The 72089-nt window shown below is 36.5% G+C and overlaps 4 protein-coding genes, 1 long non-coding RNA gene and 1 pseudogene across 5 annotated transcripts; 4 read left to right on the top strand and 2 right to left on the bottom strand.

The window, feature by feature from the left end:
• The first annotated feature begins 8144 nt into the window (after positions 1-8144).
• On the top strand, positions 8145-13633 carry LOC104234168 (protein SHI RELATED SEQUENCE 3-like). The gene is made up of 3 exons (XM_009787691.2): positions 8145-9332; positions 10254-10553; positions 13551-13633. Exons 1-3 carry the CDS (start codon positions 9065-9067, stop codon positions 13631-13633), a joined length of 651 nt encoding a protein of 216 aa, XP_009785993.1. The 5' UTR covers positions 8145-9064.
• A 3129-nt stretch (positions 13634-16762) lies between these two features.
• LOC104234169 (uncharacterized) lies at positions 16763-18330 on the top strand. The gene is made up of 3 exons (XR_712890.2): positions 16763-16899; positions 17404-17532; positions 18224-18330. It is a non-coding gene; the product is annotated as an uncharacterized lncRNA (long non-coding RNA).
• A 9977-nt stretch (positions 18331-28307) lies between these two features.
• Positions 28308-33992, top strand: LOC104234170 (DNA replication licensing factor MCM4). The gene is made up of 18 exons (XM_009787696.2): positions 28308-28436; positions 28533-29192; positions 29281-29409; positions 29497-29578; positions 30398-30530; positions 30629-30700; positions 30839-30958; positions 31037-31150; positions 31295-31507; positions 31592-31690; positions 31780-31940; positions 32109-32205; positions 32295-32456; positions 32603-32683; positions 32765-32843; positions 33259-33395; positions 33486-33539; positions 33624-33992. The coding sequence occupies exons 1-18, from the start codon at positions 28400-28402 to the stop codon at positions 33696-33698; spliced, it is 2505 nt and encodes an 834-aa protein (XP_009785998.1). The 5' UTR covers positions 28308-28399; the 3' UTR covers positions 33699-33992.
• A 2930-nt stretch (positions 33993-36922) lies between these two features.
• On the top strand, positions 36923-46847 carry LOC104234171 (V-type proton ATPase subunit a2). The gene is made up of 18 exons (XM_009787697.2): positions 36923-37209; positions 38171-38215; positions 39487-39609; positions 39684-39791; positions 39921-40031; positions 40105-40278; positions 40961-41098; positions 41561-41668; positions 41850-41957; positions 42199-42347; positions 42982-43135; positions 44086-44246; positions 44355-44561; positions 44671-44854; positions 44941-45021; positions 45106-45299; positions 45942-46001; positions 46350-46847. The coding sequence occupies exons 1-18, from the start codon at positions 37060-37062 to the stop codon at positions 46552-46554; spliced, it is 2460 nt and encodes an 819-aa protein (XP_009785999.1). The 5' UTR covers positions 36923-37059; the 3' UTR covers positions 46555-46847.
• On the bottom strand, positions 38804-38905 carry LOC138882017 (U6atac minor spliceosomal RNA; annotated as a pseudogene).
• Positions 46848-47873: 1026 nt separating the features above from the next.
• LOC104234172 (cysteine protease RD19A-like) lies at positions 47874-50810 on the bottom strand. Its single transcript, XM_009787698.2, has 4 exons — positions 50267-50810; positions 50036-50155; positions 48752-48998; positions 47874-48313 (listed from the first exon to the last, which is right to left on the bottom strand). The coding sequence occupies exons 1-4, from the start codon at positions 50735-50737 to the stop codon at positions 48039-48041; spliced, it is 1113 nt and encodes a 370-aa protein (XP_009786000.1). The 5' UTR covers positions 50738-50810; the 3' UTR covers positions 47874-48038.
• Positions 50811-72089: the final 21279 nt, after the last annotated feature.

Genomic DNA, 72089 nt, shown 5'->3' with positions numbered 1-72089 from the left:
GCTTTGCAAAACAAATTGCAAGTGTACCTGCTTTTTCGTATAACTTCAGCATACGGGGCTGAAGTAGCAAAGACAATCACGCAAAACTTTAGCATTCTAGTAGCCGGGCCTGAAGTTTGGCTCTAGAGCTGAAGTTTTTGTTTTGTAACTGGCGAACTTCAGCTCTAGAGCTGAAGTTTTTGTTTTGTAACTGGCGAACTTCAGCTCTAGAGCTGAAGTTTTTGTTTTGTAACTGGCGAACTTCAGCTCTAGAGCTGAAGTTATTTAGTTAACCTAGATACTAATAACTCTTTTGATTATCCTTCGTGTTGATGAGTACTGTCTTCAGCTCCGCCGTGGACATTCAAGCCTTTCTTTCCAAGGAGAGCAGAAGTACTCTTTGTGTACCAGCATTGGAAGAGATTATTTTCTTGTTGAAAGACATAGTAATTGATTTCTGGGTCAGTTGATATCACCACTGGTTGTCCAAGTATGCTTGTTTTAAATAATCCTCCGTACTTGACAAGTATCAACAAAGAGTTTAAGTTCATGTTATACTATTCTAATAGAGAAACGGACAATGTTGTTCCATTTAGAAGGATATCCAGTTGTAATGGATCCAATATATTTTCTGCTTAGCTGAGATTCTCCTGTATATGATTCGAGAGTATTACAAAGCAAGGAGGAGAAGAAAGGGGACTGAAGTTATTTAAAAAGTAAGTATAAGTTAAAAGTTTTTTTAAACAATGGGTATAGGTTAAATCGGGCGACCAAATAGGGCGCCCCGTGCAATTTTTACGTGTCCTTATTAGCCCCAGCGATTGGGCTTGCTGACAAGTAAGGTGGGCTGACTCCATTAGAGATAGGGTTTTTTTCCAATTCCTATACACTATTGTAAACTTTATTACCCTAGATATACATGTTTAGTTAATTACTCGGCATAAACAAGTTTTGTTTACAAAATATATACAATCCACCTTAAAAGGCTCTCAATCCATTATTTGTGCCTCCAATCAAGGGATTTAGTTAAACCTTTTTCCTTTTTTCTCTCATTTCTCCCCTGTTCTCTCCATATTCTTTCTTGCACAGTTAATAATCTACGTACTTTTTGCATTATAATTATATTATATTTCCTGACTTTTGAGAAGAAGTAGTGATAACATTCTACAGAACATATGGGTAACGTAACTTTGAGGAAGTTAATTACCTGTGCCCAATACCAGGACTAGAACCCTTGTGGGATCTGTTGAAGAGAGCTGATTAACAATGTTGGTAAATTTGATTAACTTAATTTGAATTAAACACTACCAAAGTCAATTATAACTAAATTATTATTACCAGATTAATACTAGGCAAATCAAGAAGTCATCTTTTAGAGGATAGTTCGATTATCAAGAGTTTACAAACTCTCAATATCATGACTTTGAGTAATCTTGCTTGCTTGTCGCATAGTTAAATTTTCATTATTTTATAGTCAGTAATAATTAAAAAGTCAGTTTCTCTTTAATTTCATATTCAAAGAGTAATTAGCTCTCTGTTTGAGCTCCGAATGTCTAAGGAAGCAACTCTCCAGTTCAAAAATATAAAGAGATCCAACATATAGTTCTATTTCCAGACAATTCACGCGTAAAGTTAAATCTGCCAATTTGTACAGTAGAAGTTTTTATTTTTTGTGCAAGTCTTTAAAGGTATCCAATTAAATATAACTACAATATCATATAACTTAAATACAAAATTTAACAATATGTCTTTTGTATATGATTTATATATAGTAAAAATAAATTTCATACAACTAATTATATATTATACAATTTATCTACAACTTTCACACATTATTTCTACCCAGTTAAATACAACTACAATAACATATAACTTAAATATAAATTTTATACAAAATTTAAACAATATGTCTTTTGTCTACTTTTTATCTGATTTATACATAGTAAAAATAAATTTCATACAACTAATTATATATTATACAACTTATCTATAATTTTCATATATTATTTCTACTCAGTTATATACAACTACAATATCATACAACTTAAATATAATTTTTATACAATGTTGTTCAACTTTCATACAATAGTTAAATAAATAAAATAAAAATATATAGATAACAAAATATAATTTTTCTACAATTTTACTACAATTTCGTAAATATAATGTATATCACATCTTCTTCTTCTTCTTCGAGTTTCAATCTGAAATTCAGCCAAAATCAAGTCTAATCTTCACCAAAATCCCTCAAAATTGAGATATAAACTCCAAACCATATTCCTAATTGTTTGCAACAACACCCAATCCAAACAAATAATAATTTTTGAAAACCCAAATTCGAATTTAATACTTCAAAGCTTTTTAATGGCTGTCAATGGTGGAATTGTTGCTCTCTTTTCCTTTGCTTTACATTACTGAAATTATGGATTGAGAGATAGAGAGAGACGTAGAAAGAATTCCCAATTCTTTGCAACAACATCCAATTTAAACAAATAATGTTTTTTGAAAATCCAAATTCGAATTCAAAACTTCAAAGCTTTTTAATGGTTGTCAATGGTAGAATCGTGGGTGAGTGCAAGATACATGGGGAGGGGGAGGGGATGTGGAGAAAGAAACGTGGGGGAGTGGAAGATATTTTAGAGTAATTTTAAGACACTAATTATTAACATTAATTCCCTTAAAATGTACATAAATGGTAATTGGGTATATAAAATGTAATTATAATAAAACTTGAGTATGGAGGGTAATATAGTTTCATATAGTGTATAGGAATGTAAAAATTTCTTAGAGATATGTTGATCTACCGTTAAACTAGGGGGAAGTGCAGAGTTAGCCAGTAATAATAATACATGTATTTACTTTTAAACCATTGTTTAAAATATTTTTAGTCTTTAGCCACTGATTTAATAAATTTTTACCCGCCCGGATGAAAATATCCTATCTACTATATTTCGCTGAAACCAACGTTCTCTGCTGAAACCTACAAAAATTAAGGATGTTTGGTCCTGAAGTTAGAGTTGGAAGTTCAAAAATTAAGGACATGTATTCCTTAACTTAGAGTTACAAGCACAGAAATTAAGGACAGGTAGTCCTGAACTTAGAGTTACAAGCACAGAAATTAAGGACAGGTAGTCCTGAACTTGGAGTTCCAAGTTCAAAAAATAACGACATGTAGTCCTCAACTTAGAGTTACAAGTTTAAAAATTAAGGACATGTAGTCCTAAACTTAGAGTTACAAGCTCAAAAACTAAGGACGTGTAGTCCTTAACTTAGACTTACAGGCTCATAAATTAAGGACAGCAAGTCCTGAACTTAGTCATGAACTTAGTTAGAGGAGTAGAAGCAAGGACACTACCATCTTTTTATATTAATTTTAATAGACTAGTGGCTACTTTTGCTTAGCATTAAAAATGCTGAATAAAAGTAAATACCACTTTAAAAATTGGCTACCCCACGCAATTTTTACGTTAAACTACCACAAAAAAATGCAAACACTCCTGTTTTTATGGTTGGGGTATTATCACATACAAAATGTATGTGTGTATACAAAACCTATATATTTTTTGGCTATTATTTGGAGAGCGGGTATACAATATCATTCTTCCATATCTAGGCTCTGTTCTTCTCCCACTCATGCAGATCTTCTATTTGTTTTCCAAATTTGGTAGAAACCACACCAGGTAACCCCTCTAAAGGGTTGTCATTTAAAAATTAGTTAGTGTGTTTTGAATTTTAGTTTATCAGTTCAATTTTCGGGACAAAAAATGTCTTCAAGTTAAGATTTTTAGTTCAAAATTTCCAGACAAAATAAGTACTGACTAATCTCTAAATAGCATCCCTAAGAATGGTTGTTTGTGCACCTACACCAAATTTCACTTTGAGTGGTTAGCAGAGAGCGGACCCAGGATTTAAGCGCAGCGGGTGCACCACCATCTTTAAAATAGGCTATGTCCCGAGTCGACTTATTCTGGCAATTTTGCCGAAGTAAATGTTAAAGGCACAAGAGTTTGCATTGTTTCTATTCGTGGAAACCGGATAGAAGTTGGGTTTTGGGCTTTTGAGGGAGAGATTTGTAAAAGAAAAATAAAGTGGTGCCCGTTAACGTATAACGTATGTAATATAAAATGGTGCCCAATTTTTTTATGCACCTATTTTGGTCCCTTGAGTCTAAATAATTGTTCCTTAGGTTCTGGACTAAGTTCACTATTATTATTAAATTAATATTGAATTCATAAAAGATAAAAGAAAAAGTAAATAAAGTTAACTACCAAGTTACATAGAACTATATTATTATTGAATTCAAAAAGGAAAAAAGGAAAACAAAAAAGTGAGGAACTTTGTTGCAGTTTGGTATTGAACCCTGGACCGCTAGGAACGGTAAGCGTTCGAGCGGACCACTCGACCGACGCAAGTGATGCGGTGGCACAAAAAATTTATTTAAGGGTTCTCAATATATATTCAGACATATATACTCAACTTTTGTCGAGACTACCGGGTGTCGGTGACCCTTCAACACATAAGGTGGTTCCGCCTCTGGTGGTTAGGATATCAATGGCGAGGTCAAATTCTTTAGGACTAAAATAGCACCGACTTCTAATTCTTTTGTGCTTAAAGAAGACATAAGATGCAGTAATACTGATTTTAAGACGATACTGTAAGAAGAACTTGATTAACATAAATTTATAACAAATGTATCAAATTTATTATTGTGGATTACTCTTACAACATAGATTACGAAATAAATAGAAAAAATATATATAATTAATAATATTAACTACATAACAAGGAGACAGACAACTCGTACTCATGATTTGATGATAGATGATAGCATATAATGTATCTATTCAGTTGGAATTACATGCATTTGAAACGACTAATTAAAAAAGCAAAAAAAAAAAGAAAAAAAAAAGTGAAGAAGTGTGATCTTCTCGTATGTACATCCTTTAGCAGTGTAATAGCAATCTTTTCTGATGTTCGTCGTTAGATGTTGAAAATATTTGTTAGTTGAAGTTTTGAACTAGGATTTGTTTTTTCTTTGTTTAACCATTTATGTATGTTCAGAGTTCACTTGCTCTGACTAATTTAGATTTACGTTATAATTTCTATGGCTCGAACAAGCTAAGATATCTAGTTAAGATAGAGGAATCACAACAATCTCATTACATTAGCTTGATTCTCGAATATATATTTAGTGTAATATATTCAAAAGTCTAATACCCACTACGTGCTATAGCATTTGACATAGAAAATATTCAACCTACTCTCTTTAGAACCTTACCATTTTTGATTTAGTGGAGAATCTAATAGAACCAAATGAGAAAAGGCCAAAAAAAGAGGACAAATGAAATGGAGAATCAAATGGAGAAAATTCCAACTAAAATCTTATTAATTAAACAAGTTCCTCACAAAGCGACGATGACATTTTCTAAATGGGCCTATATGTCTGATTTGCATAAAAATAGCACGGTATAGCCAGTTTTCAAACTGGTCATTTAAAAATAGCCAGCGTTTACCAAGTCACTAAAAAATAGCCACTATTTTGCTGCAATAGAGACCGGTCCAGCATAATATAATGGAGTTCGGTGCACCTGTGTACGAACTCCAGCATATTATGTTGGATCGGTATACTTTGTTGGCTCCAGTATAATATACTAGAGACTGGAGTACCGGTGTTCCAAACTCCAGTATATTATGCTGGACCGGTATACTTGATGGAACTCCAGTATATTATGCTGGAGTTCCAGCATAAGTATACTTGAACTCCAGCATATTATACGGGAGTTGCAGGATAACTATGCTGGAACTCTCGTATAATATGTTGGAGTTCCAGCATAACATATGGAAGTTCCAGTAAGTATAAATGTCCAGTATAATATACTGGAGTTTGGTGCATCGGTGCTCCAGTCTCCCGTATATTATACAGGAGTCAGCAAAGTATACCGGTCCAACATAATATGCTGGAGTTCGTACACAGATGCACCGAACTCCCGTATATTATATGGGACCGGTCTCTGTTGCAAAAAAATAATGCTTATTTTTCATTGACTTCGTAAACGGTGACTATTTTTGATTGACCATTCCGAAAACTGACTATACCGTGCTATTTTGACAAAAAAAACATAGTTTATCAGTTTTGATGGCGACATGCTTAGTATTTTCAACTATATAATTATTCCCTCTTTATCAAAATTCTAGCTTTCCAAACATTCCACATCCAACGAAGGAAAAGCCTTTTTTTTTTGTGTGTGTTAATAAGGCGTGGCAAATATGGCAAAGTAGAGGGACCAAGATTTTGAGAATTTAGATTATAACCACTTGTATACTATATGGTGCTTTACATTAATCGCACTTACTTTTTTAATTTATTAGTTTTAGGATACGCGCACATATAACCTCTCAAAGAGTAATATTTCATTAAAAAATATGTTTAAGTTATAAAGTAAAACTTAAGAAAAAAATATAAGTTCCTATAAATAAAATAAAATTGTTTACTTTGTAAATTTACGCTTTGTAGCTAAGAATTAGATATAAGCTATTAAAGGATTAGCGCGAGGTACAATATATATTGTAGCGCACATAAGACATCTGTAAAGCCAATTTTCAAAGAGTTCTAAATTTTATCTTTGAAATATTATATTTTAACATTTTTGAATAATAAGTCAATAAAAGTTCAATAAACAATGATCCAAACTGTTACAATCACAGATTTTCAAAATTAGTTTATATCGTTAATATTCAAATACAAACAGATCAAAAACTAAATGCATTTTTGTTTTGATATAAAATGTGCATATACAATTTATTTTGAAATTTATTCAATAAAGAGATTTTAGGAAATAATCTAAGATGAAGCGATCGTTTAGTAATAAAGGAAATAGGAATACTAAACAACCAAAAATGGTTGAAGCAATTGAAAAGAAGCGTAATAACTCATTGATCGAACACTTTTGCAACGGGGAGGAACAAGATGTAGAATACCAAAATACATCAATAGGGAAGCGTTCTATCCGCCTGAGATACCTCCATGACCGGCTACAGGTTTAGGTGAATTCAGTAATTTTTGTTGAGACCATGTATTTATACTAAAAAAGTTATTAAATATACAGGAATATTTAGCTTAATTAGTACCTAGTTTGATGGTCAAATTATCGTTATATATTAACTTAAAATAATTGTAGAAATTCATAAACTTAAAATTTTGAATCCGTCGGTGCGGAACGTAATAATTTCATGGATCTTATTTGACACACAACAGATGTCTCCTCCCCATCCCAGCCCTTCCCACGCCCCTACAACTAAATACATTGTGAAACAAACACGTGGAGAACTTGAGCATGAAGAGAATGGTAATGATCCAATAATGTAGGCTATCACATTGATCCCCGTTTATTTTTTTCTTTTCTTGTGGTACCCAATGAAACCGTGCCACGAATCAACCAAAAAGGTGAAAAGGAGAAAGAGATAAGAGAACTGCCAAACTCGCCAGATAAATCTTTTGAAATTTCTTTTGCTAAAATATTTGACCTTTTTACAGAATTTCATATAACTCAACTTAGCACTAGATAACTAATTATGTACTATCTTATCTCCCTTAATTGTCTATTATTATAGCTACGTGAATCAAACATATATAGTTGGAGAGACATGTTTGTTAACCTCAAAACTCGCTATTTCGTTAGGAATATAAGTATCTAGTTTTGAAGCAAAAACATGCTCCTTTAGCAAACCAACTAGCTAGCTACTTGTTTCCCAAATTCTATCTGCCTTTTGCCCTATCCAGTTGTCTGGCTTTATCAAAGCAAACAACGAAGAATAGCGATGTACATATTCTATATACATACTATGTGAAATAAATTAACGAAGATCCAAAATAAGAAATGAGGGAAGGGAAAGTAACTAAAGAGTTGAGAGAAAATACACAACATGAAAAAGGAGGCTAAGCTTTCTCTTTTTACATATATCTATGAGTTAGGAGCACTACCAATGTCAAGAACTTTACTATCAGATTAAGTTGATTAGTATATAACAAAAAGTAGTTCTTCGTAGCAATCTAATATAGTACTCACTAATTAAGTTAAAGAAAATAGAGTAATAACATGCTGATTAAATAATTAACTATATAATATAAAGTATCAAACTCTACATTTTTTATTTATTCTCTCCGTTTGTCGTTAGTGCGGCTGGCAGATGGAAAGCAGGAAAGGTCATGGAAAATGAGGTTTTATGGAGGAACCTCATTATCATAGCAAATAAGATAAGCAATACGGGGAATTCACATAAAGCAGGAGAAATTCACTGATCAGCTATATTACATTATTTTCGGCAGTACTATTTGTAAGTTGTGTAATAATATGGTTTTGTCCTTTCTTTTTTCTTCTCAAGATTTTACTGTCCTCAACAGTCAAAAGTCAGTAATTATTTCTTCAACAAATGAACATCCTGGCCTTGCCTTGTCGTTACAACAGTGGAATATTAATTGCACCTGACTTGACCTAGATTTGATTTCAGTAACTGTTGGCACTGTGTTGTTGTAAAGTGGCTGAATGAACTCCGAAGAGTGAAGGGCAAATGATTCACACTCAGTACGTGTACGTACCCAATAGCAAAATATTTTAAATATTTCTTTTTGTTTCTTTTTCTGTTTAGAGGGACTTGACAAAACTGATAAAGTTGTTGTCATGTGACCAGTAGATCACAGATTCGAACCGTGAAAAATAGCCACCTGCAGAAATAAAGGATAAAACTACATACAGTAAACTCTTGCGGTCCGAGAGCTTATGTACCGATTGTCATCATTTTTTCTTTTTCAGATTTAAAAAAATCGCTATGGGTGGAAAGGTGCCTGAAAAAAGCTAGAAAGAGGAAAAAAAGAATCCTCAACGGCCCCAACATATAGTACTCTAGAGCCATGAGCTCTCTTGGAAGAAAAAAACAAAAAACACCAAAAGAAACAAACGGACCTTCCCAAATTTAGGAACAGAAATTGGCTGAACACCAAAGAATAATTCTTCAAAAGGAAAGCTCAAATGGTGAAATTAACTAAAATGAGTCATGTTATTGGAAAAGAAATAAAGAATATTTCAAGATGATGAAGGAAGTAGAAGGATCATCATCAAGTAGTAGGTGCCAAGACTGTGGAAATCAAGCTAAAAAAGATTGCACTTATTTGAGGTGCAGAACTTGCTGTAGAAGCCGAGGGTTTCATTGTCAAACGCACATTAAGAGCACTTGGGCCCCTGTGTCCACAAGGCGTCCACGGCACCATCTTCACCAGCAACTTTCTACTATTCAACAACAGCTTCAAGCTGTACCAAACCCTAATAAAAGATACAGAGAAAATCATGAAATTCAAGGTATACTTCTACTCTACTGTACGATGCCCCTTTAATTTTTTGTTGCTTATTTGTGCATCCAACATTTGAAACTCAAACAGACAATCTTTGATTACATAGTACTCCCTCCTTTTCAACTTATGTGAACTCGGGCACGGAATTTAAGAAAATAGAGAAGACTTTTGAACTTGTGGTGTAAAACGAGACACATATATTTTGTGTGGCTATAAATTATTGCATAAAAGTAAATTGTTTCCAAATAAGAAAAGGGGTCATCCTTTTTGGCACGGACCAAAAAAGAAATAAGTTTGCTTGACTCTTTAAATCTACTATAGCTATGAACAGAAACTATGAAACCCTAGCTATTTGCTCCTTTCTTTTACTTATATATGCAGTACTATACCATATGCTCACTAGCAATCATCGATAAGATACAATTTTCGTTTTATTTTCTCTTGTTAATTATGTAGTATGTTAGACACGTGAAGTGAAGCCGAGGGTCTATTGGAAATAACTTCTCTATCTTTATGTATGGTAGGAGTAAGGTCTGCATACACACTGTCCTTCCCAGACCCCATCTATGGAATTACACTGGGTTTGTTGTTGCTGTTATTGTTGTTAGACACATGAAAGCTCCATAAGTATTGAGTCTATGCACTGACTGAGTAAAAGTGTTACACAATTAGATCACTAATTATAAGCTAAAAAGGGCAAATTCCTATGATAAGTATTAGAGTAGTCGGTAACCTAATAAAAATAGTAATTTTAACCTATGATTTAAACTAAATCAATGGTGTAAAATAATTTCATTTTCGTTTAAAATAATTTCATAACCAACAAGCTAAGCACTAAAAAGAAAAAAGGAAGAAAAAAAAAAGGAAAAGACTGGTAATAAGCTATTTTATTTAATTTTCGTTTGCTGTTTTTGATATATATATATAGGTGAAGAAGAAGGAGATTTTCCGGGGGAAGTGAGTTTTCCAGCAGTATTTCGATGTATTCGAGTAAGTTCCATTGACAATGTGGTAGATCAGTATGCTTATCAAACATCAGTGCAAATAGGAGGACATGTTTTTAAAGGAATATTATATGATCAAGGATCTGAGAATCGTTACAATAATATGGCAGCTGGTGAAAGCAGCTCCTTTCAGCAGCAGCAACCTCCTATTTTACTTACTGCTGCAACCACTAGTACTACTGCAGCACCTTCTTATCCCAATCCTTTTAGTACTTTCATTCCTGGTACGCAATTTTTTCAATACCCAAAATCATCTTGAAGCAAACTTAAGTTTAATCCATATATACTGATAGTGTAAAGAATTTTTATACTTATTGGTGTATTTTAATATTTTAAAGCGGGTTTTCTACGTCATTTTTAGAATAATAATTCCGCTTACTATATCTTTATCGTTTAAGTAATATGATAGCATATAATTCTATTAAGCAGTCAATACATAGAAGTTAAACTGCTTTTTTTTATCTCTCGGACATTTTGTTTTGAGCAGTGCAAGGGTAAAAAAAAAAAGCAATATAATGTACGTTGAACATTGAACAAAAAGGAAAATTAAATTATTAATTCCACTCATTATATAGATGGGATTATCTGTTCTTATCTTTTATCTTTTAATTAATTTGATAGTAAAAGAATAGTTAAACTCCTCTTTTATCTCTCGGCATGTTGTTATCTGTAGGGCAAGCCTACCAGGGTAAAAGGTAACAATGTATATTGAACATTGAACAAAAAGGAAAGAGAAGCGAAGAAAAGGTTTTAAAGGAATATTTTGATAGAATAATGCATTAAAATTAAAAATTGAGAAAAAAGAGAGTAGTCGTAGTAGTATTTGTTTCGAATTTCAACGAAGAATTATTGGTGTTTCATCTGCATAAGCAATGTTCCGTGTTAGTATATGGTTCCGCAGTTTGTCTTATTATGAATTTCTCCCACTCCGATTGTTTTTTCTTTGATTAGGGTAATTAATTATGTCTAATTTACTGTTGTTTATGAACATCGAAGCCACTTTATTCCTGCTTACCCGTTTCTTTGTCTGCCTAAAATGCATGTGTCTGTTTAATGGATAGAAGGACAATAAACGATAACTCTTGGACCTTATTTTAATGAGTGATATTTCTTAGCAAGTCAAAGAACTTTTACATCATACGTCATTTAAAATATATTTGGACATAACTAATTATAATATAACATATATCTAAACTGTAAAACATATACGTTAAATCCTATTTTAGATGTATTTAGGGTGTGTTGGTGACTTCTCCTCCCTCAATATAATGACCAATGAAAAGCCAACGTGGGAAAGGTCCCTTTCTTGATTTCTTTTGAGTTGATCACAATAAGGAAATCATGCACGAAAGTAGGCAATGATCTTACCCACTACCGTTGTCCCCTTGTTGCACGTAAAAAGTTCAACATATATTATATAACTCCAAGTCTTCAAAAATCTAATTACAGCCTTTTAAATCCTTGCATCTGCTCATGTTTTCTGACACTAATTGTAATCATATGCGTGGTTACACAATGGAAGGAAGTTGTTTCAAGTGTTATACTAGTTGTGTAAATGGTAGGAGTATTTAATTGCTCATTAAGAACTGTCGACACAAATATGTACCTAATATCTCCCTAGAGAATTATGTGTAATGCCTGTGACCATCTTATTGGGGTTCTTGATTTGTGATACGTCTATTTTCGAAAGCACTTCTATGACATTAGAACCTTAGTTGTATCTAGTTCTTAAGTAATGATTAAGAAAGCCTTCGATAATAAGCAAGTCTTAGACATTGAACATTGCAGCACTTTGGACATTAAAGGGAATCTCTAATTAATTAGTATAACGGAGAAGGACCCTCAATATGATTACTTAAATAGTTAAATAAGTATCTTGAAGCAAAAAAAGGGATTGGGTGGGCATCTTGTGTTAGATGATAGTGACTTGAACTAGAAAAAAAAAGCAGCTAGCAACATGTGTAACCTTTTATGCTAAAGAGATATTCACACACACTAACCAAAGGTAAAGGTTGATGCCCCTATCAATGACATAATGTTGGAATATATCCCTCTAGTAGTACTGATAGAAAAGAAACTAAAAACCAGGAAAAGGTATATATATCAGCCCCTTCATAAATTACATGTACATATGCATGTTGTAAAGGTCTTGTGTTGTGTATATATACTAAAATGTGTGATTGTCTCATCAGGAATAAGTATTTAGCCCATGCAAAAGAATAGGACCTACACATGTGCTGAATATGTGTTGAGACGTAATATAATTAACTAAAAGTATGTTTTTTCTAATTATCATCTTAAACTTTTAGAGGAGAATCTCTCCATATATTTTAATATAATGTATATATAGCAATCCATGCTAAGAAATCCCCAGAGTGCATTCCCACTCACGCCTAACTTCTAGATGACTTTCCCATTTTAGTTCTCTTAAAGAACCTCCTTTTTAAGGAAGCTATAACTTTTTTGGAAGGAGCAATTTCCCCCCTTTTTTTCCCTGTATCTTAAACAATGACATTGGGGGCAAACCAATATAGCTTTAGGCGGAACAGATAGTGATGTTTCTTTAATTAAAATATGGTAAGAACTTTAACATGTATAATAAGTTAGTACTTTAGTGCCTTTGGGACCAGGCACATGATCATGAGCTTTTTCGAAAGGAATAGTATCTATGGTAGCAACTATTTTGAGATTGGTTTCCCGGATACTTAGTGATCGATTCTTTGCACCAACAGTCTATTCGAGCTTGTCAAATCGGACTTGCCTAGTACGGTTTATATTTCCTATATAATTTGCAAGCATTGCACAGTAAATAAATTACCAGTGCGTACCCAAACAGAAACGACTCCATATTTTCCTAGGAAATTTTCAAAAAATAAAAGGGGGACTATTTTAAGATTGTTTTACAAGTGATCTTTGGACTTATTGAAGAGATAATGATGATAGAGTGCTTTTCTTAAGGCTACCACCACATGGGCGCAAATAAAACGAATCAGTACTTGTACGGAGTTCATGCATCTTTCAAGTTTTATGGATAAACGATGAGCTCACATTATGGACAAAATCATCTGTATCTTAAGCCTTTTTGTTTGTACTCTACATTGTATTATATTTTTCTCGTATTAGCAAAAGACATGGTGAAGAAAATAAAAGATTTATTTAAGAGTGGTGCATTGCCGTTTTTCTTTTTGATTTAGCTATGGATTTATTAAGCCTTTTTGCAGAAATACAGGATAAGGCTGCATATAATAGATCGTTATGGTTCGGTCCGTTAATTTCGCGAATTCTGCGCATAGTGAAAGCTTAATGTACCCGGTTGTCCCTTTTTAGCTATGGATTTATTGGCCACATGAAATAGTATTCGATTATTCTCTTTTACCTTTTTCTGCTACCCAATTTTGATGTTAATCTTTTCCACAAGTTGAGTGCATGGCTGTTAAATGCTTGTGCTATCTTTCTCCAAGAGTACGATATCGTCATGGTTGAGTCGATTTGTAAAGGTGGAAACTATTTAGAAGATTTAGGGATGGCAATAAGGCGGGGCGGGGCGGATATGGCAATACCCACAAAATTTAAACCCGCCCCACTTAAGTTTTTTCCTCCCTTTTTTCTTTTATTTTTTTTTCTAAAACAAACTAGTTTGAAATTTTTTTATTATTTTATGAAATGGAGAGCTTAATATTATTCAAGCCATTATGTTTTTCTCTTTGTCGTAATGTAAAACTACATGCTCATACTTGTGGAGCGCATCGTTTTATCATTTTATTTTCTTGTAGAAGCTTTACTTATACAAGAAAAGCTTATCATGTAAATATCATTTTATCATGGTGCGTGTTCATTTCAAAAGGTACACTCAATAGGGAAAAACTGTAGCTCTCAATCTAAAATTTGGATTTTCTGTGACGGGTTTGTCAAATTCATAGCTGCCCCGCATTGAACCCTCCTTAAACTTGCAACCCGCCCTGCTCCACTTTAAAAGTTTTAAAAATTGTTTCAAACTGCCCCTCCCCGCCCCACACCTACATGAAAGTAAACCTGCCCCGTCTCGCATCAAATAAAACCCGCCCCGCCTCCGCCATGCACCGTTATTATCCCTAAGAAGATTGATGCACTTGGAGATGAAGACGAATTTGAATGGACTCTCTTGAAAATAAGTTCAATTTATTGATTATTACGTGGAGGATTATAGGATTTTGTGTTTATTGCTTGTCTAGGTACAATAACACGATCCAAAGGAGGGCTTAACTTTTGTGCACCGAAAATGTAAAAGTATATTTACACTTGACGGTGTAATTAATTAAGCTTGTATATGTTTACGTTGTGTTTATCTTTTTATACCTTTACATTTTTCTAGAGCACAAAGACCGCTCAACGTTGTGCTTTATCTTTTGTACATTTACGTTGTGAGAGTTTTAATAGCTACATATCAGATTTCTTGCACGGTCTTTCTAACGTCATGAAGATATTAAGTCAATGCAAAGTTTTGTGTATAAATGTGGTGCAGAATATAATTAGCTTCTTCAATCAGCTATTTGTTAAATTATCACTAATTTGTTTAGCATCTCGAACATACATATATAAAGCAAATAACACTTTGTTGTTGTCAAACGCACACGTAAATATACGCGGTCGTCAAGTAATAAAGTAACTAAAAGTCGGACGTCGAACCCACGGAACTTGTAATTAACTATTAACTAAATTAGACTATCCTAATTATCTAAATAAGAATTAAACCCAAAAATAGTGATGCTAAAGTAACTAAACTAAAAAGAAAATAACTAATAAACTTTAAACAGAGGAAGAACAGAATTTTATGTTATCAATGTGATGAAAACGGTCTAGGGTTATGGGTTATCTAACAATCCTATTGTATTCTTCGATTGAATGGACTAACTAATTTATCTAGTTTATTGGTTAACAGGTTAAGTATTGCTCGTAAGAATCTGTCGAGTTCTTACTCGCCTATTCAAGCTAACCTAACGCCTATATATCTCTAGAATTAGAATTAGCAAGAACGCATTTATAATTTATGTACATCAACTAAGCAAGGCAATTAGGTATATGTCTATCCTAACCGCGAATCCATACCCTAATGCCCAAGTTCAAGAACTTGCTCTATTCAATCTTATATGCAAACTAGAATTCCCACTTTCGAGTTCAATCCTAGATTCGTAGATAATATTTAATTGGTGATCAAGCAATTAAATAATTAAACGCAAGATTGAATAAATAAACAAATATGACAAATTAAGAAATCAAAATCAATATCCGAATAACAATAGTCATGAAACAACCACAACCCTAAAATGTGAAGTTTAGCTCCACATAGACATGGTAGTTAAACAACAAATTATACAAAGGCATATAAAAATTATAAAGTTTGATGGAAGAAAGATGAAACACAACCTCCAAGGCGGCTCTGTGGTCTCCCTAGGTCAAAAGTCTATCAAAAGTTACAAAAATAATGTTTTTTACATGTATTTATACAAAGTAGGGTCGGGCCCAAACAAAAATACCTTCTCCCGCGCGAAATAGGAAAATAACTCTGTAAAAATTGCACAGGCGCACCGCATGGGGCGACGCACCATGCGATGTGCTTATGGGAAACTTAAGAGAGCATGCAATTTGAGGGCAGTAACAATTTACACAACCGCGACATGCCACGCGCCGACCCATGCGCCGCGGATGTGGGAATTTGGAAAAATGTAAAACATGAAAGTTGTAGCCCTTTCAAATAAAAAGCTTTAGAATAACTTCAATTCATTCTATAACATAGTATAAAACACTAGCGATTAATGCTCAAACTCAATTAAAGTGCAGTAAATTAGAGTGTAATAAGCTACTAAAATACGCAATTATAACTTATCATCACACTTGTTTTGAGATATATATCTATGAGCTCAACCCGTAAACAACCTTTTACTACAGAAATGCAGGGTAAGACTGCATATAATAGACTCTTGTGGTCCGGCCCTTTTTCGGATCCCACGCATAACGGAAGCTTAGTGCACCAGACTGCTTTTTAAGAACTCAAGTTGTTCGGTAATTTCTTATTGTATTTGATATTAGATGTTATGTAATACCCCAAATTTTTTTATAATATTTGCATTCTTGATTGAACATTTTTATAATGAGGAAATATTTTACTTTGCACTTCCTAAATGTGAAATGGTCAATATATGAAAATTTCTTACTTTAGGTTGTGTTAATATTGACAATGAAGTTCCATGATATTCCTATATGTAACACTTAATATTATTTAGACTAGTTGTTATTAAATATAATATATAGTTAAGTTTTTGGGTTTCCAACCTTTTGTATTTATCTAAGAATATTTAGTAGTTGGGTAACCATTTTATTTCATATCTATCCATAAACTCCCCATTTTTTTTCTACTCTTCAAGACAAAGAAGAATAGTTATCCATCTCTCTCTTTCTATCTATCTCTCTTTCTCTCTATCTATCTCTCTACTCCATACAAACTAGAATCTGAAGTTTCATGAAAAAAACATGGATTTCTACTAAATCAACAAGCAAATTTCGTTTTTGGTGAAGATCAAGTTGCTCCTCTTGGTAAGTTTCTAAACTCGTTTTTATACTAGACACCTACTAGTATTTTTTATATATCTTTTTGTACAGAGCTCCGATTTAAGTGATCCGGGACTTTTTGGAAAGGTATTTCATAAATATATAACTCTTATGAAGGAAACAAAATCTAGTTTTGTCGGTATTTACCTAAAAAGGATCAAAAAGTACAAGGCAAGTGTTGTCCAGATTTCCAGTTTTAGAAATACTCCATGTACTGCTGTTAGTAATTTTAGCATAACCTTTTGTTCAAAATTGATATGGAGGTTATTCAAGATGTTCTGAAATGGTAAGGCATAGATCTACAACTTTTGTGAAGACCAGAAAGTCTACTTTGTCCGTATAGATCTTCAAAACTGAGTCACAATTCGGAATAGTGATACTGTCCAGAATTTCTTTTTCAAACGTTTTTGGGTAATTTTCACCAATATCATGTTTAGTTTGACTTGCTAAATCACTGAACTTATTTAGATATTTGATTATGTATTTAAGGTATATAAACCCTTGAAAAAAATCAAAGGGGAAGTGTTTGAGGAAATGGACAGATTTGGTTTGTTTACGGCGTAGACGATTCGAACGTCCCCAAGTTGTGATTGAACTGTTTCGTGGTAAAACACCAAGGTTTGTGTATAAACTTGTACTCTTTTTGCTTGCTGGAATATGTTGAAATAACTTGATACTTTATTTTTCTTGGCTTCAATTTATATTGTTATATTCGTACTATATCAAGTATTGTAAGATATTTGCTAAATCGCCCATTCGTACGGATTGTTTGATCATTTTGCATTCTTGTTGGGACTTTATCCTTCTTGTGGCAGTGACTTTGTCACTCATCTTGGCATGCCTCTTGATTTGGATCTTTTGCCATCTTGACTTTGGATTTGTAGTTCGTTTTGAATTATGGAACTTGTCCGTGTTAAGTACGAACTAGGAAGCCATTTTTAATATGGTTCTTGATTCTTTTGTCTATTGGGTTTTGACCCTACTTGATTTGGGGCTTCGGTCCATCTTGATATCTGATTATGCTTAAGTGTGATGGCATGACGTACATATTGGGCGAAAAATGGATATTTGGTATACTCTCTTAAATTGATAGTATACACTTTCTAGACTCTTGAACATTGTCATTGATATTTGGAAACACTTCAAAGTTTGATATTGTTATGTTTGATATATTTGTTCACTTGTTTTAAATTATGTTAGATTGAGCTAACTATGACTGAAAAGGGGAATTGGAGAATTTAATGACTCCAAGCCTAAAGTTTATACACCACTAAGCTTTATGCTTAGCGATAGTTGTTTTCTATCGTAGGAAATGTTCGGGATGAAATCTGAAGATGGCCAGGGTGAAGTAGTCTTTTGGAAAAATTTATGAAGATCACATTTGCATATGCACCTTGGTTTGCATAGTTTTGGGACATGTACATGATATACAGGATATATATATATATATATATGTCACACTTATGTTATATATATATATATATATATGTCACACTTATGTTATTTGAAGGCTTGTTGGATTTTAAAGACCAAAATCTTGTAACTTGAATTTGTAACCTATTTTGTTGTATTGAGGTGTTTTAATAACTCAAGTCTTGTAATATGCTGAATTTACACTTTGTCCCGTAAATATGTAAAAAAGGAAAAAACTAGTTTCTTTTTTTTTACCCTTTGAAAAATAATCATTATTTACACTTTGAAATTTATGTACAATACAAACTTGTAGTGATTTTGAATGATTGTATAAATCTGTTAGGAAGTTGCTTTAATCTATTGATTAATTAATAATGATTATATCACCATATATTAATATTTTCACATTGTATTTCATTTAAAATAAAATTATGGTGTATTTTCAAAAAAAAAATATATTGCACTTTGAACCTTTTCGCATGAGCCTACTTCCGCTACTAAAATTATTCTGAATATTTTTATTAATGTCTCTTTTAATATTTTGTAAGTAGGAAATTAGATTTGTTTCCTAAGTAGTACCCTCCCAAAGGGGTTGCTACATGTTACTAAGTGACTAAAACACCAATCGGTTAACAAATTTCGGGAAGGAAAAAAAGATAGATTAGAAAAAGATTATCACATTAGTTACTTAATTAGCGGACCGATCTTCCTAACGTGTTGCAGATTATTCTATTAATGTTATTTGAAATAACAATGGATATACCATTTGAATAAGTGTTTTCACAGGGGCGGTCCGACCAATTCTGTAGCCTAAAACCAAATTTTTATGAGGGGTCTTAACTTTTTTATCAATAAAAAATATTTTATTTTTATTTGAAATCATTTTTTCTAACTTTTTTAGATGCAAAGTTATTATTAATTTTGTATAATCAATTTCTCCTAATACATCTTTCTCAATTGACAATATAGCTAATACATTTAATATCTTTGAAGCATTGTTGATCTTAGGTTTATCAATTTTAATTTTGAAACACTTTTTTCCGCTGAAGCGACGGTAATAAGAGTTATTAACATTATTTTATAAGTAATAGGCATTTGGAAAATAATCAAATTTTTTTATTTGATTGAATATATCAATTAAACTATGATCTTCTAATTGTACTATTTTTTAAAAATATTTTTAATTCATAAAATAAATCTAAACTATTAATATCGAGTTGATTATTATGATTTAAGGAGCATTAAAGACGAAGGCAATATTTTTCAAATTTCTATCATCTAGTAATATGAGTTTTTACTACTAAATAGAAAACCAAAAATATTTTCATATGCCTCTAATTGTTCAAATTTATTTTAAAGTGCAAAAATAAATTTGTCTACTACTCTCTCCGGTCCATAATAAGTGACTTTTTGGCTTTTATTTTGGTCCAAAATTTAGTGTTTTTTTATATAATCGAGAAGGAACTAACTTTATTTTTTCAAATTTGCCCTTATTTACAACTCTCTATGTGTCAAGTTAACAACATATAAATTTTAATTAAGGATAATTTAGTCAACACATATTTTTGTTCTAGGAGTCAATATTTTCGTAAGGTGCACAACAAAGGTTAAAAATTATTTATTATGGACCGAAGAGAGTATGTATAAAAAGTAACCAACTCTAAAGAACTCTTTGAGAGATTTTGACGTTTCACTATTAACATTCTCCTCAAATTATTTCTTCCTATATATTATAGGTTTCTTATGAAATTCGGGTACGATATTAATTTTAAATGCAATTTCCTTGGTAAAAATCAAAGTAATTACAAATCCTTCGTCTTTTTATTTGTTAAATAAAGAAATTAATTTTTTTTACTTCACATAACTTTTTTAAGAAAAATTATATATAGCCTATTAGGTGTAAAAAAAATGGGGCCTCCACAAATGTGGGCATAAAACAGTTGCTTTTCCTGCTTTATGGACGGACTGCCCCTGTGTTATTATACAAAATTGTTGCGTTAAAATGGTCCTAACAACAAATATACTTCTTCACTATCCGTATAGGTTTGACGGAGTTACAGCTAGGAAATGAACAAGTTTTTGAGATCATGATTTTCATTTTGAAAAGAACTACCTGCTTTTATGTCGAACTGTCGGAATAATCACTTTTTTCCCCTTAGTAATATTATAAAAACATGTTTTATTTTCAGGAAACACAAAATTTAATACCATAGTATATTTTTATTTTTATTTTTATTTTTGTTCTAAAGAAACCACATGTATGGAGCAAGAGTATGGCAGAACCGTGAAACGTTTGTACTAAATGATCGCTTTAATTTATGCATTAGAATAAAAAAATTCAAGGACGCACTCAGTGTTAAACAAATTCAAATTCTTATGATAGCTTCACATCACTACCAATTTACAAGCGCGTTGTTGTCAACCTCTAATATCCACGGGCGAAACAATCGCTATATGGTCTATAATATAAAATATGTTGTTTGTTTTACACTAAATTAGTATTAGCCCCTGCGCAGATGCACGGACATTAACCATGTGAAATGTTTGAGTTATTTGGATTATACGTAAAAAATCTTAAAATTTAAACCTTCTCGATAAATATAGATAATCATTGTATATTAATTAAGACATGAAAATAATTAAACATTTCTCAAATCTCCTAGTTATAATTCTATTTTTCTTTTTTAGTATCATTCTCGTTGGTGTCATTGGATCAAAAAATAGTGAGAAAGTAAAATAATAACTCATATTTATGGCAAAACAATCAAAGGTTGAGACTATGAAAGACTCTTTGGATATGACTTGACTCTTTTACTACTGCTTGAACTCTTATTTGGTGTTTTTTTTTCACCATGTTTGGCTTAACCTCAATGCAAACTACTTAAATTATAATTAAATTCAAATTCGAATATTATATCACATTTGAAATCGATGAGACCATCTTCCAATATATGACTAACAAAGTCAAATATAGAATAAAGTTATCATATACTATTGATATTTATTAGTTTTCGTGGCTTAACTACATAATCAATTATATATGGCAACTTTATCTATACTATATTAAAAGCACGAATGCCCTTAGCGAAATATCGTTCGTCTTTTTTACCCTTTAAAATATAGGGTTCACATTAGACAAAATAGTAATTTAAGTATTTTATTAATATTTAGAAATAATCATTTAATTAATTCTCCTATAATTTAGGAATAATTATTTAATTATTCTCCTATTATTAACCGTCTAGGAAAGGTAATAAAATTTTGCCTAAATATTTTCCTATTCGTTCTACTCCCTACGTATGTTGGAGTAGTTTATAGCTTTAAGGTTTTGGAGACCTTTTTTATAGTTAAAAATTCTGCCTAGCCTAAATTTTCGCCCCTATGTTGGAGTATTAAATGCGTTTATTTTGTAGTTAATATCTTTTAGGTTTAGGAGATCTTTTTGGTTAAATTTGTTTGCCTTAAATCACACACACAATTTTCTTTTTGGTTAGGAGTCTTTATTATTTGGTAAAATTCACGTTATATGCGTTGCGTGTGCACCTAATCTCAATATGTAAGTATACTTACTAAAAGTTATATTCGAGTATAAAATAAAATAGCAACAATTTCAAAAGTAATAGAAATTTAACCACTTCTTCATGTAAAGATAAAATCTGAACAAAATCACTCTTTAAAATCTGAAAAAATTCCAGCATAATATGCTGGAGTTCAAATATTTTACATACGAGATTCCAACATAATGTGATGGAATTTCACAATGTAATGTGCTGGAGTTCCAACATAATATGTTGGAAGTTTATACGCAAGAGCTCCAAAATCCAGCATATTATGCTGAAACTTTCCGTGTTTCAGCTAAAACAATAAATATTTTTTAATGATTTTGCAAATGCTGACTATTTTTCGATTACCGGTTCGAAAACTGGCTAGCCCTATTTTGCCTACAATATTGGACCCAGACCATTTAATTTTCATAAAGCACTATCTTTTAGTAGTAATTAATCATCTATAGATACCTTTTATGTGGTTATAAGATGTATTTAAGTTATTGTATTCATGAATACAGTAGCAAAAATAGGCGTGAATCAGGAAAGTCCAGCCAATCAGTTATTGTATTCGACTGTATTCATGGAGTGAAACATATGATTACAACTGGACAGATTATTGTATTCGACTGTATTCACAGTGTGAAATAGGGGATTACACTGTTTTTTAAAAGGAAAGTGAATCAATTAATATAATAGACTCCTAATATAACTCAACAAACTCAATTATAACACACAAAGTTTGTATTTTCAATTATAAAAAAGATTCTTAACCGAAAAATACTCCCAAAACATAGCAGTCTTCAGAGAAATTATATAATATATCTGAATACATAAATTATATTAATTAAAAAAAACTTATGAATACATTCATGGCATATAGCAAGACAGTGAATACAACGAAATACATAGAATACAGCGGGATACATTGAAATACAATGAGAAAAAAAGACAGTGAATACAATGAAATACATGGAATACAACGAGATACATTGAATTACAATAAAAAAAAATCTTAGAGCATGAGTTTGAACAGTAGAAGAAAGAAAATGATGAATAAAAAATGAAATTTTTTAGATAACAATCTGGTGGAGGGGATGAGTGTTGCGTTTGAAATACTTCAAATTCATGATAAGCATCTGCATATCTTCTTTAGACAAATAATTTGGGAAGTACCCCAAACTTCACCATAGATGCAAAGAAATTCCTCGCTGCTATCACTTTACCCACTTTGCAGAGCATATCGATCAATATACCAAAAGTAACAATATTCGGAAGAATTCCATGATTCATCATTTCTTGATACAGCTGAAAGACACTTCCGGCATTAGCCATCTTGCCATAGTCATCCATCGGAGTATTATAAGTGTAAAGATTAGGCTTAACTCCACAATTTTCATGAACATGCTTTCAGCTTCCAGTATCTTATCCTTACTGTAAAACCCGCGAATCAGAGTAGTATATATCACAACATTTGATTTAATCCCTTTTCTCAGCCATCTCATCATATAGGAATTGTTGAACGGTGAAGATACATCGGAGAATCCGGTTGAGATCGATTAGATCGGTGAGTGCTGGTGGTGCAGTTCAAGAGAATCGCAAACGAACTAGACAGAGAATGGGAAAAGAATCGAAAATTTTAATGGGATGGGGGAAAAGAATGTGATGTATCAAAGTAGAGAGAGAAAGAAAAATATTGTAATTGATTAGCGTATTTAGTAGCTTAGGGTAATGGTGCACTGTGGGTCGGGCCTGAACCGGACCGGGCCCACAGTCCTAACGGTCCTGGTGGGCCGGTCTTAACGGTTCTTTAAAGCCCGTGGTGGGCCGGTTCTTCCTAGAAAGCACACGAGCCCGGGACCGCTAAGCCCGGGACCGGTTGGCGGGCCTGGGTCGCGCCTAACGACTAGTTTTTATTTTATTTTTTTTTAAAAAAAAAAAATTAAAAATTCCAACGGTCAAAATTTAAAAAGTAGCCGTTTGGGCTGCAATTTTGACCGTTTTGGATGTTTAGACATTTGGCCCCAAAACTTTATTTTAACCCAAGACTTTATATATTTACACTTTTTTCCAATTCTCAACTATAAATACCCCCTCATTCTTTCATTTTTACTCACCAATTCATCAATCTTTCTCAATCTCTTTATTATAATTGCTTATTTTATTGTTGAAATTTCGTGAAAATTGTGAAGTTGGTGAATTGAAGTATTCAAGTTTTCAACGATTTTCAATTTTCAAGAAGTTGGGCAATTCGGTAAACGCGTTCCAACTCTTAAGTTTTAATATTATAATTTTGTTAGTTTTATTTAGTATAATTATAATTAATATGGCATTTTCTTTGAAAAATATTTTTGGTGGTAAGGGTAAAGCTAAAATTGGTGAAAGTAGTGGCCAACCTACTAGCCTTCCCCCGGCTCCCCGACCCAGACCTGATAGACGTCTTTCTGCTCCTATTATTCTTGATAGTGATAACCCTTGTTTTCAATTTTCCGATAGTCAATTTTGCCATAATGTAGCACCAGGTCAACATTTAGATGATGAAACTATGAATGCTCTTTATCCTAATGAAACTATCTTTGAAAATGATGAGGAAAATGAGGATGAAGATGAAACCCAATCGGATTTAGATGATACACCTACTAGTCATGTTAATAACCCAACTGATGTACCGTCCGACCCACATGTAGAAACCCCTAGTTTTAATAGACAACCTTCTAAACGCCTAAAAACATCATTAGTTTGGAATTTTTTTACTCAAGTAAGAGAACAAAATTAGGCTAAGGGTAAAACATGTGGGAAATTACTGGCGCATAAATATACTGGAGACCGTAGCGGCACGGGTAGTTTGACTAGGCACATAAAAACACACCCTAGAGATAAAACTAGATATTTACAAATAGAAGCGCAGCTAGAGGGAACACATGTAGATTCTGATGTTAACCCTAGTACAAGTTCAAATCTAGTTCAACCAGGAATTAACACTGTGACCAGAGGTATTTTATAGTACGGTCCAAATAGAGATCATGAAGAATTAGCAAAGATGGTTACCGTTATGTGCTTACCCTATTCTTTTCCCTCTAATCCTAATTGGGTCCATTATATTAGAAGAGTTTTTAATCCTACTTATAAAGGTTGGCCTCACGCAACAGTTAAGAACGGTATTTATAAATATAAATATGAATATGAACACTATTTGCGGTATTTATTTACTCATGTAAGTAATCGGATTTCTATTACTACTGATATTGGTAGAAGTGGTAATGATTGTGATTATCTAATTGTTACAAGTCATTGGATAGATGAGGAGTGGACAATGCAAAAACACATTATTGCGTATAGAATAATTAATTCATGTCACACAGGTAAGTTTATAGCTAACACTGTTGCAGATATTTGTAGATATTTTTGCTTTAGAGATAAAATAATGTCAATTTCTATGGATAATGTTTCTAGTAACACTAGTGCCATAGGCATACTTACAACAACACTAAATCCTGCATTTAGAAATATATTACATGTTAGATGTATTTGTCATATTTATCATTTAATTGTCGGTGATGGTATGCGAATTTTAAATTTAGAAATTGAAAAGGTTAGAATGGATCTTAATTGGCTTTTTTATTCAAACCGTAGAAGTAGACTAAGAGAATATTTTAAAAAATGTGATGCATATGGCCTTAAAGAAAGAAAGGTTCCTAAACCTTGTCCGACTAGATGGATATGTACGAAAGTTTGGTAGTTGCATATGAATATAGAAACCCAATTAATGCAACGTTTAATGCTCGGGTAGGTGGTGAGGATGATGATGAAATGCTTACTACTCAAGATTGGACGAATGTTAAAATTCTTATAGATTTTTTAGAACATTTTCAAATTGCTACAAATGCATTTTCTGGGCAATATTATCCTACTATTTCAAACTGTTTAGTTTATATTGCAGCACTATGTGATTTGTTTGTTGAATTTTCGGAGGGTGGAGAAATTTATCAACTTGCTATAAATGCAATGAAAGAAAAGTTTAAAAAATATTTTTTCCCTATCCCTCCTATTTATAGTGTTGCTGCAATGTTAAATCTTACAATGAAATTAAGAGGTCCTCATTTTTGGTACTCAAATATTTATAAGGCTTTAGATCTTTCAAATGAGGAATTTGCTACACTTGCAGATACAAAAGCCTCAATTAAAATTAATGCTCAAACAATTTATAGTGATTATCAACTTGCCTTAGAGCATGCTAAGCCAAATGTTCCAACCCCTACTTCGTCTAGTTCACAATCGTCTAAAAGAGCTGCGGGCTTAAAATCACTTAAATCTTGGACGGAGTTCAGGGGTTCTCAAAGTGATAATTATGATGAAACTTCACATCTAAATGAGCTTCAAGTTTATTTGTCGCAGGGACTTGAAAAGGAAAATCCAGGCGGCACTTTTGATCTTTTGGAATGGTAGAAGGCAAGGGAAAAACATTTTCTGATTCTTGCAAGGATGGCTCGGGATATTTTATCTATTCAAGTTTCAACTGTTGCATCAGAGAGCGCTTTCAGTCAAGTAAAGTTTCAAATAGGTGATCATAGAGCGTCAATGAGGGAGAGCTTGGAAAAATCTGTACTGTTCAGAGATTGGATCCGCTCGGAAAGAAGAAACTTTGGAATTGCGGAATCACAACCGGCGATAGATGAAGCTTATGAAGAAATGATGGCGGAACTTGCGGAGGATGCTGCTTCGCCGGAAGTGGTAATGAAAAAGCTTCTTTTCCACCACCACCAACGCAACCGCCTCCAAACCTTGAAGGATTTATAAAATTTGTTAGAGATACAATGTAGATTATGGTGTAACTTGTACTTTGGCATATCTTCTTTTAGTTTTTTTCCTTTTTAATGGTGGTATTAGTACCTTGTTGTGCTCATTCCATTGGGGGGGGGGGGAGACTAAGAAAGATATGTCATTTTTGGTAATAAAAATTATAATACGTGCCCTTGAATATCTTTTTGCAATATTTTTTTGTCTTTAACTTGCAATTATTTATAAGCTATAATATATATACATAACATACAATATATACTACAAGAAAATATATAAGGTAATATATATACATAACATACAATATATAGTACACGAATATATATATATTACAAAACATTATAAGAAATTATATTTGGAAATATATATACATAACATACTATATATAGTATACTATACTAGTATACTATATATATATATATATATATATATATATATATATATATATATATATATATATATATATACTATACTAGTATACTATATATACTACAAAATAAGAATTTTCAAAATTCAAAATGAGGCCCCCACCCCCAATGACCACCAACGGCCATATTGCACAAATAACCGTTTTTTTTTTAATTTACAAAACTAACCTTCTCTAACACTATATACCCCCCTCCCTCTTCTTCATTTCAATACTCAATACTCATTTCTCAATCTAAATTTCTCTCAATCTCCAATTTTCAAGACTTCAAGTCTCAATCTTAATTTTCAAGTTACATCATGCCTCGTTCGGAAAGAGTGCGCTTATTTGTTTCGCACTACTATGAACTGCTTGAAAAAAATGAAGAAGGCCAAATACTAAAATGCAAGAACTGTGGAAGAGTCTTAAATTTTCGTTCAGGGTGTACCACAGGCATTTTAAGGAGGCATATAACGTATTGTGTTGATGGTATTTATCCGCAAATTCGTCTTTAAGATATTTCAACAATTTGTGTTATTTTAAAATTATTAGACGTATTTATGCTTCATGTTGTACTTTCTTATTAATTTATTATGCATGGCAATTTAGTTTTACTATTGTTTTGTTATTTTACTTTTTCGTCAATCACTTTAATAATTAGATTCCTACATATATATTACATATATATTTTTTATATAGTCATGATATGGTTTACAAGAAATTGCCTTAAACAAAAAAAATAAAAATAAAAAAGCCCGTTAAGCCCGCTAAGCCCACTAGCCCGACCTGTTAGCCCATGACCATATGGGCTTAGGCCCGTCATGGGCTGGTTCCACCCGTTGAGCCCACGAAGCCCGGGACCATGAGGCCCGGGACCGCCAGAGCCCAGGCCCGCCAAGCCCAGGCCTGTTAAGCCCGACCCATTTAGGCCCGGGCCCGGCCCAGAATACAGTACTAGCTTAGGGTTAGGAGATAACCAAAATTAAATATTTTGTTATAAATCTTAAAAGATATCTATAAACTATAATTTTTTTAAATGATATTTATTTAAAATAAATAAGGTGTTAACCTTTCCTGCATGAGGTAAAATTTCCAAACTTCTTCAACGACCATATAATCGTAAAGCCCAAGCCCAAGTGAGAGCCCATATCTGACTCCACCTCACTGACCAAATTGGCGCCAAAAGGAACCACAATTTCCCGCCAAAGATAACCATCATATTTACATTGAAGTCTTCCTCCACAAACTAAGCCCTAAACATTCTCTTCCAACACCCCCGCCGGCGATCCTCGTAGTATCTCAGCCAAGCTCAGGCGAATAGATCATGGCTTCCGACTCATCTCCGGTCAACACTCACGGCGGTAAGTCTACTGCACCTTATGTCATCAGTTCCTATGCTTAGATTTTTCTATTTAAAAAAACTGGAAATGTATAGTGATGTATATTGAGAAATACAGGTCCATCTACACCAGATGACTCAACTTCAAGCCCAATTGGTAACACTTACTCATCTCCCGGTGACAACACTCGCCGGAAGCGCGGCCGCCGCTCGTCAGCCACATCCACACCAGTTGCACCGTCAAATCGGCGATTCACAACTCCCGATGCTACACCGACGCCTTCCAGTACTAATTCGCGCCGTGGCCGAAGAAGAGCGTCCTCCACCACCCCTTCTGGTGCAGCCGCCGCCACTCCGTCCTATGCGTCTGATGTTCCGCCGTCCTCAGAGGGCGGGGAAGGTGATGATGCCGATGAGGCCCCACCAATGTATGTGTGGGGCACAAACATCAGCGTACAAGATGTAAACGCTGCAATTCTTAGGTTTTTGAGGAATTTTCGAGAGGATCCTTCTCAAACTGAGGGGAAATACATGAGGGCAATTCATCATGTAATTGAAATGGAAGGCGACTCACTCGACGTTGATGCTCACGATGTGTTTGATTATGATAACGATTTGTATACCAAAATGGTCAGGTTCCCACTTGAGGTTCTAGCAATTTTTGACATTGTTTTAATGGACATGGTTAGCAGAATTAACCCACTATTCGAGAAGCACATACAAGCTAGAATTTTCAATCTTAAGAGTTCGACTTCAATGAGAAATCTTAATCCGGCAGGTTAGTTGCATTGTTGTAGTATATATTTTGCTTTTCAGAATGTAAGATTGATACTTGGAATTAAATTGTTTTATTTCTCTTCTATTAGATATTGAGAAGATGGTGTCACTCAAAGGGATGGTTATTCGATGTAGTGCAATTATTCCTGAGATAAGGGAAGCAATATTTAGGTGTCTTGTTTGTGGGTATTACTCTGATCCAATTGTTGTCGATAGAGGTTGGTTGACTGGACTGAACCTGCTACTTTTTGCCCTATATGAATTCTGGTTTCTGCATGCTAAGTATAAATTTTGACTGTTATCAGGAAGGATTAATGAGCCAACAATATGCGGCAAGCAAGAATGTCTAGCAAGGAACTCAATGACTTTGGTCCACAATAGATGCAGGTAAAAAAATGACTACCATTACTTCTGGATTGATCATTCTTGTTTAAGGTGGTCATTGATATTTTTTGTCCTAATTGATTACCTGAAGCCAACGTTCATAAGTATCTCTGTTCCCATCTCTCTCTAGTTCAAAGCAGAGTTGCACTTTGTTCTCAGTATTGCTTAATAGTCATCCGTCAAGGTTGAATGGTTATTTCTATACATTTGTATAGTTAATCGTTTTTAGTCTGTTGTTTGTGTATGGTCCAGCGGAGATACTTGATCATTGTTTAAGTTATTCAGTTTGTGCTGTAGAGTTAAAAGATTCATACTTGCTGCTTGATGTAAGATTGCAGTGAGGAGGGATTTGACTTTCTAACTTATCATCACCAATACACAGCAATGATGTTAAAAAGAAACTACCAATTATTCCTGATGATTCCTTATCATCACCAATTCACAGCAATGATGCCCTTAAAAACTTTATTGCCTTTCCACACCTATACCTTCAATAGATCTGATCTTGTACCTGAGGCTTTTAGCTTAATATCCTTGGACTTTAATGAGTGGTCCTTGACTTTTACCTAGTTATTGTGATGACAATTGATAAAATAGTTTGTGTTTAACTCAGTTAAGATACATAATACTGTAATCTGGAAGAAACAACTTCTGCCCTTGGATCAACTAGTTTGCAATTTTGATCATAGTCCAGAATAACGTGACCCCAAATGTTGGCTAACCTTATAAGCCTTCAGCATCTTAAGTGGGATTTCTTTTCAAAATGTGCTTTTCAAAGACTCAATTTACTTCAATTTTGTCTAAGCTGTTCCCCTGACACAGGTTTGCTGACAAACAAATCGTGAGAGTTCAAGAAACACCAGATGAGATTCCCGAGGGAGGAACACCTCACACAGTAAGCTTGTTGATGCATGACAAGCTGGTGGATGCTGGGAAGCCAGGAGACAGAGTTGAAGTAAGATTTTTCATATTATATGTTGTTTCTTGTTGAATTTCTATACTAATTCAACTTTCAGTTCCTTATGACCCAGTGGTAATTCGTTTATTGGTCAGGTCACTGGAATTTATCGGGCTATGAGTGTCAGAATTGGGTCAACACAGAGGACTGTAAAATCATTGTTCAAGGTAAGTCTCTTTCTGTATCTTATGATTGTTTTGGCTGCTCTGACGATAAGGAGTTCGCCAACTTTAAAACCCATCATATGTCCAAATTAGACAAGCAATACAATATTCAGAAACTGATTGGGTATATTTTGATTCCAGACTTACATTGATTGTCTTCATCTTAAGAAGACTGACAAGTCAAGAATGAATGCAGAGGATCCGATGGAAATTGAAAATGGAGTTGTTGGAAATGATGACTCTCTTGGCTATGAAGAAAAGGTTACTCTAATCTAAACTTCTTCTTGGAGGATAAGAATGATCCAGTCTTATTTTATGAATGGTTGTTTTGATTAACAGGTGGAGAAATTGAAAGAACTATCTAAACAGCCTGATATCTACGAAAGGTTGACTAGGTCCTTGGCGCCAAACATCTGGGAGTTGGATGATGTAAAGAAAGGTCTTCTTTGCCAGGTACCATGATAGTTTCCTCTTTGTGCTGTTACTGTTTCGTTCTTTTTGACTAACATAGTAAACTTGATTCATCCAAAAGATTATCAGAAAGTTGGGGTTGGGACATAGTTGTGTTGTACTGATAGTTAAGTGGTTTCCGTGTAGCTCTTTGGAGGGAATGCATTGACATTGCCATCTGGGGCAAGCTTCCGAGGTGATATCAACATTCTTCTTGTTGGTGATCCGGGGACCAGCAAATCGCAGCTGCTTCAGTATATTCACAAACTGTCTCCCCGTGGTATATATACCAGTGGACGAGGAAGTTCTGCTGTGGGGTTGACTGCTTATGTAGCCAAAGATCCTGAGACTGGTGAAACTGTATGATGTCTATTACTGCTGTTTTAATTGGCTTGGTAACATCAATGGTACTATGAAAATTTGACTTGACAATTTACTTTACAGGTCCTCGAGAGTGGGGCCCTGGTCCTGAGTGACAGGGGGATCTGCTGTATCGATGAGTTTGACAAAATGTCCGACAGTGCAAGGAGCATGTTACATGAGGTAAGACTCTTACCTCCTACTTCCTAAATTTTTAAAGCAAATACGAGTTCAATGATTCTTATTCCTTTTCTCCCTTTATTTCTTCTTAGGTTATGGAGCAACAAACTGTTTCAATTGCAAAGGCTGGAATTATTGCTTCGCTTAATGCTAGGACTTCAGTATTGGCTTGTGCAAATCCAATTGGCTCTCGTTACAATCCCCGTCTATCTGTCATTGATAATATACACCTTCCACCTACCCTGCTGTCAAGGTATAATTTTGCAAAAACTGCTGGAGGCTAATTTGATTTCTCATTTTCTTTAGCATAGTGCTATTGAAAATTAATCTACATCTTGGAATTGCCTATCTGCCGCAGTTCTCTAGTAGTCCGTTGGTTCTTAAATTGGATCCTTCTCTGACTATTGTTCTCTTCTTTCAGATTTGATTTGATATATTTAATTCTAGACAAGGCTGACGAGCAGATGGACAGGCGCCTTGCAAAACACATAGTTGCATTACACTTTGAGAATCCAGAGGTTTGTTGATTTTATCTTCGTAAACTTTCCAATATCTGTCGCTTGGCGAGGTGTATTCAGCTAATTAATTAATTTTCCATCTTTTGCAGAATTCAGAGCAAGAAGTGATTGACCTTCCAACATTAACTGCATACTTGAGCTATGCTCGAAAACATATACATCCACAATTATCTGACGAAGCAGCTGAAGAATTGACTAGAGGGTATGTGGAGATGAGAAGAAGAGGGAATTTCCCTGGCAGCAGTAAAAAGGTCAGATTTTTCAATTGATCAATCTTTAAGTTCCATTCTCACATTTTGCTTCTTAAAGCTACTGATGCAGATTATTATATTGCATTCCTCAAATAACCACCATAACTTAGTGCACTCCCGGGTATCTGATATATTACACTTTTCAGGTTATTACAGCCACACCAAGGCAATTAGAGAGCTTAATACGCCTTAGTGAAGGTCTCGCCCGGATTCGTTTTTCAGAACGGGTTGGTATAGCTTTCCTAGTGTTCGAGTCTTTGTCTTTGGAATTTACCTCAGTTAAGATGCTATTGCCACTTTGCCTGTAGGTTGAGAAAAGAGACGTAATGGAGGCTATTCGTCTTCTAGAAGTTGCACTGCAGCAGTCTGCAACTGACCATTCTACAGGTATACCTTTGGGCTTTGACAACCCTTCTACAGTAACCGTTGTGTTTTTATCTAGTAATATGCGAGATATACCAAATCATCATAGTAATTGAGTATCCGGTGGCATCTTTACTACCTGCTAAGCATTATATAGAACATTTTTCTTATTACTCAATTAAAAATTTCACACATGAAATGACCATGCAACAATTTCACCTCATATCTAGCCATTCACATTACTTGCTAAGTTGCTAGCACTATCATTTTTACCATGATTCCAAGCGCTTCAAAGTAAACGTCTCCTTGAGCAAATTCCAAAATCCCATCAACTTAAAAGTTACCTCTTCCTTGTCATGCTCCACTGAAAGCTCATCTAATATTCATTTCTTTCAAGTATTCTGATCCATATTAGATGAATATTATGTTTCTTGAGCAGGAACCATTGACATGGATCTCATCACAACTGGAGTATCTGCAAGTGAAAGGATGAGAAGGGAGAATTTTGTGTCAACCACCCGCAACATAATCATGGAGAAGCTGCAGCTGGGGGGACCATCAACTCGGATGCTGGAGGTACACAAACTTGTTGAAATTAACTGTAATAGCATTTCAGAAATAGGGAAATAAAAATAAATTCAGTACTGACTTCTGCTTAATGTGTAGTTACTGGAAGAGCTGAAGAAGCAAAGTTCTGGTGGTGAAGTTCACCTAGCAGATGTAAGTTTCTCTCCCACCCAACCTCCCTCTCGACAGATTGATCGAAAAATTATCTGATTTTCTTTTTCCCTCGCGTTGTATCAGCTACGAAATGCACTTGCTACTCTAGCAACTGAAGGATTGGTTTCTGTTCATGGTGACGCTGTGAAGAGAATATGATGAGTCTAAATTAGGAGTGAGGCATTCTCAAATTCATTGCTCAGGGAGCAGAAGTTGATATGTGGATTGCTACTATTTGCAAGAGCACTTTGCGGGCATGTTAGGCAAAGTCATGTTTTTTTGGTTCCTGATCAGCATTCTTCACTATCTGCCCTTTGAAACAGTTAGCCATACTTAAGAGCAATGTGTAGTACTTTGCAATGTTGAATATCTATTTGAACTTGATCTTAAGAACTTGATTGAAAGTGAAACTTGAAAACTTGTATATTCAAAATCATCATCCTTGCATTTAAATCCTCCAAAGATGGCGGACTTATTGGTGCTCAATAACCCATTATTTTGGAATCAAACATTATTACTTATATAGAAAAAGTAATAAGTCATACAAATATCCAGATTAAAAATAGTTGAGCATTCCCAACTTGAGATTTTTTGCCTCCGCCAGGACTGCTATTGGAGTCAAATTCACAAAACTTGCCGACAAACCATGTTCTAAATTGAAATTTGACTCATTTTGTACACGACACCTCTAGAAGTGTAACGTCTATTTAGTCCCAAAAAGAATGGAGTAACAATGTTAAATACCCATGGAACTGTTACTTTGTGCGCTACATATATAAAATTCATGCTTACTACATTTTTTCCTTCCCGTTTTTTGGGATTTTCCCATCCACAAATTTTTTATTTATTTAAAAGGAAAAAGAAGGTATGAAATAGTAAAATCGAAAGAGAAGTGAACGAGGTAATATTATCAACAAATGGATGAGGCTGGACACTTGGAACGTGTAAGTTTGTTTGTTTCTGTCTGTGGGGCCATCTACACCATCATGTGTTCATTACTTGTCCACACGTGATCCTACTCCGGAAATTTCGTCTACAGATTTTTTTAAGGACCATCATCGGTTGTAATTGATTTACCAATGTAATGTTTCATTAAAATATGTCCGAACAGATAAAAACTAATGAATATGTCAAAAATTGCACAGATAGAGCATGCAGTCTCAACATTAATATATTTTTCAACAGATCTTATAACCCCACGTATCGTTTGACCATTACGAACTCCGTGTTTGATTTGCCATACTATGTTATGTGAATTTTTGCACTTCTAACAATTGGTGGTGCCCCCAACCTATTCCATGTAGCACGACGTGGCTCAATATAAAAGTTATGAAATTAATGTAAGTTTCAGCTGAATTATATATATATATGTCAATTGTTTGATTCGTTTTTCACTCTTTTTTTTTGGTTAAACGGTAGAAGGATAATAGCAACAACAAACTAACGTTTAATATAAAAGGAATATAAATATATAAGCAAAATTTTAATATGCGAATATCTTTTAGCTTTGCTGCATTCACTTTGACATGGCATTCAAATCTTGCCTTTAGGGTTATTTTGCAAGCCCGGAAAAACTGTCTCCTTTTTCTTTACATTTTATTGCGTATTTGACCTTATATTACTTGTAATGATTAGAGCCGTTAAAATGGACTTGGCCCGTGAGGCCAGCCCAATCCAACCCGCTCTTTGGGCAGGGCTAGATTGAGATTTTTGTAGCCAATTTAAAACCGAGGCTTTTAAGTCCGGCCCAAATCAACCCGTTGGCCCTTGAGGCTTGACTAGGCTGGGCCTAGGCCGGACTGTGGGCCAAAAATTAATTAAATTCAAATTTAAATATAAAAAAAGTAAAAACTAAAAAATATTAATTATATATAATCCCCATTTTTCAATCTTAGATTGCTCATTTACCTTTCCATATCAACTAGAATTTATATTTTTGACATGCATGTAGTATGACAAGATTAGTTTTTATTTTGCTTAACTAACAACGAACTAGGAAAGTTTTAAGTGACCAATAATAATTTTTTTAAAAGAAAATATTACTTTAAGTGGCCAATAATCAGTTTGGTTACTTTAATATATTATTAATTATTAAATTGCTCTTTAGTATAGAAAAAGGTCGAGTTTTAATACCCAAAGAAAATTGACAACGCTAGCAAATTTCATGAATTTTAAAAATTTATGGACTGTAATGATGAAATCAACAAATAATGTTAAACCTAAATTTAAAAACCTTAACATATAAACTTATCAGTGCAATTCCTAAATCTAAGGAAAGTAAAAGAAAAGTACTAAAAAAATATTCACGTAACATTAAAAAAGAGCTAGAGATATAGAGAATTTGCATTTCAATTACGAGATTTCTTGTCAAATATCAAGATTCGTGTACACTATAAATAAACCGAAGTTGTTCATATGATTAAGGGATTATATTTCGAAAAAATTTCAAAAGATTTGAAAAAATATTTTTTCCTAAAAAAATTAAAGGGTCGGCCTGCCCTAGTCCGCGACCCTCTTAGGGCTAGGTTGGACTGGCCATTTTAAGGCCCATATAGATGGTGGGCCCGCCCGCCCTAGCCCATCAAACTTAAAAGCCCACGAGGCTTGGGCTGGGCTAACCCATTTTAACAGCTCTAGTAATGATAAACAAAGGGTTTTTACATCTAAACAATGGCTATTATGCAAAAGTAAATATTTAAACTTTTATGTGTTGGTTGTATGTACAAATAAAGCTTGAAATTGAACAAGCTTAGTTCAGTGATAAATACTTTTTTTATTTGCTAACGCATTAAAACCCTATAAGTGCCACTTAAAATTCTATAAACATGACAAATTAATATACCTTGTGAATGTTGAACATATATCCTAAAAATACACATTTTGACCCAAAAAAATATCCAAATGATCTTTATAATGAAGTATAGTCTTTTAAAATAAGGCAAGATACTCTTTTCATCTACATATAACATCACTAATCACTCTATTATTAATTATATATCACCATTACTGCATAACTTATTTTTAAACTAAATAATTTTTAGCTAGCAATTGGACATAGATTTGATTAAAACTTGATTTTTTTTTAAAAAAAATTGAAGTTGTGTTTGAACATGTATTTTATTTGAATTTTCTTTTGAAGTTTTTTGTGTGAAAAAGTTTTTGAGAACTTGAAGTTTATAAAAAATTGATCATATTCCATGGACAAACATAGTTAAAGATACTTTCTTTCCCCCCTCCAAATGTATAGGGGGTAAAGATGCATTTATAAAACTTAAGTTGAAGCATAGTTTAAAGACAGCCAAAAAGTTGGGTAGGAAATATGAAATAACAAAACTTTTTCCATCAACACAATAATAAATCCGACTAAGCGTGAATAATGTGGAATATCAAGGCGGTAAGAAAGAAATAAAACTCAGCTACTCTTTCTTTACTGTGTGATGTGATCCATATATCATTGTAGAGGAGAGAAGAAAGTCAGAACACAGATTCAAAACTCGGCAGAGCAGATAAAAGAACTACAATGGCGGAGCAAGGCGGTAGAGGATGCTGTCCGCCGATGGATCTGTTCCGTTCAGAAGCGATGCAACTCGTGCAAATCATTATTCCTATTGAATCTGCTCACCGTACAGTCGATTACCTTGGCGAAATCGGTCTTATCCAGTTCAAAGACGTGCGTCTGTTCATCTCTACTCTTATCTGTGTTAATTTGTGTGATTTATGTTTGCTGTATTTTTGTATTATTATATTTTCGGATAATTGTGTGGACTTTGTGTGGCTAGGGTTTTATCTATTGTTTTTCTGCTTTATTTCAGCTTATTTTGGACGAATTTGAGATTTATGATTCAGAACAGTATTAGAATTGAGTTAATTATTCCGACATTAACATTATGAAGTTTGAACCAATCGTTAATTCTAGATGCCGTTGTTTTCCCCCATTATATTCATTTAATTTTTCCGATGCCTTTATTAGCAACAGGAGATTTTGATTTAGTCATAGATTTTACATGGTTTCTCTATGACAGAACAAAGGAGGGGGACTTTGATTTGGTAGATTCGAGCTTTTTATGTAACTTAGATTTGTGACAGTAGATAAACTGCTTTCAGTATTGAGTTAGTTTGTAATGACAATACTATTTACTATTTTTCCATTTTGGCTTCGTTCTGATTTTAGAGCTAGTTCTATCGACTGACTCATTTGAGCATAGAGTAATATATGTAGGTATATTTCATTAAAGTAGAAGATAAAGCTAATTCTCTTTTTACATGATTTGCTGTTTTAGAAAATGTTCCATTTAAAGTTGACTTGTCTCTACTGCATCGAATTTATTGTGGTGTGGATATTTAAGGAACAACATACTAAAAGAAAATGGCACAGCAATCTAATATATAGGCTGAGGTTACATAGTTTTATATACATCTTGGATGCCTCCGCAATGTCTTCGTTAGAACTCAATTTTCATGATTTTGTTTTCGATAAGTTGCTTATGAGGCTTTTCTATGTAATATTTGTATTACTGTAGGGTCTTTGGACTTTCTTATTAAAATCAATCCAGTGGAGTGACTACTTATGCATATTATGAAATTTTACCTTTGCATTTCAATTGATCTATCCAATTTCTGCTTTCTGACAGTTGAATGCTGAAAAGAGTCCATTTCAGCGAACATATGCTACTCAGGTATTTCACGAAATAGTTTATAAGCCCTTTGAATTCCATCTAAGTTCAGTCTATTGTACTCTAGTCTTTCTCTATTTGAGCCTTGAAAGCTACAACCTCCTCTTACTTTACTTTCCCATTGAGTCCTTATACCTATCAAAATCTAGCTATTTATTTTTTGGGGGTAATCAGCCGTTATCTAAAGATAGGGGTAGGAGAATTATGTTATTTATTGTTTTGTTTGGGGGGGGGGGAGAGAAGAAATCCTCTTATGAATAGAGAATCTTATCATGTAACTTTTACTTTTTCTAACTTTTACATTTTTTTTTCATAAATCAGATTGTTCTGTTTCTTGCTTGATGGACTCATCAGGACCAATTTTTCCTGAGGCTTAGCATTAACTAGAGGGGTCGGTGGTATTAACCCAATTAGTAAAATCCTGGTCTGAGGGGGCATAGATGTACTCAGGCCTTCCATGTTGCTGTCTTGCTAACTTCTTTAAAGAACCTGAATTGTTTGGCACTGAAAAGAAATTTCTTTTGAATGACTGCCAATGCTACGAGCTTCCACAAAATATCCTCGTCTATTATTTGGTCTTTCTCTCGAGCCATACATCAAATGTCATACCCTTTTGCCTGACAACAGGTAAAGCTCAAAAGATGTTACCGTCCCAGTCTGGGAATGCCAATCATCTCTCCTTTCTACCAACACAATAGTCACACCCTTTTGTATTCGTCTCATGTCTGTTCCTCATGGTGAAGGGAAGCAAACAAAAAGAGGAACAAGGGAAGGATGTGCAATTTCTGCTGCATTCTTTACTTTAACTATTGGTATATGGGAGGACTCAAAATAACTAAGATATCTTTTTAAATTTGATCTAGCTATTTGCTCTTCTCAATGAAGTAGCTAACTAAACCTTAAGTGTCATGTTCAGTTTCAAATTGGAGACATTACAGTTCCTGCTGTGCATAAACACATTTTACAACTACCACAACAAAGATGTTGGAACTTCTGCATTTTCCGATAGAAACAGTCTCGTGAGACGTGCTCATTTTTGTATCAAAAGAACTTTTTTTTTGGTGTTAAACTGAAAGCTCCAGCGATGGTAGTAACTTGAATGGCTTTGAGCATAGATGTCGTTGATCCGCATATTGCTAGTGCCTGACACCTTTTTTTAATTGTGAAATATGTGTCTTTAAAGATACTTGTTTATCTTCATTTGCATAAACTCTTCTCTCCTCTTGCTATTCAGAACTAGTAATTCTATACATAACTCTGTGTTTATTGTAAAGATCAAAAGATGTGGAGAGATGGCTCGTAAATTACGGCTATTCAAGGAACAAATGTCCAAAGCAGGCTTGTTATCTTCTTCTACGTCTTCCACACAAGTTGATTTAAGCTTTGATGACCTTGAGGTATGTTTAATCTATTTGGTTATATATTAATTGCTTTTGTTCAATGAGGTCAACACAGCTTATTTGTGTACTAGGTCAAGCTTGGAGAACTTGAAGCAGAGCTGATTGAAATAAATGCTAATGGCGATAAGTTACAACGTTCATACAATGAGCTTGTGGAATATAAACTTGTTTTGCAAAAGGTGCAGTCTCTTGGTTTACTAGTGCCAGAAGAATTTCTGGAATTGCTTAGTTTCCTATTCGACTTTCAAATGGATAGCTGATTGCCAAAATAGTATACAACATTTTTGAGCATTCTATTTGTTTTCTAGGCTGGTGAGTTTTTTCGCAAAGCACAGAGCAGTGCTGAAGCTCTACTACGAGAACAGGCATCAAATCAAACTGGGGAACAATCATTAGAAACTCCTCTGTTATCAGACCAGGTAAATCTTGATATTTAGCAAATTGTATATTTTCTTCCATGGAGTAACCTTGTCATTGGAATTGTATTTTTAGGAAGCAGTGGCTGATCCATCGAAGCAAGTTAAGTTGGGATTTATTACTGGACTTGTTCCCAGAGAAAAATCGATGGCGTTTGAAAGGATTCTCTTTCGTGCTACCCGGGGTAATGTGTTCTTGAGGCAGGCTGTAGTTGAAGAGCCTGTCACTGATCCCGTTTCTGGAGAGAAGGTATTCTTCATCTATTTTCTTTTGTAACGTATTATGCATGGCAACTGTCAATTAATCTTGGGAAGATTCATGGACAAAAATTGACTCACAAAGCATGTCCTGTTATCTAGTAGTTTTGTCCTTGTTAGCTACTCAGTGAAGAGTTTCTGATCACACAAATGGATGGAGACCTCTAGAAAACTGTATGTTGTTGATATGACTTTTTGCATCTATATGGTCTAATTGGATGGATGTGGATTTGGATTTTCCATAGTTTTATAGTGTCTCTGCCGGTGAAATTTAAATAGTACTTATTCTTTTTAGAAACTTGAATCAGTATCTTCTTTTTGTGAGAAAGAATACTTCCTTTTGGAGCTCTATTTGTTTCTTCTCAACCTTTTAAATTACAAATGTCTGATTGTACATATTTATATTTCCCGCTATATCCATATACTTGAAGAAAAGAACACTGTTAGCAGCCATTTGATATGACGATGTTATCATATCTCAGAGAAAAATAAATAAAAATGATTTCATGCAGAAGTTCTGCAACTCTTATAGTTTGATATGAAGCAACTGTTGGTTATGGCTGCTCCCTATTAGCTGCAATCAGAAACTTTTTTGTTTTTATTTTGTTCGAACTCGCATATATTGGCTAACCAAAGTATGATTGATTCTTCATTTCTTACTCGGGTAATTTCAGGTTGAGAAAAATGTATTTGCAGTCTTCTTCTCTGGTGAAAGAGCAAAGACCAAAATTCTCAAAATATGTGAAGCTTTTGGAGCAAATCGTTATTCTGTCACCGAGGACCTGGGTAAACAGGCTCAAATGATTACTGAGGTATTCATCACATCCTTTATTTTTATATTTTCTTTATTTTTCCTAGGCCATTCTTACTCCAGTTACTTCCTCCTGCATTATATCCTTTCTCTGCTTCTGTAAATTTGCTGACTTAATTTTGAGTAATTGCTATCATAATAAATTCAAACTCCGGGCTCAAATCTTGGCAAATTAGCATTTGCAAGTCAAAGAAACATTAATAACAACCACGCACCCAGTGAAATCCCACAACCCCTACCTTGAGAAGGAACATATTCTTGTATATGAGTAGAACAGTATCTGACACAAAATCACCTGTTGATGATGTTAACTATATTTCTCATATTGTTATTGTGTAGATGAAGTTACTTTCTTCCTAACCTGGCATCTCTGTACAACTATTTTGTGAACGTCTGTTTGGTTGATACGTTTCATATATTTGGAACTAATGGAATGAAGTATGACTATAATGTTCCTTTGCAGGTTTCTGGAAGAATCTCAGAGCTAAAAACGACCATAGATGTTGGCATGCTGCACCGGGGAAATTTATTACAAACTATTGGTGAACAATATGATAGATGGAACATTTTGGTTAGTTGTTAAACTAGGAGCAATATTATCATTCTGCATTTCAAGTTTTTTTTTTCAAACTTGAAGAAGAAAAGTATTTGGCAAGTTTTGTTGTTTGTGGAGGGCTTTCATTCCGTACGTTGATATGTATGGTTTAATCTTAGCTTTTGTTCTATTGAGCACATTTTTTTTATTATTTTAGGTGAGGAAGGAGAAATCAGTTTATCACACACTCAATATGCTTAGCATTGATGTGACCAAAAAATGTCTGGTGGCTGAAGGTTGGAGTCCTGTTTTTGCAACCAAACAGGTGACTATTTTTGTCTTTCGTTTGTTGGTCATCGTACGGGGTTTCACGCATAAGATGAGAGATTAACAGGAAGAGGAGAATGTAACGTCTTATGATGAGATCTGATGATATCATGTTGTAGTTACAAGACTTTTCTCCCTTTCCTTGATACTTTCCTTTTCAATTTGGTACCAGAAAGAGGTTCACTAAAGCATGCTATATATAAACATGTTGACTCATTAAATGATATATGATTGTGTAGATTCAGGATGCACTGCAGCGGGCAACACATGACTCAAACTCTGAAGTTGGTGCAATCTTCCGAGTTCTGCGGACCCGAGAAATGCCGCCTACATATTTTCAAACAAATAAGTTTACTTCTTCGTTTCAGGAGATTGTTGATGCATACGGGTGGGTCTCCAGTCCCAGATTTTGGATTCCTTTTACGAAAAGATTAAGCAAGGATGTCTCCTTTTCTAATAAAGAGATCCGGATGTTGCAAAGTTAAAGAAAGCATCCTCTCCCTTTAGTACCTTTCAATATCTATCCACTAAAGAATATGTAATATCTACAGTCATTTAGAATCACAAATGCCTACTGATTGTGAACAACTATAACTTAGCAATTAAAATTGTTATCCATCTAATAACGAAAATGATTTGACTCGGCAAAACTGTGATCTCGGTACTTAGTATTTATGTTACATTGATCAATCATGCTTGTACTTTATCCTTGCATGTATTTTACGGATTAGCATTATGATTTCATGAACCATATCTTTATATGGCCTAAAGAAGCCTACAACTATTTACTCTGTAGAGTTTAGGCTGTGAATTCTGTTTAAATTCTTTTTGTTTGACAAATTAAAATAATAGGACATATGAAGTCATAGGTGCTTGCATTCGGAGAACTACCCATCTTTCTTAAGTAATAGAAGTCGTCACTTGGATTCTATCTTTATAGGTATCTAGGTGTGTTGATTTCTAATACTTTCTGTATGATGTTATTGTATTTCATATTCATGCTGTTTGATTAACTGTTGCAGGGTGGCCAAATATCAGGAAGCAAATCCTGGTGTTTACACTATCGTCACATTTCCATTCCTTTTCGCAGTTATGTTTGGTGATTGGGGTCATGGCATCTGTCTGTTGCTTGCGACTCTATTCTTATTAATCAGAGAGAAAAAACTGTCCAGTCAGGTGATTGCTGCATTTTTCGCTATTTATGGATTACAAATCACCTAGTTAGAATAGCCTATAGACCCAATTGGCTATATCTGTACTGTCTGTTACATCAGTTTGCTAAAAACTTAGGAATCACCCGTTATATCCCCTTTTTTTAGAAGGAATCATCTGTTATTTCCCTCGTAACACTTTATAAAAAATAAATCCTTTGTAATAAAGCTCAGAAGTTCTCTTTTGTTGTGTAGTGACTGCAACATGCCAAGAGCTAGGTCAGCTTCTTACATTCAATTATATAAAATAGATGTATTCAAAATTCATTATTTTGGTTATATGAAGACTTCTCCACTGATGTTGATGTAATGCTGGAGTTTTTTGGAGTCCTTACAGCTTAAGAGGATTCATACCCAGCAATTCTTGTGTACTATATCTCTATACTAGCCCTGAGCTTTTATTATTAATAAAATACCGTATTCATCAAAACTAGGTCAGCTTCTTAAGTAAGCAAGGGATTGGTATATGTTCATCAGACAGGTGTTACATGAGGTACCTTTAAATGACAGCCTTTTCATAGCTTCGACAAAGGAAAAAAGATCTATGTGGGCTAAAGTTATTAAGGTGACAATGCATAGATCAAATGCAGTCGCTCAAAGTTTCCTCGATGTTAAGAACTCTTTTCTTGGAAGATTGCAGAAATCTGAGTGTGTTGATCTAGTAACTCGTCCACTAGGACTACCATTTCTAGTTTACTTTTCTTGTACAATGTTCTGATAAATTGGGGTATACTTGGATTAAGAATATTATTAGAACTATTAGTTTGCTATAGTATATGGCACTGGTGGATTTGTTCAATTGAATTACGCATAAGGCATATGTTAGTGCTTCGACCAATCTGGAACCTTTCTGCCAGAGCATGAATTTAAACCACTTTAATTTGAAACATAATAGATAGTGATTCATGAATGCAGAAACTTGGAGACATCATGGAAATGACCTTTGGAGGGCGATATGTGATATTTATGATGTCCCTCTTCTCAATATACACGGGCCTGATCTATAATGAGTTCTTTTCTGTGCCCTTTGAGTTGTTTGGTCGATCAGCATATGGGTGCCGCGATCCTTCTTGCAGGTAGATTTTTTTGTTATAATTAATTATTGATAGGTTAGAGTTGTTCCTTTTAACATCTTTAGTGTCTATTTATTGCATGTTATCTAATCATAGCCGACTTGATTGTAGGGACTCTACCTCTGCAGGCTTAATCAAAGTGCGTGACACTTATCCATTTGGTGTGGATCCAGCATGGCATGGTACACGCAGTGAGTTGCCATACCTCAATTCATTGAAGATGAAAATGTCTATCCTTCTTGGGGTGGCCCAGATGAACCTGGGGATATTTCTGAGCTTTTTCAATGCTCTGTTCTTTCGCAGTGGTATAAATATTTGGTAAGTTTCATTATATTGGGATTACAGTCCCTAGATTTCTGGGATGCCGTTTAACAATTTTGGATGTTGCAATCAAAATATTGGCAGTTAACCAAACTTTGCATGTCAGGTGTCAGTTTGTTCCACAAATAATATTTCTGAATGCTCTGTTTGGATACCTGTCCGTCCTTATCATCGTGAAGTGGTGCACCGGATCCAAAGCTGATTTATACCATGTAATGATATACATGTTCCTTAGCCCGACAGATGAGCTTGGTGAAAACCAACTTTTTGCTGGTCAGAAGACAACCCAGGTTAATATCCCTTCATAGCCAAACTTTTCTCACGATTTCTCATGTCTTCCCTAATTTTACTTTTGACTTTTGTTAATTTTTGCCAGCTTGTCCTGCTATTCTCTGCCCTTGTTGCAGTCCCATGGATGCTTCTTCCAAAGCCCTTCCTCTTGAAAGCTCAACATGAAGTATGTTCGCTTGCCTTGTTTCTTTTTCCTTTTAAGTTATTCATAAGCTTCTGCTTAACGCTATTTGGTTTGCTACTTCTTCAGAGGCACCAAGGGCAGTCCTACACAGCACTTCAGGAGGCAGAAGAGTCTTTATTGGTGGAAAGCAGCGATGATTCTGGTCATCATGAGGAATTCGAGTTTAGTGAGGTTTTTGTTCATCAGCTCATTCATACAATTGAATTTGTACTTGGAGCAGTCTCAAACACAGCTTCTTACCTTCGTCTGTGGGCTCTCAGGTATGCTCGAGGAGTTAAGATGTGTTAATCTCTCCTGCTTTACTCTAGTAAAATAATCTTGTGTGCTTCTATGTTGGAAACCTCACTCATAATAGATGTTGAATAGATTTTAGACAAAATGCTTTGTAGTTAGATTTTGAAATCTTAATTATTGAGTGGAATTATTAGCTATAATGTGTTTATTTAGTTATCGAAGAATGGAAGCTCTTCTTAAATCAGCAGGCGTGATTCTTTGTGTTTGACCACTAGGGGTTTGTTTAGAGACCGTAATGTATTGGATAGTTGGCTGAGTGGTACTAGGATTTCTGATTTGATATATTATTAATAGGGGGGATGATATATCAATCCACCTTATTGGAAAAATTGCCCCATGCTTTTATTGTGAGGAGAATCCATTTAAAAATGCTGCTGAAAATTAAAAGAGCTAGTCTTTTTGGAAACCAACATAAATTGTATTAGTATCCTCTACTTCGTTCACAGTCAACCATCCCAATCTGCTAAAACTGTATATCCCGCTTACAATCTGCATATTACTTAATCCCCATAATATAAGCTTACCCTAGCTACCTCATAAATGTTATCACATGTCATTTTTCTTAATTACAAAGGGTAATATTCTATGTTGCCTTTCTTTTTTTTCAGCCTTGCACACTCTGAGCTGTCCAGTGTATTTTATGAAAAGGTTCTTCTTCTAGCCTGGGGGTAAGTCACTCATTCTATGTTCATTGGCAAATAGCTTTCTGTACTAGTTTTTGTGTTCATTCAAATTTATCAAACCTTAAATAGCTTTCTGTACTAGTTTTTGTGTTCATTCAAATTTATCAAACCTTATGCAGTGAATCTGGCTTAGGAAGTAGTACAGGTTTGGTTCTCTGTGACTCTGTGAGCGACCTGTTATGTATCGAGTTTATATTTGTAGGGTCCAATATATAACCTGAATGCTCCTAGGATTTAGCTGGTATATAGTGGGCTGAGAATATTCCAGAAGAAATATTGATATATTAATCTGATATTAATACGATTGTATTTTTATTTATTTATGCTCCTCAGGTTCAACAATGTCTTTATTCTCATCATTGGTATCATTGTATTCATCTTTGCCACTGTCGGAGTGTTGTTGGTGATGGAAACTCTCAGTGCCTTCCTACACGCATTGCGACTACACTGGGTGGAGTTCCAGAATAAGTTTTATGAGGGAGATGGTTACAAGTTTAGTCCTTTCTCATTCTCATTGGTTGACGGGGAGGATGAATGAGGAAGCATCAAGGATTATAGAATATGAAGCTCGCTGTTTGTAAGTTGATGTAGATGTGTTATTCTTTTTGTTTGAACGGTCATCTTAGTGGAGGGGATAAGATTGTTTCTCCTTTTCATTTTTTGGTGAGATGGAGCACTATTCCTTGAGCACGCTCCGCTCTATTTGTTTTATTGGCACCGAGAGAAATAAGCATTCTGCATGTGAGGTTCACAGCAATGAAAGCAGCATCTCTGCCGCTGCAACTTTTAGATGGTATAATAAGTTATTTATAAAATTGTATTGTTATGTTGTGTGGTCCTGAAGTAGCCACGGTTTTTGTGCAACAGATATGCTGGGACAGTTTGCTTGTCAATGTTCATTATCACCTATGTGTATGAGCATTTCTATCAGTAACAAACCACGTGAACAGGTTCATTCTTGGAAACTTTCCCCCCATGCCCCCAACCAACTCCAAAACCCAAAATAAAAAAAAATGATATGCAATTCTTATTAAAGAGATAAATTTGTCTGTCATTCTCGTGCCTTGATATAAATGCCTATTTGCCCACCAACTGTACAGTTTATTGGCGGTTGCAAAGTATGAAAAGGGACTTTCCCGCGGTGAGTCTGCGCGTGTTACTTGCTTCCTAGTGTGATGGAGGAGGTTTTAATAATTCTGAATTTTGGATGCCAATCAACTATCGTTAAACGATTGGCAGTTTAACCAAAGAAAAAAGCACCTTGGGGCTAGATAGTCCTTAAGGCGACGCACTGGAAAGAGTCAAACGAACTCTTGTTATTATTCTTGCACTTTGATTTCTAAGTTCTTTGATAGAAGATACGAAGATCAATTTTTTGTCACTGTTTGTCTACTCTTTGCTTAGAATATGGAAAATTTGATGGCCCGAGAGCAAGTAACTAAAGTATGGAGCATCATTACTCATAAGTTCCATCAGCAGGTTCGGTTATGACAGGGTTGACCTACACTCGCGCCGGAGATATTGTTGGTAAGACATTCTAGTTATTATAGAAAATAGGATTCCGAGTTTATCTTTCTGAATGGTTTGTTGCGGAACTCCCAAAGCTGCTGTTAATAAGAAAGGTGATAGGGACAACCACGTTCCTAGTGTAAACAAACATTAGCAGCTGCAGATGAAAGTTACCTTCCCATTATTGGGGAAACATATGCATATGAATTATGGAATTTTATTGATGTGTTCGGAAAATGTTCAATAGAGAGCGAAAAAACCAACTGACGTCCGAAACATATCAATTTTCCGCATCCTGAACATCTATCCAGTTAATGAGTAGGAGTAGAGGGGGACGGACGAAAGTGCTTTATTTTGGAGTTTTGGTAAAATGGAATTTAATCGAATACAAATTGTCTATTTTCTTGAAGCAATAACAATTCGAATGGCCCAATTGATTGATGGGTCCTGGAAAATACTAGCTTACACTTAATTTACAGTGATAGTGTAGTCGGTTAAAATAGACGTGAATTTTCAGTGTGAGCTGGTACTAACAGCTGAAACTGTTGAAACCATTGAATCCACTCCGCAAACATTGCGGCCTCTACAGATTTTGTAGTATCCGTTTTCACCCCATTTCTCTCCCCATGAGTTCTTGATGATCCAGTATGGTTTCTCTTTCATTCTAATGGGAGAAAAGCCAGTACCATAACCAACTAATAAGACACCATGATCCAACTTCTTAGAGCATATATATGGGCAGGAAACTCCGCCAACGTATGTCTGCATGAACACTGCATTGATCGCCACTGCAAGCCAAGCAACAAAAATGCTTTCAGAAGTTTACATCAGTGAAAAATTGAAAACCATTAGCATAAGAAGAGTAGTACATAATTCAAAATCCCAAAATGCAGTTTCAAGCTACATAACTGGATCTTTCACAAATAATATTTGTTGTTTATTAAAAAACAAATATTTATATTATATATATTAATAGTTAAAAGATTTTGTTACGGCTATCAGTGAATTTAAATAGCAAGTTAATTATCATTTTAACACATTACTAATTAAAACTTATCAAAATAGTTACTTGTAATTACCTAATAAGTGACTTAATTGTGTAAATACCTTTTACATTCCAGTGCATAAATATGACAATCCAAGTATATACTTTGACAATATCAAGTAAGGACAAAGAAGAAGCATAATGATAGGCAAATTGAAAAGTGTTTTGAGAGAATATTTACCAGCGAGAGGACCATTCTTGACAAGATTAGCAGCGATTTGTTCTTCGTCAAGGGAGACAACGCTAAAGTTAGCAACTTTAGCAGCAACCTTGGTGTTGTCAAATTTGCAGGTTCCACGATCGGTGCCAGTGTATGGATAATCTTCTTCTCGCATAAGTCCACCAGCTTTCAGAGTGTATTCAAAGGCACTATTCATTAGGCCACCATTGCACCCTGCGTCACATGAATCTTTTTCTTCTGGATCACACTGCAGATAAATGCAAGGCCAAATTATACATTTTTCAGGGAGATGGGGAACACTGAAATTTGGAAGTATAAAATTCATCTGAGACGAGTGAGGTAAATAAGGCGAGTCAGTGGTCTTATTAACTCTGTATTCAATCCCATTTCTGATTATAAAATGGCAGACACCGTAAATAGCAATAAGTTCAAGCCTAAACCTTATTTTGAGTTTGAACAGCTTTTTCCAAGTTGGAAATTATACAAATGATTATATAATGGCAATCAAACAATGGAAAATTTAAGAAGAGTTTTACAAACCTATCTCAATAACTCAACGCCTTTCTATTTATCCTTGTACATCTCCCACCACGTTGCATACACGAGCTTAAACTTGAAACTTCAAGTAATGTTAAAAGTATATTCAGATGCAGACAATTTTTGGATGCGATTTCCTCATCATCCAAACAATTTTGTCCGTGGTTATCCTCAGAGTATCAATTAGTTGAATTTCATAACCAGCCATAAACTAATAATAAAACAACTTTTCCTCCGCTCCCTTAAGATGGGTCCCCAGTCCCCACCCCTGGCCATCCACCAAACAAAGAAGAGGAGATTACTCTTATAAATTAGTGTCTGTTTTTTACATCAACAACAATATTCAAAATTTTGAAAAACAGTTTTTGAAGTTTTTCAAATTTTTGAAAAATTGTAAAATTATCTTCAAGTGAAAATAAAAAATTTGATGGCCAAACATTGATTTAGAAGAAAAGTTAAATTTTACGGGAAAAAAAAAAGAAATTTCATGGCCAAACGGGTTCTTAAACTTTAAAGTGAGACGGAATCAGAGAAAGCACTTTAATTTATGCGGTTAGTGTCCTTCACGCTATCAATTTTCTTTAACTAGAAAAAGATGACAGCTATGGACCAAATCCTGTGACACACCACAGCGAAAATTATTTTACACATTCAAACGTCCCAGAAAAAAAGAAAAAAGAAAAACAGTAACTCTATTGACAATATATTCATGATTTTAAGCTAAGATAAAGAGGAAGAACGTCAAACCTCGTGATCACAGTCCACAAGTTGTTGCTCGCTGAGGCTTACAAGCTTCCCTGTAGAAAGATAGGTGGCACCTTCTAACGCACCAGTGGTACTAAATGACCAGCACGAGCCACATGAACCCTAGTTTTTCAATCGATACAAATAGAAATTATGTAATTATTCATTAATGACGAACACTTCGCCTATCCAAAAAAAGATAAACTTTACACAAACATTGATATATACTAGTACCTGATTCTTTACTGACGTGACGGCACCGTGATCTCTCCAATCGAAACCTGAAGGGAGATCCTCAGTAGGAAGAATAGGAGCTTTATTGGCATCAGAAGGAAGCCGGAGCCGACGGTTAACTCCTAGAAAATTCCGGCGGAACTCGGCCGGAGTCAAATCGGAAAACTGAGTCACACCGTGAACGGCGGAGGGATCAAGCTTCTGGTGGCGCATTGCACGGCGCAAGTTAGCCTTGAACACCGAGAATCTGTAATGATGCTCCTCATCGGACGCGTAGGTTTTGCCGAACCTCCTCTTAAAAATCGTGAAGTGATGATCGGCGTTTAACAAGTGATCGTCGTCGTCGCCTACGACTTGACGGATCAAAATATCGTCATCTTCACCGCCGTTAATGTTGCCGTTAACGGACAACAATAACGACGTCGTTAAGAAAAGAGAAAATAGGAAAATTAAAGAGAAACGAAGAGCCATAGTTGGTTTTAGAGTATGCTTCTTCTGTGATTTTATTTGCTATATATATACATACAGAAGAACATGTATCTATCCATCAGTCTCCGAAAAGCAGAAGGTTGCTTGAAAAAGGAGGTGACCGATATCCAATAAAAGTACGCCACGTGGCGGATAGTCGCTCGATCAAGGAATGGTAGTTGCTTCTCGGCTTGGTTTTGGGCAGTTTTTTAGTTTTAGAGTCGTTTTTGAAAAACAAAACCGAAAAGCAAACTATCCTTTAAAGTTGTTGGCTTTAACAAACAAAGGTGTTTACGAAAGCAAAGATCTAATTAAATAAAGAACAAAGATTATTTGACATTGATTTAATGATTTTTAATTAAAATACTGTTGAAATTAACAACAATAATAAACCTAGCAACTAAAGCCTACACGTCTATAGATTAACAGATGTCAGTAGGAGAGTTTATCTCTCTAGAAAACCAAACACACCTTATTCAAACAAACTTCCATCAATATCTAAAATCTTTTCTGCTGATTATTAGACTCTGCAACATCCATGAAAAACTTCACAAAAACAAATAATTATGACTTAGCATCTACAGAACCACCACATATAGGGGCTATGCAAATAGAAGATAAAAAACAAACTTCTCCAAAACCATCTTTTCTACAAACTGTAACTTCAAACAAACATCCACCGGAAATTCCTTTTATACAACAGAGCACGAAGCTACAACTTGACTTATCGGATGAAAGCCTCCACTGCAGTACAGACGATGACATATTTATACCTATTACTACTGAGGATAAATGTCGTCTATACACTCCCTGGAAGTACTCTATTATAGTAAAAGTATTTGGTAGGAAAATACTGCACCAAATACTCCAAACTAAATTGCTGGCCTTATGGAACCCATATGAGGACATTCATCTTATTGATCTAGGCTCTGATTTCTTCCTCATAAAGTTTCAAAAGGAAGAAAACATGCTTAAGGCATTACATGGAGGGCCATGGTTCGTTTTGAATCATTTCCTATCCGTTAGGCAATGGGAGCCAAAGTTCATAGCTTCAGCAATCCAACTCACATACTCAGCAATATGGGTCTGCCTACCAGAGCTCCCTACTGAGTTTTATGATGAACAAATCTTATATAAGGTGGGTTCCTGTTAAAGGTGGATGCTTGCACATCTTCTACAACTAGGGGCAAATATGCAAGAATATATATAGAGGTACCGTTAGAGAAGCCGTTAAAGTCGCATGTTCTTATAGGCCACCATAGACAGAGCTTGTTATATGAAGGACTGAACATACTATGCACAAGCTGTGGTCGATTTGGACATACGACTATAAGCTGTCTCTTTACACCACATACAACAAAGAATAATCCAAATCTAAATACTGCTACTACTCCACAGAAAGGTACGACCCAACAAACGAAGTGGAAAATAGTTAGTTTTCCAAAAAAATCGACGCAACATAACAATAATGATAGAAACGCGGCCAACTTTAGGGCGGAACTGGGAATGGTGGAGCAAGGGCAACACTGGGAAGCAGGCTCGTCGACTATCAAAATTGGGCCTCTGAAAGCCCACAAACAAGCAAGAGACAAGGCTGAACCAAATGTACTCAATAACAAGTTTCACAAGTTAGAGGACTTAGACAACATGGATTTGGACAATATTAAATTGAAAGGCCCAACCGAGGAAGACATTGACAATAAATTACCTACTACATCTAACCAGCCCAATAGAAACATCCCTTCCCCACTAAAGTCCAAAGCAAATCAGATAATCCCAAACCAAATAATATCTCCAACACCAAGTACCAATACTTACCCCCTAGAACTCTACTCAACTCTCATGATCAACTCTAGCTAAATACACAAAACACGTTAACACAACTACCTACACCCATCATGAGCTAACCAAACCAATTCATAATACCTATAACCAGCCATTAGAAGACAACTCGAATCCAGTGCATGGCCAACAGGACTTAGCAGCAATCCACGTCAGTGGCAGCAACAGTGTATTGCATGCTACAGTAGCCTATAATCCTAGCCAACCCCAACAAAAACCAAATAATGACTTTTCATGTGATAACCTTAAGGTCCTTTCACTACAAACAAATCAGGTTCCTACTCAGTTAAATAAAGACCCTTTATTGCTATCCATCGTAGAACAACAACCCTCTTCTCTTGACCTTACTAAATCTGCACCTTCTACTGCACAACTAAATAAAGATGCAAAGACCAACACTCCCACAAAACAAAAACCCTACTGTGCTGAGAAACTGGAACAACAATCAACTATTTTTTCTTCCTCGACTGCGTATGCAGGGACCTCAGCTTCCACATATCAACACCCCACTGATATACACGCCTCAGGCAAACACAATGGTTATGCTCTTGTGGGATTACAGGGTTATGCTCTTGTGTTTACAATGGAATTGAACAATCAGGAGATTGTCCTTCTTGTGCAGAACCCATCGCATCTGGCAGAGATAGTTACAGAGGGAATGGGACTAGGGATGGAGGGGTATGCTCAACACCAATGGTACAACACATAAACACCCCTCATACTGGATCATCAGGCTTCAAGTTCGAATCCCCAGCAGTGGAGTTACATCATGTACTCACAGATACCAGTTCCAGCCACGACAAACCTACTGCCCTTTTACCCATCACATCACATGGGGCAGATTTATGCACCATAGTTCCAGCATCTCCACTCTTTCAATCCTCTCTCCCCATATGCCAATCCAATGAGTCTTCTCGAGACACAATTTTCCCCAAGCAGTCCACGAAGTCCACCACCACCTCCAACACCATCTCCCAACGAACTAGATGTGCAAACAAGGGAGGAGTTAGCAGAAATAATAGCAAAAATAAGAGAGACAAGGACAGAGTTCTTATGGTTAAAAGAGATACATCTTTACAATCTAAAGGAGCAATTTGCAAAAAAATTCATCCTAAAGTGTCCACTAGAGATGAACTCATGCAGCATGAACTTCCGTGTCACAACGAATCAAGAGGCAGGGAAATACTCGATGGTGATAATTCCAACTCTTCATCAGCTCCTATCACTGATGGATTCGCAGGACCGGATGTCATCAATGTTTGTCAGCCCGTTGATGCCTACTCCAACAGTCACAATACCAATGCCTTATATTATGAATATAATAGTTTGGAACTGTAGGGGATCCCATAACCCGGAGTTTAGGAGGCAATTTAGATCCCTACTAGACAACTATAGGCCAGTCCTAGCAATACTGCTTGAAACACACATGCATGACCATGAAGGACTTAGACAGGATTTTGGATTCACTAATATGGAGCAAGTGTATGCAAATGGGCTTGAAGGAGGGTTAGTTGTAGTATGGAATGAGGTTGCAATTGGTGTTGAGGAGCAGAGGGTAACTGAGCAAGAAATTCATTATCTCGTCCAGGTAGGTCCCATTAACCCTAAATGGATATTATCTGCTATATATGCTAAAAATTTATGCCATGTACGAAATGAACTTTGGGAGAGTCTTATGGATTTGCATGATAATCTTAAGTACCCTTGGCAAATTGGAGGAGACTTTAATGATATTTTATATGCTAATAAAAAATTTGGGGGGCTTCCTATTAATATTAGTAGGGCTGAAATTTTTTCTAATTGTATTAACTACTGTAATTTAATAGATTTAGGGTTTAAAGGTAGTAGATTTACTTGGACTAATTAAAGAAAAAAGGGGCATACAATACTAGAAAGACTAGATAGATTTTTGGCTAATTATGAATGGCTCAATCTGTACCTTGAGGCTACAATGCAACATTTACCCCGTACTTATTCTGATCACTGTCCGTTATTACTTAGCTTAGACAATAGGAAACAACCACCTAGAAATATTTTCAGATTTGAAACTATTTGGGTATCACACCCACAATTCCATCAATTAGTTCAAACTGCTTGGCATGATAAGTCACCAATCTTAGAAACTATTACAAATTTTCAGAAGGTCCTCATAGATTGGAACATAATACTTTTGGAAACATTTATAGTCGGAAGAGGAAAATACTAGCTAGACTTGCTGGAATCCAGTCTTTTGTACACTACCCCACTAGCTATTTCCTTCAAAATTTAGAAGTATAATTGAATAATGAATTTAGTAATATACTTAGGTTAGAGGAGGACTTTTGGAAGCTTAAGTCAAGAGTGACTTGGCTTAATGAAGGAGACGCTAATACAAAATTCTTCCATATGTCTACGTTGCAAAGACGTAGGAGAAATAGAATAACCTCTCTTAAAGATTCAGTTGGAAACTGGTTTTATGACCACCAAGCTATTCAGGATCACATACTCTCTGATTACAAAAATCTTTTTACAACTGACCACAATCAGTCTACTAATATTACTTTTAATTCGAATTTCAGTTCAGTTAGTAAGATGAATACTCAAATTCTACAAACACCTCTTAAGGATATTGAAATTGATCGTGCTATGTTTAGCTTTGGTCCTTACAAAGTACCGGGCTCGGATGGACTTCATCCTTTCTTTTATCAAAAGTTTTGGCCTGATGTCAGTAGTAAGGTTAGGCAATTTTGCCATGATATTTTTGAATCAAATGTAATACCTCATTCACTCGATCAGACTTACATATGCCTTGTTCCAAAAGTAAGGCATGCTCAATCAGTTCACCAGTTTAGGCCTAGTAGTCTGCGTAACACTACTTATAAACTAATTACAAAAATACTTGTTAATCGTCTTAAACCTTTTATTTCTTTGATAATAGGGCCAACACAAACTAGTTTTCAACAAGGAAAACGTGTTGCTGACAATGCAATAATAGTACAAGAAGCAATTAATTAGTTAGCAAAAATGAAAGGAAATAATAGTTACATGTTACTCAAATTAGACTTGGAAAAAGCGTTTGATAGGTTGGAATGGTCGTTTATTAGGAAAACTCTTCAATATTTCAATATCCCACCAAATACTACTAAGCTTATCATGTCCTGTGTCACTACAACTTCCACTTCAATTCTTATCAATGGATCACATACAAAATTTTTTTGCCCATCGAGGGACATTAGACAGGGTGATCCTTTATCACCATACTTATTTATAATGTGTATGGAGATGTTCTCGCGTAGTATTACTTTGTCTGTAGACTATCTTCAATGACAACCACTTAAGGTAGCAAGAAAGAGTCCACAACTTTCACATCTATTCTTCGCTGATGATATAATTCTTTTTTCAAGAATTATTACTAAAAGTTGTAATGCAATCATAGATGTGATTAATCATTTTAGCAAACATTCAGGTCAAAGAATAAATTTTGAGAAATCAAAATTATTCTTTTCAAAAAATAGCACGAATAGTGACAAGATATTAGCTATAGACTATTTCCATATTAAGGAAAGAACAAATTTTGGACGCTATTTAAGTTTTCCAATGTTTCACACATGTAAAAAAAAGGCGGACTTTCAATTTTTGTTAGATAACTTTAAAGTTAAATTAGTAGGATGGAAAACTAAGTGTCTTACAATGGCAGGATGATCTACTCTTATCAAATCTACTCTTAATAACTTGCCAAACCATATTATGCAATATATTCACATTCCATTGTCAATTATATAAAAGATGGAACAATATCAACGAAATTTTTTATGGGAATCTACAACAACAAGAAAAAAGATTCACCTCGTTAAATGGGAAACGATAACCCAGCCAATTGAAAAGGGAGGTTTAAGTATTCAAAGTCTTCAGCAAAAGAATATTGATTTGCTAGGTAGTTTAGCATAGAGAGCATTTCATTCGAATCAAAGTCTTTGGGCCAATGTTTTAATTAATAAATATGTTCCTTTAAGTTCCGCCACCAATCACTCCACTATTTGGCGTAACATAGTAAAAGGTTGGAAATCTTGCCAAATAGGATTGCAGTGGCAAATTGGTACAGGAAAGCATATAATGTTCTGGGATGATAAGTGGTTAAAGCGTGGCCTTACTGTTCATTCGTTAATAAGTGGCCCTTTACCAAGTTCTCATCTTAATAATAATATAAGTTCAATATACAAGGGCAATAGTTGGAACTGGAATAACCTCCCTTTCTAATTTCCGGAGAAATTAAAAAATATAATTCAGACCACTTATATATCTAAGTACAAGTGCGAAGCTGACCATATCTTCTGGGCATTAACTAGGAATGAGAAATTTATGGTAAATTCAATCTATAAAGCCCTTCACAATGATCTTAATAATGACCATAGTACTAATGTCCAATTCAAATGGATTTGGGACCTGCCAATACATCCGAAAATCAAATATTTTATTTGGTTACTTCACCACAACAGGCTACTAACCTTGCAATACCTACATCATCTTAACATCACTGATAATGCAGATTGCTCTTACTGTCACAAAGGAGAAGAATCCTTAAATCATTTGTTCCTTACATGTACGAATGCAAAATTTTTTTGGAATACGCTAAGCATGGGGAGTTATATAAATAGTCTGTTAACTTATAGCACACCCTAGGAGTGGTTAATTTCGCTACTAAATTATAGTCAGAAGAAATTTCCCTCTAATTTAAATAGGCGCACTTACCTTCCATTAAGTCTTTGGAATATTTGGATAACTAGAAACAAAAATATGTATGAGGGCAGGCATGATCTCATTAATAAAAATTTCACCATGCAACAAGCAACTGAATTCTGTTATCTAGCTGCCTCATCACATAAAATACAAAAAATATTAGAGTACCACTAAAATGGATACCTCCGGAACCTAACATATACAAATTAAGTACGGACGCATCATACTCACCACACACTAATAGATATGGAATTGGTGGAATAATTAAAGATCATGAGGGGAGTTGGATACTGGGTTTCTCAGGTACAGTCCTCTCTCAAGCGCCTATTACCACAAAAATACTTGCTTTATTACATGGACTTATGTTTGCGGTTCAACACAATACAACACCAATTCAAGTGGAAATTGACGCTAAAGAGGTACTTAGCCTATTGAAGAATAATAATATACTACATGTTAATCTACTAAATGATTGCAGGCACCTTCTCAGACAACTACATGATCCGCCAGTAAGCCATTTGTACAGAGAGCAAAATAGATTAGCTGATAGACTAGCAGATGCAGGAAGCTTTTTGACGGAAGGCTCTACTATGCAGATTTTTGCAGAACTACCACTTTTGGTTAGTAAGATATGGAATGAGGACAAGCTTGGAGTAACTACGACACGCTTGCTGCCACAGTGTAGATATAACTTGGAAGTGCAACCTGCAGTGTGTGAAACTAGAAATTATGACAATAGTCATTGTCACACCTCCTTTTTACATACCCGAGAGGGTACGAGGGAGTTTTTCCAATTAAAGGACAATCGAAACGGGATTGGTTTATTAATTTCAGAGTCGCCACTTGGGAGATTTAGGGTGTCCCAAGTCACCAATTTTAATCCCGAATCGAGGAAAAGAATGACTCCATATTACAGTCTGCGCACCAGAAATCCGGATAAGGAATTCTGTTAACCCGGGAGAAGGTGTTAGGCATTCCCGAGTTCCGTGGTTCTAGCACGGTCGCTCAACTGTCATATTCGGCTTATTTATCTGATTTTAAATACCATTATGAACCAATGTGCCAATTTTAACTTTTTACCGCTTTATTATTATTATTTCAAAAGGATGTGAACATCGCTTAAAACATGTCTTTGGACTGCGTCACATGAAATGCACCCACAATCTGGAACATATTTTATTTGATGTTTTGGGATTTGGATCTGGGTCGCATGAAATGCACACCCCAAGTTTTAAGAAAGTAGATTATTAAACACGCACCTAAAGAGACTATCGTGTTATTATTTTGGGAAGGGCCGTGAAATTTGCTAAACGGCCCGTCCCGGAATCTAAGTATTTAATATATACATTTAGAGGGCCCCGCAGCTTCTACATTTTTGTTTGTCGAGGCTCGTCTCATTTTTATTTTAAAGGATAAACCTATAATGACTATATTTCCTATTAAGTTCGTCTCTAAAATAAAAGAAAATCTCTTAATTATTTACATGCTTGCAGATTATTTATAGCAGGATCCGAAATGCTTTTACAGAATAAGGAAACGTGACCATGCATACGGACAGCTGATCGAACATTATGGGCCCAAATCCAGCTCATGCGGAATGGGCCAGACCTGGGCCACTGTTTATCCGAGGCGGGTCTGTTTGGTCTGTTTTGACCTGGGCTCGACCTTCATAAGGTTGAGGGGCGCGGACTTGTGCTAATTGTTATAAGGGTGTGGCTTGATAATTATAACGAGGCAGTTTATCAAAAGAGAATGAAAATTAACTGAGGCGGATAGTTTTATTCTTTGACATGCATTAAAAGAGAATGCTAATTACAAAACACAACTAATTTCCAAGACATAGCCTAGTATACTGCCAATCCTTTTGTCTGTCAACCTAACCGACATATGATATTAAACCATACTACATTTTTTGTATTCACTATATGAAAGGACCAACTCCAATACCCAAACAAGATTGTAAACCATTACACACTACATGATCATCTATATAGCAACTACATGTGGACATAGATGTCTTCAAATCTTCCCTTTTGTATTCATGCTCGACTTTCAAATTACATGGACAGTATTAGTTGTGTACCTGGTATAGAGGAACAAAAGAAGAAGGAAAAGGATCAGCTGAGTAGTACACAGCAAACAACAGCAACAGCAGATTCACAGCAACAACACAAGCAACAACAACCAGCCAACAATGATGAAGCTCAGCAAGGAGTCGAGCAACAAATAAACAATCCCAGAAAAACAGAGTAGGAAATAACAGCCCAGAATGTTGAATGTAACAGCAACAGAAATCCAATGACCACAAGAAAGCTTGGCAAACGACAGAAAAGCAAAACCACAAAGACAACCTGATCAAACTGGACTCTTACACAGTTTCTTCTAGACAATACTCATTCACAATGTTCTGAAATTTATTTCTGTTTTTCCTTTTTCAGTTTTCTTACTCACAGAATCTCTCAAGACTCCAAAAAATGAACTCTCTTTTTCTAATGGAAGGTCTGCCTCTTTTATAGCCTAACCTTAACACTTTACAGTCTGTTTGACAACTCAAAATTCCTCCTCCCTGTTGTTTTTCCACTCACTTATTTTAAATAACAAAACTCCCATGAAATCCCTGACAGCCCCTCTCTCTTTTTGTTGTTAAAGTGTCCTAATCTCTTGTTTATTTAACCAAGGTATGGGCAGCAGGAATATAATCTGACAGCACATGCTGTCCCATTATTTTAATTCCTTAAAGCTAACCATACACAGGCTGCCCACGGTCTAAACCAAATAAACATGGCATCATATTTAAAATCAAAGTCTGAACTGCCATTATAACCTTCCCCTAGATGTTCTTTAATTCAATTTGAACAAAATCAATAGGCAATACAATTCAGTTCCTAATGGGATTCAAATACGATCACAGCAAAAATAAACAACATGAATCAAGTTGTTACCATTAATGACTGAAACTAATTGACGACATATATCGACTCGACTATATTAATCGTAACACATAACAATCAATCGTTCATATAAACAACACGTACAGAGTCCCGAATGACTTCAGACAACTTTGTTCAATCACTGGGAACCTATATGAATTAACTCGTTTGACGACTAATCTAATCGAACATGTATATCACAGAATACATTCAAATCATACACAGAAAACAATTGACCAAATAAAAGGTCTTTACAAAGACGGAAGAAATTAAGAAAAGTATCAGAAAACACCGAACAAACACAACAGAACATGCTAACATACTCATCCACACAAAAACAGAAAAGGAAAACTTACTAAAAAATGTTCAAAGCAGGCCGACCCCAGTCCGAATTAAATTTGACCATTTGAGGCCAAACAAACTCTAACCAGGGTGTTCTCAAATCGAGAACACCTTGGTTAAGGTCTATTAGACCTCAAACCCTCTATGAAGCAGGTCGGGTTCCTCAGGCTCTTGTGTTCTAAGGTTCAGATTTTCAGATCTGGTTTTTTAGGAGTTGTGGTAGATTCGGACCAAACCAAGTTTGGTTTGGTCACGAGGAGGGTCCGGGGAGTGTTTGGTATGAAGATGGGGAGGTTTTGTATAGATCGAGTTTTGTCTCGAATCTTCAAATCCAGATTCGAGACGATAGGAGGTGATTCGAGGTACATGGCTAGTGGATTCGTGTTCAGGGTGGTTGGATGCTTCAAGGGTGTGAAGGGGGTGGTCACTGGCATTCATGCCGCCGGGTTCTGGTGAAAAGGAAACTAGGGCGGCGTTAGGGTTTGGGGGTTTCAGGGCTTGGGGAAGGAGACGAGTGAAGGGTGGGGTTCGGATAGGGGGCGTGGGGTGTGAGGGAAAGCTTATATATAGTCTAGGGGTTTAGATCTGAGCCGTTGGATCAGATGATATCAACGGCTTGGATCTGTTGGTGAGGGGTGAGACGAACTCGTTTGGTATTAAAACGGTGTCGTTTGGGTTTAAGTGATGGATTGGGTTGGACCGGCTAAACAGGTCGGGTCACGGGTGAGTATGTGGACCGTTGGATCAAGAGGCTTAGACGGCTCAGATCGACCTGCCTGAAACAGCGTCGTTTGAATTGGTGCTTGGGCAGGCCGGATTTGGACTGGACTTGAGTGCCTGTTTGGGCCTATTTTGTTTTATTTCTTTTGGGCCCAAACCGATTTTCAACTCTTTTCTTTTTGTTTTCTAATTTTTTTTTAAAAAACAAATGAAAAATAACAAATAGGTAATAAAACAAATGGAATTAAAACAAACAACAATGTAGCATTTTAACATAATTATCACACCAAATTAACTTGTTTAAGTAAATTAAATCACAACCCAGAACGAAAGATGCACATATATATATTTTTTGAAATTTCTTTTAATGACACATATTTTTTGTATTTTGTTTGACAATGATTAGATGTAAAATGGACAGACCCACAAATGACTAACAACACATGTCACAGAAAAATCGAAAAATTTGTACATCGAAGTCATTTGTCACTATTTTTATTCTCTTTTGGAGCGATTGTCCGTGAAGCAAAAATCACGTGCTTACAGCTGCCCCTCTTTGCACGAAGACACGAAGGGTTTTCGCGCAAAGATAAAGCGGGCGATTTTTGCTCGTCCGAGTACTCCGTGTGAAGCATTTTTAAAAAAGATTTGACCGAACCTTTGCTTCAGAGGTTTCCTACATATCCTAGGCTGAACAGGAATCAGGTCAATGTAGTTCGGGAAATTTTGGTAGCTGGGACTACCGTGCGATTGTAGTGCTTGCTGCTGTTGTGCGCTGTTGCATGCTGCCGTAGGATGCTACCGCTCAACCGATCTCCCTGTTACATTGTTCTGAAAGGAAAAACAAGAAGCTAAGCTAGACTATGGTTCATGAGGTTTCATATATCTTCAACTTGTTCTTGTTGCCTTGCTTTCTTGTCGGCTAACGCTTTCCTCTGATGCCTTTATTTTGTGAACTTGGGGGATGATACTGGTCCTTCGCCTTTTCTGAATGCCAGTTTTCATCACTTCGCTTGATCTGCTGGGAACATGGCCCTTTTCTTTAAGCCTTTCAATGGTTTCTCCAGTGGTATGGCTTTCTTCATCAAAATTGTTATGTTGAGTATGCTATAACGTTCCCAAACTGCTCCTTTTGAGACGCGTTCCTTCTTCCTTTTGAATCGCGCGCTTGCTTTTGCAGCCTTCTACTTCTCGGTGCTGGGGATTTTATTGTTTCCTGCTTGGGGATCTCTGTTGTAACCTTCCGTCTTCAGGTGGGGTTGCTGATTCCAAAATCTAGAGCTAAAAAGTATTCCCGCATTTTACTGGTGGGCGACCTAGAACTTAAATGTATTCCCGCATTATACTAGTGGGCGACCTAGAACTTAAATGTATTCCCGCATTATACTGGTGGGCGACCTAGAACTTAAATGTAATCCCGCATTATACTGGTGGGCGACCTAGAACTTAAATGTATTCCCGCATTATACTGGTGGGCGACCTAGAACTTAAATGTATTCCCGCATTATACTGGTGGGCGACCTAGAACTTAAATGTATTCCCGCATTATATTGGTGGGCGACCTAGAACTTAAATGTATTCCCGCATTATACTGGTGGGCGACCTAGAACTTAAATGTATTCTCGCATTATACTGGTGGGCGACCTAGAACTTAAATGTATTCCCGCATTATACTGGTGGGCGACCTAGAACTTAAATGTATTCCCGCATTATACTGATGGGCGACCTAGAACTTAAATGTATTCCCGCATTATACTGGTGGGCGACCTAGAACTGAAATGTATTCCCGCATTATACTGGTGGGCGACCTAGAACTTAAATGTATTCCCGCATTATACTGGTGGGCGACCTAGAACTTAAATGTATTCCCGCATTATACTGGTGGGCGACCTAGAACTTAAATGTATTCCCGCATTATACTGGTGGGCGACCTAGAGCTTAAATGTATTCCCGCATTATACTGGTGGGCGACCTAGAGCTTAAATGTATTCCCGCATTATACTGGTGGGCGACCTAGAGCTTAAATGTATTCCCGCATTATACTGGTGGGCGACCTAGAGCTTAAATGTATTCCCGCATTATACTGGTGGGCGACCTAGAACTTAAATGTATTCCCGCATTATACTGGTGGGCGACCTAGAACTTAAATGTATTCCCGCATTATACTGGTGGGCGACCTAGAACTTAAATGTATTCCCGCATTATACTGGTGGGCGACCTAGAACTTAAATGTATTCCCGCATTATACTGGTGGGCGACCTAGAACTTAAATGTATTCCCGCATTATACTGGTGGGCGACCTAGAACTTAAATGTATTCCCGCATTATACTGGTGGGCGACCTAGAACTTAAATGTATTCCCGCATTATACTGGTGGGCGACCTAGAACTTAAATGTATTCCCGCATTATACTGGTGGGCGACCTAGAACTTAAATGTATTCCCGCATTATACTGGTGGGCGACCTAGAACTTAAATGTATTCCCGCATTATACTGGTGGGCGACCTAGAACTTAAATGTATTCCCGCATTATACTGGTGGGCGACCTAGAACTTAAATGTATTGAAATTGCTTTCCCGTTCTTCCGAGAAAATTTTCGACAATCGGCAGAAAATTTTCTGCCCCGGTTTTTGGTGGTTTCCCTGGCGTTGCATCTTGCTGCCATTATCAATCCTTTGTTCTCCTGCAGCAGACAAAAGGATTTAGTCAGTTTTAATCGTGGTGGTAGAGGGTGCCTTTCCGGCGAACGATTTTTCTCTCTTTCCCTTTTCTTGCTCTATGTCCCCATAATTGATTAATGGGCAGAGTTGCCTGCTGGGGGTCTCTAGCCTACTGGGGATTGACTTTCAATTAATCCCCTTTTCTGCTTTCTCTTTAAGCACATGCTGTGGGAGTCTGCTTTTAACTCCCGAAACCACTCCCTTTATGAGCTTACTTCCTCCAAAATTGCCGGGCACGATCACTGCATTGCCTGGGATCGGCCTTTAAGACTGTTTGTATTATCCTACATTGGATGAATTCCCCTCCGGTTTCTGGTAGTAAGCGTTGAAAAATCCTTTCAAGACACATTTTAGGAAAAGAAATAAAAGATAGAAAAAGGAGAAAATCTTTCTGAACCAATATTTTGGTGGGAGAAGAAACTCAAAAGAACTTATCTGGAGGACATGACTGGTCCCCGTGATCATGACGTGCACCACCGATTCCCAACCCAGTCTATTTGTATCAATCGATTTGCCCGATGGTTTGATTTGTTGGGGATGATAAAGGAGTGTCCATTTCGAATGTGGTAGCTTTTGTTGATCTGTCTTGTCGCCTCATAGTGCCCTTCGAGGGGTTTTCACTAATGAGACTCTCTCTTTTCTCTCATCTCCCGGCGCCTTATGGTGCCTGTGAAGGTTTTCACCAATAAGACTCTCTCATTTCATGTCCCTCATCTTACATCGCCTCTCGGTGCCTGTGAAGGTTTTCACCGATAAGACTCTCTCATTTTATTTCTTTCGGGGAATCGGGGTGTTGTAGATACGACCCTCTCTTCTGGAGATTCCTTTGACCATCAATTCATTCCCAGTCTTACGATCCTCTTCTTTGCTGGGGATCGGTGTATTATTCTCGGCCTTATTTGCCTGACTCGACATCTCTTGAACATTGATCGGGAGGTCTTTTGGACGTTGATGTTGGTTTTGGTGTGGAGTTAAAGAAAGGCTATAAAAATGAAAATAATTTGATGGGTGATGTGCTACAACTTTTGGAATCAAACCTTTGTTGGAACTTAAAACATAACCTCTGCCCCAGTTTTCTTGCTTGGGGAATTTTATTTTTTTACACTTATGTTGAGCTATGTGCGTTACGCACATTGTGCCTATTATGCACACTATGTACATTATGCATCCTATATTCACTATGATGCACACTATGACCGAGCCGTGAGGCGCCTACGTATCCTCTTCGAGGAATCAGGTCAAACGTAGTTCCCACGGTTTTGTATTTCCTTATGATTTTATCTTCCTTTTTTCTTTTTCCTTCTTTTCATTTTTCTTTTTCTTTTCTTCTCTTTTTTTTTCATGTCTTTTCCATTAGTGATTCCAAAAGAGGGGTATGAAAGAATAACTTAAGGCTCAAAGGGGGAAGCAAGGGTTAAACAGTGTTTGGATAGAAGAAAGAATTGCCTCCGTCATCCCATTATCCAATAAATGCCAAATACAAACAAATACACCAACAATTGCCATAATTAAAGAAATTATGCATAATATCTCTTGACTGCATCTGAATTGATAGCCATGTCGACGCATCTACCTTCGACATCTGTCAAACACAAAGCACCGTTGGACAATACTCTGGTCACGATATACGGCCCTTGCCAATTTGGTGCGAATTTGCCTTTTGCCTCGACCTGATGTGGGAGGATCTTCTTCAATACCTGCTGCCCTACTTCAAACTTCCTGGGGCGCACCTTCTTATTATATGTTCTTGCCATTCTCTTTTGGTATAGCTGACCATGGCACACTGCTGCCAATCTTTTCTCATCTATCAAGCTCAACTGTTCCAATCGAGATTTGACCCATTCATCATCATTAATCTCGGCTTCAGCGATAATTCGGAGGGACGGAATTTCGACTTCCGCTGGTATTACGGCCTCAGTTCCATACACCAACAAATAAGGAGTTGTGCCTATGGAAGTTCGGACGGTAGTGCGGTAACCCAACAAAGCAAAGGGTAATCTCTCGTGCCATTGTCTGGACCCTTCCACCATTTTTCGCAGTATCTTCTTGATATTCTTATTGGCTGCTTCGACTGCTCCATTCGCCTTGGGACGATATGGGGTGGAATTGCGGTGTGTAATCTTGAATTGTTGGCATACCTCTCTCATCAAGCTGCTATTAAGATTCGCACCGTTATCCGTGATGATCACTTTTGGGATCCCAAATCTGCAGATGATATGGGAGTGAACAAAGTCCACCACTGCCTTCTTGGTTACTGATTTGAAGGTTTTAGCCTCAACCCATTTGGTGAAGTAATCAATGGTCACTAGAATGAACCTATGACCGTTGGATGCTGCCGGCTCGATGGGCCCAATGACATCCATGCCCCATGCCACAAACGGCCAGGGTGCTGACATCGTATGTAACTCTGTTGGCGGAGAATGAATCAAATCTCCATGTATCTGGCACTGATGGCATTTCCTCACGAAAGTGATACAGTCGTGTTCCATGGTGAGCCAATAACACCCTGTTCGAAGGATCTTTCTTGCCAATACATATCCGCTCATGTGTGGCCCACAAACTCCAGCATGTACCTCTGCCATAACCGTCGTTGCTTGACTGGCATCTATGCATCTCAACAATCCCAAATCCGGGGTTCTTTTGTACAATACTCCTCCGCTGAGGAAGAAACCATTCGACAAACGCCGAAGGGCTCTTTTTTGGTCTCCAGAGGCATGTTCTGGATATATCCCCATTCTGAGGTATTCCTTGATATCATGAAACCAGGGTTCGCCATCTGCTTCTTCTTCTATGGCGTTGCAGTAGGCGTGCTGATCACGGACCTGGATGTGCAGAGGATCAATATACATTTTGTCAGGGTGGTGCAACATTGATGCTAAGGTGGCCAAGGCATCCGCAACCTCATTGTGAACTCTCGGGATGTGTTTGAACTTCACCGATCGAAATTGCTTGCTCAGGTCATGCAAGCATTGTCGGTATGGTATGAGTTTTAGATCTCGTGTTTCCCATTCTCCCTGAATTTGGTGTACCAAGAGGTCCGAGTCTCCCAAGACCAAGACGTCTTGGACATCCATGTCGGCAGCCAAGCGCAGACCCAGAATGCAAGCCTCATACTCGGCCATATTGTTGGTGCAATAGAAGCGTAGTTGAGCCGTAACAGGATAATGCCGTCCTGTTTCAGAAATGAGTACTGCTCCTATTCCAACCCCTTTCGCGTTTGCAGCTCCATCGAAGAAAAGCTTCCAACCTGGTTCCTCGGGTAATTCCAACTCGTTTGTATGCATTACCTCTTCGTCAGGAAAATACGTTCTTAAGGGCTCGTATTTTTCATCAACGGGATTCTCCGCCAAATGGTCTGCCAGCGCCTGGGCTTTCATGGCCGTCCTCGTCACATAGATGATATCAAACTCTGTGAGCAGAATTTGCCATTTTGCCAACCTTCCCGTAGGCATAGGTTTCTGAAAGATATACTTCAATGGGTCCAAACGGGATATGAGATAAGTAGTATACGAAGACAGGTAGTGCTTCAACTTCTGAGCTACCCAAGTTAAGGCACAACATGTTTTCTCGAGTTGAGTGTACTTGACCTCATGTACTGTGAATTTCTTGCTAAGATAGTAGATGGCCTGCTCCTTCCTTCCTGTGTCATCATGTTGCCCCAATACACAACCAAATGAATTTTCCAAGACCGTTAGGTAAAGAATTAAGGGCTTCCCAGGCTTCGGCGGGACCAATACGGGTGGATTAGACAGATACCCTTTGATTTGGTCGAAGGCCTCCTGACACTCTGCCGTCCAACCTACCGCATCATCCTTTCTCAGCAACCGAAATATGGGCTCACAAGTTGCTGTGAGTTGGGCGATGAACCTGCTGATGTAATTGAGTCTACCCAGCAAACTCATTACCTCTGTTTTGTTCCTTGGCGGTGGCAAATCTCGGATGGATTCAATTTTGGATGGGTCTAACTCAATCCCCCGTCGACTGACGATGAATCCTAGCAGCTTTCCTGATGGAACCCCGAATGCGCATTTGGCCGGGTTGAGCTTGATATCATACCTTCGGAGTCTTTGGAAAAATCTCCTTAGGTCTGCTACATGGTCTTCCTGACGCCAAGATTTGATGATCACATCATCGACGTACACCTCGATTTCTTTGTGTATCATGTCATGAAACACAGCAGTCATTGCTCGCATGTATGTTGCCCCGGCGTTCTTCAATCCGAACGGCATTACCCGATAGCAGTAAGTCCCCCATGGCGTAATAAACGCTGTTTTTTCCGCATCTTCCTCGTCCATTAGGATCTGATGATAACCCGCATAGCAATCTACAAAGGATCCGATCTCGCGCCCCGCGCAATTATCGATCAAGATATGGATGTTGGGCAATGGAAAATTGTCCTTGGGACTTGCTTTGTTGAGGTTGCGGTAGTCGACGCACACCCTGATTTTTCCATCCTTCTTTGGGACTGGTACCACATTGGCCAACCACTCGGGATATCGAGTGACCCGAATGACCTTCGCTTGCAACTGCTTAATCACTTCTTCTTTGATCTTTACACTCATTTCTGTTTTAAATTTCCTTAGTTTTTGCTTGACCGGAGGGTATGCCGGGTCAGTGGGCAATTTGTGAACCACTAAATTGGTGCTTAATCCAGGCATATCGTCATATGACCATGCAAAAACATCTTTGAATTCCATGAGGGTTTTGATCAATTCTTCTCTGACATTCGGCTCAATGTGGATGCTAATTTTGGTCTCTTGGACGTTATCAGCGTCTCCTAGATTCACAGCCTCAGTGTCATTTAGGTTAGGCTTGGGTTTCTCTTCAAATTGGCACAGTTCTCGGTTTATCTCTTCGAAGGCTTCACCTTCGTCACATTCAGATTCATCATCACGAACGACCTCTTGCATCATTGAGTCGGATTCAGATTGATTTATTAGACTAGGTCGAAGATCCGCTGTGCATGCCATGTCATTAGAACCAGTAAAAAGAGAACTGTTCAGAAAGAAAAAGAACAAAACAAAAATTAAAATGGGACAAAAGAAAAGAACTTTATTAAACTTGCGGGATAAAAGGGTTCACACTTTTACAAAAACGAAAGTAAAATTTGGATTACACCCTTGAATAATCCGGACAAAACAAAACACACAAAACATAAATCAAAGCCTACTACCAAGACTCCCCTCGGACAGGAAGAGGAGTAACTGTCCAATTGTTGGTCTTGGCCTCAGGCCCCACAAACTGTATTTCTGCTCTGCTGGAACCTTCTCCAGCTTCCACCATACTGACATCCGCGAATAGCCTCTCAAAACTCTGATTCAGGTCTTCATTTATATCGATCAAAGGTCCTAGAATCTTTGGGACCGGTGACCCCTTGGCACTTGCTTTGACAAAAGACCTTGAGAGACGTGGCACTGGTTTAGGCAGAAACCAAACCCTCTTCTTCATTTTTCGCGCTTGCTTCCTATCTGCTGCGGTTGGTTTGAACCCCAATCCGAAAGTTTCCAGATTTTTAGGAAGGGAGACAGGTTGGACAATCCCTTGAAGCTCGACTCCTAGGCCTTTTCCCGGCACAAATCCATTACCCAGCATTTCTGAGACCATCATGACTGTTGCGGCAGCTACCCTAGGGTGCGGGATGATTTCTCCTTCAGAAATTTTGTTGGCCGACCCTGTATCGAAAATCTGGTAGACCCAAGGACCTTTGTCATCAGCGGTCTCTATGAAAGGTACAATGGTTCCGCCCATGGTGCACGTTGTATCCTCGCCGTGTAACACGACCTCTTGTCTTTCCCACTCGAACTTCACCATCTGATGTAGGGTGGAAGGCACCGCTTTGGCTGCATGAATCCAGGGTCGTCCCAACAGCAGGTTATAAGATACTGTGGCGTCCAACACCTGGAATTCCATGGTAAACAGGACCGGACCAATGGTCAGTTCAAGTACAACATCCCCCACAGTGGCCGTTCCATTTCCGTCAAACCCTCGGACACAGATACTGTTCTTGTGAATCCTTCCGTGGTCGATCTTTAACTGGTTCAAGGTAGATAGTGGGCAAATATTGGCGCTTGAGCCGTTATCCACCAATACCCGAGTTACCACCGAGTCTTCACATTTGACAGCTAGGTATAGAGCTTTGTTATGCTCCGTACCTTCCACCGACAGGTCATCATCTGAGAATGTTACCCTGTTCACCTCGAAAATCTTGCTGGCAATGGTTTCCAGGTGGTTTACAGAAATCTCACTGGGTACATGAGCTTTGTTTAATATCTTCAATAGGGCCCGACGATGCTCCTCAGAATGGATCAGTAACGACAACAGTGAGATCTGGGCCGGTGTTTTCCTCAGCTGTTCGACCACAGAATAGTCTTGTACTTTCATCTTCCTCAGGAACTCTTCAGCCTCTTCTTCAGACACAGGTTTCTTGGTTGCAACTGGGTTGGTTCTTCTTAGCTCCACCGGAGCAAAACATCGACCTGATCGAGTCAGCCCTTGCGCTTCACAACTGACTTCTTCCACCTGTTTTCCTTTGTACATCACCACCGCCTTTTCATATTTCCAAGGCACAGCCCTGCTGTCAATCATCGGCAGCTGGACCACAGGCTTTATGGTCACCAGTTCTCTACATACCCCTTTTAACACGACTGCCGGTGTGGGCGGGACCCCTGATATTACCAACTTGTTTGGCTCGGGTTTGCTTGTTATGGCGGACGGACTCTTTCCCAATATCACTACTGGCTTGACGCTTTCTCCCTGTGACTGTACCCTCGTTCCCCCACTGGTTGAAACTTCCTTTGGGGCGGCTTGAATCATCATCACTGTTTGTGAGGGTTTTCTCAACTCTCCTCCCTCATACACCAACTCAATCATGTGAGTTTCGTGGTGCGCTGGCAGTGGGTTTTGGTTGATGTTAGGAGCTTCTGGTGTCTGAACCTCGATCTTATTGGTGTCAATAAGATCCTGTATGGCATGCCTTAACTTCCAACATTTCTCGGTGTCATGCCCGAGCATCCCTGAGCAGTATTCACAACTGATTGATCGATCTAAATTCTGAGGTGGGGGATTTGGTTCTCGAGTCTGGACAGGACTAACCAAACCCAATTGCCTCAACTTGTGGAACAAGGCGGTGTAGGTTTCTCCCAACTCCATGAAAGTTCTCTGTTTCTGCAACCTGTCATTCCTAGCATCTGGATTTCCCCGAAAGCCTGCCCCTGGAGGGTTTCTATACGCCCTTGGTGGAGGGTAGGTGTTTTGTGGTGGCGTATATACGTTCTGGGGAACCGGTGCGCGCCATTGCGGGCGAACCGGAGGCTGGGTGTATGCCTGGGCCTGGTGTACGGAACAATGTGGTTCTTGAAGTGGATAGAAATTTTGTGGTGGGTTGTATGGGTAGTTTGACCTGTGAGGTCTGGGTTGGTTGTGGTGTGGCCTGCCAGCCCTGGACCAGCTGCCTGCCTCGATCGTGGCAACCTCTTCTTTCTTTCTTCTCAGCGCACCTCCCGTGCCGCTTTGAATAGCCTGGGTTGTGGCCTTGAGTGCTGAATAGTTTAAGATTTTGTCAGACCTCAGACCTTCTTCTATCATGACCCCTATCTTGACCACCTCGTTGAAAGATTTTCCAACCGTTGTCACCAAGTGACCAAAGTAGGTTGGGTCCAATGTTTGCAAGAAATAATCCACCATCTCTCCCTCTCTCATGGGAGGATCGACTCTAGCTGCCTGTTCTCTCCAGCGGAACCCGAACTCGCGGAAACTTTCCCCGGGTTTCTTCCCAGTTCTTAATAATGTGAGACGGTCAGGGACTATCTCGAGGTTGTACTGGAAATGACCTGCGAAAGCCTGGGCCAGATCATCCCAAGTATACCACCTACTGGAATCCTGCCTGGTGTACCATTCTAGTGCAGATCCGCTCAGACTCTGGCCAAAATAAGCTATCAACAGCTCATCCTTGCCGCCTGCCCCTCTCATCTTGCTACAGAATCCCCGCAAATGTGCCATGAGATCACCGTGTCCTTCATATAAATCAAAATTAGGCATCTTGAATCCAGCCGGGAGTTGGACGTCTGGAAAAGGGCACAGATCTTT

The sequence above is a fragment of the Nicotiana sylvestris genome, chromosome 1 (genome assembly GCF_000393655.2).
Source record: "Nicotiana sylvestris chromosome 1, ASM39365v2, whole genome shotgun sequence".
In the NCBI taxonomy this organism is placed as follows: domain Eukaryota; kingdom Viridiplantae; phylum Streptophyta; class Magnoliopsida; order Solanales; family Solanaceae; genus Nicotiana; species Nicotiana sylvestris.
The sequence above is the reverse complement of the archived record's forward strand: the minus strand, read 5'-3'. Positions and strand labels throughout refer to the sequence as shown.

Coding starts and splice junctions, on each gene's coding strand:
- LOC104234170 (XM_009787696.2), top strand. CDS start 28,400: ATGGCTTCCGACTCATCTCCGGTCAACACTCACGGCG. Junction 32,684..32,764: donor GGATTCGTTTTTCAGAACGG/GTTGGTATAGCT, acceptor CTTTGCCTGTAG/GTTGAGAAAAGAGACGTAAT. Junction 33,540..33,623: donor GTGAAGTTCACCTAGCAGAT/GTAAGTTTCTCT, acceptor GCGTTGTATCAG/CTACGAAATGCACTTGCTAC.
- LOC104234171 (XM_009787697.2), top strand. CDS start 37,060: ATGGCGGAGCAAGGCGGTAGAGGATGCTGTCCGCCGATGGATCTGTTC. Junction 39,792..39,920: donor ATAAACTTGTTTTGCAAAAG/GTGCAGTCTCTT, acceptor TTTGTTTTCTAG/GCTGGTGAGTTTTTTCGCAA. Junction 40,279..40,960: donor ATCCCGTTTCTGGAGAGAAG/GTATTCTTCATC, acceptor GGGTAATTTCAG/GTTGAGAAAAATGTATTTGC.
- LOC104234168 (XM_009787691.2), top strand. CDS start 9,065: ATGATGAAGGAAGTAGAAGGATCATCATCAAGTAGTAGGTGCCAAGAC. Junction 9,333..10,253: donor AGAAAATCATGAAATTCAAG/GTATACTTCTAC, acceptor ATATATATATAG/GTGAAGAAGAAGGAGATTTT. Junction 10,554..13,550: donor TTTTAGTACTTTCATTCCTG/GTACGCAATTTT, acceptor GCCTTTTTGCAG/AAATACAGGATAAGGCTGCA.
- LOC104234172 (XM_009787698.2), bottom strand. CDS start 50,737: ATGGCTCTTCGTTTCTCTTTAATTTTCCTATTTTCTCTTTTCTTAACG. Junction 50,156..50,266: donor TCACGTCAGTAAAGAATCAG/GTACTAGTATAT, acceptor TTGAAAAACTAG/GGTTCATGTGGCTCGTGCTG. Junction 48,314..48,751: donor CAAGAATGGTCCTCTCGCTG/GTAAATATTCTC, acceptor CTTGGCTTGCAG/TGGCGATCAATGCAGTGTTC.